Below are 72,089 nucleotides of genomic sequence, written 5' to 3' on the forward strand. Positions count from 1 at the left end.
ATGCTACAATTTCCTAACTGATAAAATGAGGAAGGGAAGTAATAATAATATACCTACCTCATGATATCATAAAGAGTAAGTCAGTTAATATAGTAAAAGCACTTCAAAGAGTGTCCGGCATATAGTAAGCACTCAATATATTAGGCCTTTTAGTTATTATCATTATTATTAATTACCATTATCACCATGGCTGGAGGGTAATCTCGCCATCTGTCTTCATTTTCTCACCAGTCTGGCTAATAAGGATCCAACACGTCTGGGGCAGGACCAAAAGCCAAAAGAAGCCTGGCTTTCTTTATGTTTGGGGAGAAAGGGGAAAAGAGAAGGAATTTGAGAGAAATAGCCATTTCATGCTTTAGATTCTGCCGTTGTTCTAGCCACCTCCAGGAAACCCACCAGCTCCCAGACATCAGGGGAGATAGCTGGGTCCATCCCTTCACCCCGTCCGGATTTCCTTTCCACCATTTACACATCCCAGAATTTGTTGGTTGATTCTAAAACTGCAAGAATCAGGTTCACACCAGTAGGTTGAACACACAGTTGATTTTATGAGCATGTGCTGTGTAGTAAACAGAGTCTACACCATAAGACCCAACTGGCATATCATGAAACTCACTTGGGACTGAGTGGACATAAAGAAATTAAGTATCCTCAGCATTTCCAGAAGTAGAAACACTTTAAGGTGGTAGTATTTACGGTTCTCATTTCTCTACAGGTGTATGGGTGTGAACCCATCCTTGGTTTAAGCTCTTGATCATGACCTAGATAATAGGGTAGTACAGTACGTGTGGTCTCAGCTGACTGCTAAGCCCTTCACTTCTCTGTTCATGTGGAACATTTTTCTAGACAGAGAAGCAGAGCACCCTAGAAGGCACACCCATGGAGTAAGTGCTATCTACATTTCCTCACCCTCAGTCTCCACAGTGCCACTCCCCTCTAGCCAGACTGTGGTGACAAACAAATTTTGCAGAAGTTGGGTTTAAGTGAAACCAAAATGAGACACTGGAAAGTTTCCTCTCAGGCAAATTAGAACCATATGGGAGGCAGCATCCTTTGTCTCTGGCAGACTAAGCCATGAAAAGTAGTTATAGAAAAAGAAAAAAGTATCTATTTAAAAACTGTAAAATACTAAGTCATACATTTAACAAGTAGTCACTAGTGAAAATATTACAAAACTTTTCTGAGACCTCAAAAGATGAATAAGTGAGGGAGAATACGTTGTTCCCAGAAAGGAATATAACACATAGATTTAATGCAGTTTCAGTCAAAATCAACATGTGATATTGTGTTTCCAAAAATCAATATGAACATTACCTATTTATACAAGGCTGCTACTGTATTGAGCAATTTTAAAAAAATAATTAGCGGGGCTTCCCTGGTGGCGCAATGGTTGAGAGTCCGCCTGCCGATGCAGGGGACACGGGTTCGTGCCCCGGTCCGGGAAGATCCCACATGCCGCGGAGCGGCTGGGCCTGTGAGCCATGGCCGCTGAGCCTGCGCGTCTGGAGCCTGTGCTCCGCAACGGGAGAGGCCGCAACAGTGAGAGGCCCGCAAAAAAAAACAACCAAAAAAAAAATAAATAAATAATAATAATAATAATTAGCTTTCCTCTCTACTATGCTGCTTAATTTTCAAAAGTGTTGTTTCTTTTTTGTATTATTTTGTTCTTATATGGAGATGATTTATTCCATTAGCTCTGATCACCGTATTAATAATTATAGTTCCGGTCTAAAGAAATAAATCCTAGAGACAGGTTCAAGGTACCAGAGGGAAAAAAGAAAACATCCAGAGTGGTTTTGCAGTCCTGCCTTGCTCTGCTCAACTCCCACCCACCACCACCTCTTTTCCACAAAGAGATCCTAAGCTAAAGTAGAATTCACTGATAAAGAACATTTGGAGAAGTTGTGTTTAAGTGGAACAGCAAATCTGGCATTGAACATGTCCTCTCCAGCCAATGAGGATCAGGTGTAGGGCAACATCACTTGGCTCTGGAAAACTAAGCTATTCAGAGAACTCAAGAATAGAGCTAACTGTGTACAGAAAAGGTGTCTGTCTTCACAGTACCAACAAAATGTAATATGTAGGAAGCAAAGAATGTAACAGAACTTTACTAATGTATTTAATGTAACATGAAGGGCTGAAGAGATAAAATATAAATCAAATGCCACATGAAACTGTAAAATTAACAATGCACTTCTAAAAGGCAGTAGGCATGATAACTAGGCAAGACCAATGAACACTTTCTCTTATTAATTTCACCACTTGGTTTATAATTACTCTCTTCTCAACTATGCTGTTTAATTTTCAAAAATGTTTCCTTTTTAAGAATGCATTTCCTTTTCTTAAGGAGGTTCACACCAGTAGGTTGAACTCACAGCTGATTTTATGTGCTGAGCATGTGCTGTTGAGCATGTGCTGTTTAGTATGTGCTGTTTAGTAAACAGAGTCTACACCATAGGCTTATAATAATAATATAATAATTTAATAATAATTTATATAATAATAATTATATTGTACAATATTATATATATAATTCTATTATATAATATTATATAATATAATAATTTCTCAAATATTTCTATAGTTTGAGGGGTGAAATAGTTCCTAAAGTCAGTAGCTGGAAGGGACACACAAGTACAAATTAACTCTCCGGCCCCACGCAATAAGACAAAGGCAAGCAGGATTTCCTGGTGTCTGCATTTATCATGGAAGTGACCTTGACACTTGAGTGGTGAATTTCACCTTAGTTCTGATTGTAAATTTACAATCCCTTGTCACCTCACAGCCAGCCAGTAATGTCAGCAGTATATGCGAGGTATTTGAGAAATACAGAGCTGGAAAAAAACCTTCCCAAAACTCTATGATTGCCTCACATGTTTGCAGCCTGGAGGTGAGACCTTGTTGACAAACATATCTACTGTCTCCATACCAGACGCTCAGGCTGTCACCTACAACACTTATATCATCAGTCTTTTAAACTCCATTGCCAAGGTATTTTAAAGAAGTAAGCTCTTCCAGGTTTATGACGGCTTGTATTCAGTTATCTGAAGGACCAAGAATCTCTCCTTTTCAGCCCCAAAGATCTAGATGGCTCTAAGGAAAACAGATGCTCATTTTACTCACTACATTAATCCATGGGATGGGGAGTGAGAAAGCAAATTTACATATTATAGAAGAGTAATTGCAACATCATCTTTTTAATGTGATTAAGGCGCTAAGAACACTGGCTCATTGCCAATTGGGCTGTTCACTACCATGTCCTAAAAGCTCATGACTTACAGGTCACATGATCTTCTAGCCTCGGAAAGGAGAAAGCCCAGGAGTAGGGGAAGGAAAGCTGTGTACTTGAGCGACATGGTTAGTTGAATCTGGGTTCTAGACTTGTATATGTCTCTTGTCCAGACTTCATCCACTTAATAAAAATAAGATCTATAGGTCCTAAAGCACAACCTCTATGTTTAAAGTATCTAGGTGATTCTACAAAAGTGATTCTAGTTCACGGAGAACCTCTCAAAAATGTCAGAGGCAATAATTTCATGGGCTACTAATATTTCACTTTGAACTTCAACAGCTTGGCTAACATCCTTCTCACCTACCCGCCCAACTCACCTACCACCCCCCCACTCTGACTGCCATCTGTCTCCTGATAAAGAATCAGAATTCACCTGAACTCCAGCCGTACCCTATGTGTTGTGAAATGCAAGGCATCTCTTAATATAGTCCAACCTGACACACCTGTACGTATTGGAGACAGATGCTTCAACTATTAGGATGACCCAGATCTGTGTACATTATTGACCAGAGACTGTATCTTGTACTTATTTCTGCCATTAATCAACACCAGAGAATCTACATTACTCATTATGAGGGGGGAGCTTGAAGTAGTAAACAGCTTTGAGGCAGAGAAGCTTTGGATAAAAGAAGCTTAATATGCCTAGAATATCAAGTACCACTATGCAAACTAGAACTATCATCTCCTGCAAGCCACCACCAGTATATCCCTCCATGGATCTCCTCTTAAGGAAACTGAAAGGTAAGAGCACCCTGGAGTTCCCACTGTCCAAAGGAGATTCAGTATGTGATGCCCAGATGCACTCTAGATCAATTAATTCTTGATCTATGAGAGAGAGAACCAAACATCAGTACCTTTAAAGGCCCCCAGGTGGTGCCAGGATACACCCAACTTGGGGGACTAGTACTATAGAGCAGTGATTCTCAAAGGCAATCCACCCTTACCCTCTGCCAGGAGGATATTTGGCAATGCTGGAGATGTTTTTTGGTTTTCACTGGCATCTAATGGATAGAGGCAAGGGAGGCTGCTAAACATCCTACAATGCACAAGACAGCCCCTCAACAACAAAAAATTATCCTGCCCCCAATATGAATAGTTTTAGTGAAACAAAGGTTTAAAATTAAATTTTAATTAAATAAAATAGTGCAGAGGTTGAGAGATCCTCTTCTTAAGTGTTGCCCCTGAAAAAGTGATCTGTAGACTTTGGGAATTTGTTAGAAATGCCAAATCTCAGGACCCACCCAGACCTAGTGAATAAGAATCCTCATTTTAACAATATCCCCAGATGATTTGGATGTACAATAAAGTTCTAGAAACCCTGCTTCAGAGCAGTGGTATCAAACAGAGCTGCACATAAAAATCATGTGATGCTCAGCCCTCTTTCCTAGGTAATTAAATGAGAATATCTGAGAGTAGAGCTCAACCATATTTTTAAATCTCCCAGGTGATCTTTATGCCCAGCCAGGGCTGGGAACCACTCACTACACTAAAGCCATAAAAATGGGTATGGCGTGTACTTCACAATCAGTCACAATCAGAGGGGAGGAAAGACCCTGAGCTACAGGCTTTGGGATCCTAGTGAACATAGCAGGAAACACAAAGTGTAAAGTATCAAGTGTTAGTGCAGACGCAGAGTCAAAGGCAGACCTACGGGAAAGGAAGGAAGGAGCAGAACCCTGACCTCAGGCTAAGGTAGCTGACACAGACTGCCTGATCACAAGGTCTGCCTCCAAAAAGCTAAAAATAACACTTCAACAAATCCTGTCCCTAATTTGTCTGTTCCAGAAACTCAGAGCAACTAATTGGCTGTATGTAAGATAGAAACACATCGTTTGTTACTCTGGGAAAGGGAGGAGGGACAATACCAATTACTTATCCCTGCTGACTAAAGGTGTTGAACATTTGTCGTGCATGTGTTGACAATTCATATAATGTCTTTTATTATTTTTATTGGCTTTTTGTCTATTTATTTTGCCTTTATTTTTATTGGCTTCTTTGTCTATTTTTATTACTTTGTCTATTTATTACTGAATAATTGGAATCCTTGATACAGTTTGGATACAGTTTTTTATCAGATATATGATGCATGTGTTTTCCCCTAGTGTTAGCTTGCATTTAGATTTTTTAAATAGTGTTTCTTAAGAAGTTTTCAATTTTCATAAAGTGCAATTAACCAGTCTTTTTAAAAATCAGTCTCTTATGGCTAGTGGTTTTACACTCTAAGTCACTGACTACCTCAAAGTCCAATGACATTCTCCTGCACACTCCATAGTTTTAGCTAATAAGTTCAAGTCAATTTTGAATTAATTTTTTGTGTACATTAGAAGTCAGAGTTCATTTTTTTTCTGTACAGATAATAATTTATACAGCACTAAATATTGAAAAGATTATCCTTTCCCTATTGAATTGTCATGGTACCTATGCGAAACATCGACAGTGTATAAGTAGCTCTATTTCTAGACTATTCTGTTCCATTTATTGATTTGTCTATCTTATGCTAATACCAAGCTCTCTTTTTTATTGTAATAATATACTTTAACCCAATACATCCAAAATATTATCATTTCAACATACAAGCAGTACAAAAATAATGAGATATGTTTTTGTTCATACTAAGGCTTTGAACTTTGATATGTATTTGACACTGTGCATCTCGATTTGGATTAATCACTTTGCAAGCATTCAGTAGCCACTCTGGTGAACGTACTGGACAGTGCAGGCATTGATTATAAGTGAAGAGAGTTGCAGAGTAAGTTATATGAGAATCTGGGATTTCAAAGCTGAGCATTTCTGCTTTCAGGACAATGAGTTTTAAGCTTAAACTCAAAGGATCTTGTTGACCTTCATCTGTCATTTTTCCATAAATTAAGGGTTATGCTGTACCTGCCTGATAATGCAAGTGTGAGACTTTAACAAGATAATATCCCTAAAGCACCTGCCATGCCATAGGTTATCAAAAAACAATGGTTCTCTCACTGGCTGCTCCCCTGCTCTCAAACACCCATGAGCAGTTAGCAACCTTAGCCAGGACTGAGGCTCATAATGTTTGAAAGCAATACCAAAAGCATCTTTATAGAGAGTTGTATTTGTGTGCCTTTTACAAAATCTTGACCAATTTTCCAATCCAAATCCAGAAAGGAATTGTTCAGAGAAAGGTATAATGCTATGTGTTCCTTTTAAAGTGTAAAACACTTAGATGCCAAGGATTGAAAACCTTTGATTCAGAGCCCAAAAAGGCTCTAAGGGTTTTTTCCCCCAGCTCTACTGAGATATAATTGACTTATATTTGTAAGTGTAAGGTCCAAATTCTCTTGATTACTATAGCTTTTTTTCCCTAGTAAGTCTTAAAACCAGATAATTTAAGTTCTTCAATTTTTTTCTTCTTTTCTGAAAATTGTTTTGGCTGCTTTAGGTCCTTTGCATATGCATATCTATGTAAATTTCAGAATTAGTGCAGCAATTTCTACAGAGGAGAAAGAAGGGAGAGGGGAGGAGAGGGAGTGAGAATCCTGCTGAGATATTAATTGTAACTGCATTGACTCTAAATCAATTTTAGAGAATTGACATCTTGAGTCCTCAAGGTCCATCTATGTTGTTGCAAATGGTGGAATGTCCTTTCTCATTATATATATATATGTGTGTGTATATATATCTCACATCTTCTTTATCCATGCATCTGTTGACGGGCACTTAGATTGTTTCCATATCTTAGCTATTGCAAATAATGTTGCAATAAACATGGGAGTAACTATATCTCTTCGATGTCTTGCTTTAATTTCCTTCGGGTAAATACCCAGAGGTGGAATTGCTGGATATTGGTAGATCTATTTTTACTTTTTTGAGGAACCTCCATATTATTTTCCATAGTGGTCGAACGAATTTACATTTCCACCAACAGTGTACAAGGACTCCTTTCTCTCCACATCCTTGCCAACGCTTGTTATCTTGTCTTCTTGATGATAACCATTCTAACAGGTGTAAGGTGATATCGCATTGTGGTTTTGATTGTGTACTTCCCTGATGATTAGTGATGTTGAGTATCTTTCTATGTACCTGTTGATTATTCGGATGTCCTCTTTGGAAAAATGTCTATTTAGTTCCTCTGCCCATTTTTTAATCTGATGGTTTATTTGGTAGGTTTTTTGTTGCTGTTGTTGTTGTTATTGAGTTGAGTTCTTTACATATTTTGAATATCAACCCTTTATCTAATATATGGTTTGCAAAAATTTTTTCCCACTCTGAAGTTTGCCTTTTTATTTTGCTACTTGTTCTTTTGCTGTGCAGAATCTTTTAAGTTTGATGTAGTCCCATTTGTTGGTTTTTGCTTTTGTTGTTTGTGTTTTTAGGTGTCATATCCAAAAAATCGTTGCTGGGACCAATGTCAAGGAGCTTCTTCCCCATGTTTTCTTCTAGGAGCTTTACACTTTCAGATCTTATGTTTTAGACTTTGATCCGTTTCTAGTTAATTTTTGTGAATGGTGTGAGATGGGGACCAATTTCATTCTTCTGCAAACATTTGTTCAGTTTTCCTAGCATTACTTGTTGAAGAGTATATCCTTTCCCCTTTGGATGATCTGGGATCCCTAGGCAAATATTCATTGACCGTTTATGAAGAGGTTTAATTCTGGGCTCTCTACTCTGTTCCATTGCTCTATGTGTCTATTTTTATACCAGTACCATACTGTTTTTATTTCTATAGATTTGTAGTATAGTTTGGAACCAGGAGATGTGACACCTGCAGCTTTGTTCTTCTTCCTCAGAATTGCTTTGGGTATTCAGGGTCTTCTATGGTTCCTTACAAATTTTAGGAATTTTTTGCTTGTTTATGTGAAGAATGTTATTGGTATTTTGATGGGGATTCCACTACATCTATAGATGACTTTGGCTAATATGGAGATTTTAACAATATTAATTCTTCCAATCCATGAACACGAGATGCCTTTCCATTTGTTTGTGTCTTCTTCAATATCTTTCAGCAAAGTCTTACAGTTCTTGTTTTACAGATGTTTTTACTTTCTTGGCTAAACTTATTCTTATGTATTTTATTGGTTTTATGCTATTGTGAATGGGATAGTTTTTTATTTCTTTCTCAGATATTTCATTATTACTGTATGGAAATGCAACTGATTTCTGTATGTTGATTTTATAGCCTATAACCTTACTGAAATTGATTAGTTCCAACAGTTTCTTGGTTGAGTCTTCAGAATTTTCCATATACCAAATCATATCATCTGTAAATAGTGACATTTTACATCTTCCTTTCTGATTTGGATGCCTTTTATCTCTTTCCTGGGACTAATTTCTCCAGCTAGGACTTCCAGTACTATATTGAATAAGAGTGGTGACAGTGAGCATCTTTGTCTTATTTCTGATCTTAGAGGTGAAGCTTCCAATTTTTCTTCATTGAGTATATATTAGTTGTGGGTTTGTAGTACATGGCCTTTGTTATGTTGAGGTATTTTTTTCGTCTCGAAAAAGCTTTGGAAGTTTGCATTTTTCAAAAAAAATGTTCATTTCATCTACTTTATTGAATTTATTGCCATGAAGTTGTTTGTTGCATGTCATTTTTATTTTAATATTTGTATGGTCTACAGGAATGCTCCTTCTTTTTTTCTGATATTTGTAATTTGCATCTTTTTAATTTTTTTCTTAGTTCATATGACTAGAGGTTTATCAATTTTATTGATTTTTTTAACATTCTGATTTTTATTTAATTGATTTTCTGTATTGTTTTTTGTCTGTTCACAATTTCATTAATTTCTTCTTATTATTATTATTCCTGCCTTCTACTTGCTTTGAGTTTAATTTGATCTTTTTTCTAACTTCTTATGGTAGAATTTAGATCATTGATTTAATACCATTCTTTTTTTCTAATAAAGGTATTTAATTCTGTAAATCTTCTTCTCAATATTATTTTAGCCACATTGCACACATTTTGATATGTGGCTTTTAATTTTCTTTCAAGTTAAAATCTTTTCTAATCTCCTTTGTAATTTTCACTTTGATAGGTTATTTAAAAGGCTTTTCTTTAAATTCCAACTATTTAGGGATTTTCCAAATATTTTTCTTCTATTGATTGCTGGTTTAATTCCCTTATAGTCCAAGAAAGTATAAACACTATATAATTTCAATACTTTTAAATTTTTAAGATTTGTTTTATGGTCCAGAATATGGACTATCTTGGGAAGTATTCCACATCCACTTGAAAAAAAATGGATAGTCATTGCTGTTGTTGGGTGGGGTGTTCTATAAATGAATCTTAGTCAAGTTAGTTGATAGTATTGTTGAGATATCTTATAGACTTACTGACATTCTATTTTTCTAACAAATATTGAGAAACAATTATAAAATCTCCAACTATAAATTTGGATTTTTCTATTTGTCCGTTCATTTCTGTCAGATTTTGTCTCATGTGTTTTGAAGCTCTGTTGTTAGGTGCACACACACTTAGAATTCTTAAGTCTTTTTGGGGAAATAAATGCTTTATCAATAAGTGATGTCCCTTTTTATCATGCCTAATGTTCCTGTCTCAGACATTGACTTTGTCTAGTATTGACATAATTATTCCAGCTTTCTTTCGATTTTGTTTCCAAGGTATATATTTACCCTCCTTTTAAGTTTAATGTAGCTATGTCTTTATATTTAAAATGGGTTACTTGTAGACAGATTATAGTTTGATAATGCCATCTTTATTCAACCTAATCATATCTGTCATTTAATATATGTTTATATTAATTACATTTAACAAAATTATTAATATGGTTGGATTATTTTTGCTGAATATTTTCTATTAATTCTATTAGATATTTGTTCATGTTTTATTCTTTGCCTGCCTTCTTTTGGATTAGCAGTTGCCCTAGGATTTACTATATATAAATATAAAATCTACCTTCAAATTCTAATGCAAGGTATTTAGATCAGTATACTCCAAATTCCTCTCTCCCATTTTTTGTTCAATTATTGTCACATACTTCACTTTTTCATATTCCATAAACACACAACACTTTGCTACTATTTTTGCTTCAGAGAATCTGTCACCTTATAGAGCAGTGATTCCCCAAGTGACATTTGGCAACATCTGGAGATAGTTTTTGTTGTCCCAACTGGGGAGGATGCTACTGGAACCTGTTGGGTAGAGGGCAGGGATGATGCTAAACATTGTACAATGCACGTGAAAGCCCCCTTCAAAAAAGAATTATCCAAATCATTGCACCAAAAGGTACAAACTCCCAGTTACAGAATAAATAAGTCATGGGATGTAATGTACAGCATGGTGACTATAGTTAATAATTTACTGATTAGTTATCAATAGTAAACTAATTAGTATCAATAGTTAACTATTATATAATATTAAGATATCAATAGTATCAGTAGTTAACTATTAATAGTTAACTAGTAATTGATTGATTGATTGATTAATACTGTATTGTATATTTGAAAGTTGCTAACGGAGTGGATCTTTTTCTCACCACAAGAAAAAAATTTGTAACTGTGTGGTTATGTATGTTAACTAGACTAATTTCAGTGATCATTCCACAATATATACAAATATCAAATCATCCTGTTGTACACCTGAAACTAATATAATGTTACACGGCAATTATATCTCAGTAAAATAAAATTAAAAAAGAAGAATTATGCAGCTCAAAATGTCAATAGTACTAAGGTTGAGCAACTTCTTTTTTTTAAAAAAAAGAGGAGTTTGGTTCAAGATGGCGGAGTAGAAGGATGTGCGCTCACTCCCTCTTGCAAGAGCATCGAAATCACAACTAATTGCTGAAGAATCATTGACAGGAAGACACTGGAACTCACCAAAAACGATACTCCACATCCAAAGACAAAAGAGAAGCCACAATGAGACGGTAGGAGAGGCCCAATCACAATAAAATCAAATCCCATATCTACTGGGTGGGATTCCTAGAGAATCAGACTTTGAAGGCTAGTGGGACTTGATTGTAGGACTTCGGCAGGATTGGGGGAAACAGAGACTCCACTCTTGGAGGGCACACACAAAGTAGTGTGCACATCAGGACCAAGGAGAAGGAGCAGTGACCCCATAGGAAACAACCAGATCTACCTGCTAGTGTTGGAGGGTCTCCTGCAGATGTAGGGGGTGGCTGTGGCTCACCGTGAGGACAAAGACACTGGAAGCAGAAGTTCTGGGAAGTACTCCTTGGCATGAGCCCTCCCAGAGTCCACCATTTGCCCCACCAAAGAGCCCAGGTAAACTCCAGTGTTGGGTCACCTCAAGCCAAACAACCAACAGGGAGGAAACCCAGCCCCACCCATCAGCAGACAAGCAGATTAAAGTGGAACCTAGAAAAATGGTACAGATGAACCGGTTTGCAGGGCAGAAGTTGAGACACAGATGTAGAGAACAAACGTATGGACACCAAGGGGGGAAAGCCACGGGGGGTGTGTGTGTGTGATGAATTGGGCGATTGAGATTGAGATGTATACACTCGTGTATAAAATTGATGACTAATAAGAACCTGCTGTATAAAAAAATAAATATAATAAAATTTTTTAAAAAACCAATTATTAGTTCAAATCTCCTTTGAGAAAGCTGTGCTGTGCTTTCAATGGGGATAAAATAAAATTTAGTAGGTGTGCGGGAGGAATTGAGTCCATATGTGGAGGCACTCCAACTCTTACATTCAAAGCTCATTTATATATACCCAAAAGCCAGAGGACATTTATGGTAAATTGCAAAAATAGTTACAGATTCTTTTCAGCTCATCCTATCAAGAAATGCAATCTGTTAACCCACCTCTTAATCTGAGCTAGTGCTCTGACTTGCATTGGCTAGTAGAATGTAAATTTAGGTAGAAGAAGCCCTGCCATTTCTCTCTTGTGCTAGAGAGCCTTCCAGCACCTGGTGGGGAAGCCTCAGCCAGCCTACTGGATGGTGAGCCCAAATGGAGAGAAAATCAGTAATCCCAGCTGAACCAACTGATGCCACAGATGGGTGAACACCTGAAAACATCTGAGCTGGCACAGACACAACTGCCCAAAGGGACCTAGCACAATTTACTGTCTTATAGAATCATAAGAAAATACTAAAACATTGTTTAAAGTTATTAATTATGTTTTGGAGTGGTTAGCTACATTAAGAAATATCTGACTGATACAACACTCCTCAAAGTGTTCTATTTCCTAGTGACCAATTAGTGCTTCTGTGACTCACAGGCTCCCACATACCTAGACTGCCGCAGGGAGAAGGTTGGCTGAATAAGAAAAAAGCTATAGGCTGTCCCTGGCCTAGGCACAGTTAGTATTTGTCATTATATAGTTGCTCTCATTTGGAAATAATTGCTATGTGCCAGACACTGGACTGTATTTAAACCTTATAATTTGTACTTATTTACCATTTTATTTTATGATATTAACTATCATGTAGCAGTTTTTATCCCATTTTATAGTAAAGTACCCTAAAGCTCATGTATTTTGAGTGACTTGCCCAAGATGATGCAGCTGGTAAAATCATTACTGAACATTTATTCATTTGATTACAAAGTCCATCTTCTTTTTACTTTACTACTCTGGACTCTGTTGTTGCTGTGAAGCATCTTTCATTACTGCAAGATGGTAGAGGCTTGGCGTTTTCAGTAAAACCTCACCAATGCATAATAACTAGGGTTGTGTCAGGAGAAAACAGTTGAAAGTCAGAACCAAAGAATTTGAAAATACACAGCTTCTTAGAGAATTATATAAATGTTAATTAGAAGTAACATGAGTTCTAGCTAAATAATTTCTTAGAGGATGCTCAAAGATGTAAGCTATAATGACACATTCCATTTACATTGACAGTTTTAGGTACTAAATCAATGGCAGGAAATTAATGAATTTTAAGAAAATTATTGGTGGGGGGACCTTCAAGATGGCAGAGGAGTAAGACATGGAGATCACCGTCCTCCCCACAAAGACATCAAAAATACATCTACATGTGGAACAACTCCTACAGAACACCTACTGAACACTGGCAGAAGACCTCAGACTTCCCAAAAGCCAAGAAACTCCCCACGTACCTTGGTAGGGCAAAAGAAAAAAGAAAAAACACAGACAAAAGAATAGGGATGGGACCTGCAACTCTGGGAGGGAGCTGTGAAGGAGGAAAATTTTCCACACACCAGGAAGCCTCTTCACTGGTGGAGACAGGGGATGGGTGGGGGTGAAACTTCGGAGCCACGGAGGAGAGCGCAGCAACAGGGGTGCAGAGGACAAAGCGGAGAGATTCCTGCACAGAGGATTGGTGCCAACCAGCACTCACCAGCCTGAGACACTTGTCTGCTCACCCACTGGGGCGGGTGGGGGCTGAGAGCTGAGGTTCGGGTTTCGGAGGTCAGACCCTAGGGAAAAGACTGGGGTTGGTGTGTGAAGACAGCCTGAGGAGGCTAGTGCACCACAGCTAGCCCGGAGGGAGTATGGGGAAAAGTCTGCACCTGCTGAAGAGGCAAGAGACCATAGTTCTTGGGTGCACAAGGAGAGGGGATTCCTTCCCTGTGTACCCACAGAAGGCAGAACACAGACTAAGCAAGCTCTAGAGATGGGCGCAAGTTGTGACTGTCAGTCCAGACCCCAGAGACAGGCATGAAACACTAACGCTGCTGCTGCTGCCACCAAGAATCCTGTGTGCAAGCACAGGCCACTATCCACACCTGCCCCCTGGGGATCCTATGCAGCCCGCCACTGCCAGGGTCCCAAGATCCAGGGACAACTTCCCCAGGAGAACACATGGTGTGCCTCAGGCTGTTGCAATGTCACGTTGGTCTCTGCCACTGCAGGCTCGCCCTACATTCCAATTATGACTATACTACCCCTCCCTCCCCCTGGCCTGAGAGAGCAAGAGCCCCCAGTCCGCCGCTGCATTAACCCCCTCCTGTCTGGATGGGAAACAGATGCCTGAGGTTGACCTACACGCAGAAGTGGGGCCAAAGCCAAAGCTGAACCCCAGGACCTGTACAAACAAAAAAGAGAAAGGGAAATTTCTCCCTGCAACCTCAGGAGCAGCAGATTAAATCCCCACAATCAACTTGATGTACCCTGCATCTGTGGAATACCTGAATGGACAATGAATCATCCCAAAATTGAGGCAGTAGACTTTGGAAGCAATGGTAGACTTGGGGTTTGCTGTCTGCGACTGATTGTTTCTGAATTTTATGTTTATCATGGTTTAGTTTTTAGCTCCTATTATCATTTCTGGATTTGTTTATTGGCTTTGTTGCTCTCTTTTTTAATTTTAATAATTTTCCCTTTCTTTCTTTTTTTCTCCTTTTTCTTCTGAGCTGTGTGGCAGACAGGGTATTGGTGCTCCGGCCTGGTGTCAGGTCTGAGTCTCTGAGGTGGGAGAGCCGAGTTCAGGTCATTGGACCACCAGAGGCCCCCCAGCCCCACATAATATCAATTGGCAAGAGCTCTCCCAGAGATCTCCATCTCAATGCTAGGACCCAGCTCCACCCAATGGCCAGCAAGCTTCAGTGCTGGACGTCCCATGCCAAACAACTAGCAAGACAGGAACACAACCCAATCCATTAGCAGAGAGGCTGCCTAACCTCATACTAAGTTCACAGACACCCCAAAACACACCACCAGACATGGCCCTGCCCACCAGAAAGACAAGATCCACAAACCAGAACACAGGCACCAGTCTCCTCCACCAGGAAGCCTACACAAGCCACTAAACCAACCTCACCCACTGGAGGCAGACACAAAAAACAACGGGAACTATGAACCTGCAGACTGAGAAAAGCAGACCCCAAACACAGTAAGTATAACAAAATGAGAAGACAGAGAAATATGCAGCAGATGAAATAAGGTAAAACCCCACCAGACCAAACAAATGAGGAAATAGGCAGTCTACCTGAAAAAGAATTCCGAGTAATGATAGTAAAGATGATCCAAAATCTTGGAAATAGAATGGAGAAAACACAAGAAATGTTAAACAAGGACCTAGAAGAACTAAAAAGCAAACAAACAATGATGAACAACACAATAAATGAAATTAAAAATTCTCTAGAAGGAATCAATAGCAGAATAACTGAGGCAGAAGAACGGATAAGGGACCTGGAAGATAAAATAGTGGAAATAACTACCGTAGAGCAGAATAAAGAAAAAATAGTGAAAAGAATTGAGGACAGGGCTTCCCTGGTGGCGCAGTGGTTGAGAGTCCGCCTGCCGATGCAGGGGACACGGGTTCGTGCCCCAGTCCGGGAAGATCCCACGTGCCGCGGAGCGGCTGGGCCCGTGAGCCGTGGCCGCTGGGCCTGCGCGTCTGGAGCCTGTGCTCTGCAACTGCAACGGGAAAGGCCACAACAGTGAGAGGCCAGCGTACCACAAAAAAAAAAAAAAAAAAGAATTGAGGACAGTCTCAGAAACATCTGTGACAACATTAAATGCACCAACATTTGAATCATAGGGGTCCCAGAAGAAGAAGAGAAAAAGAAAGGATCTGAGAAAATATTGGAAGAGATTATAGTTGAAACTTCCCTAACAGGGGAAAGGAAACGGTTGATCAAGTCCAGGAAGTGCAGAGAGTCCCATACAGGATAAATCCAAAGAGAAACATGCCAAGACACATATTAATCAAACTATCAAATATTAAATACAAAGAAAAAATATAAAAAGCAGCAAGGGAAGAGCAACAAATAACATACAAGGGAATCCCCATAAGGTTAACAGCTGTTTTTTTCAGCAGAAACTCTGCAAGCCAGAAGGGAGTGGCAGGACATACTTAAAGTGATGAAAGGGAAAAACCTACAACCACGATTACTCTACCCAGCAAGGATCTCATTCAGATTCAATGGAGAAATTAAACTTTTACAGACAGGGAAAAGTTAAGAGAATTCAGCATCACCAAACGAGCTTTCCAACAAATGCTAAAGGAACTTCTCTAGGCAGGAAACACAAGAGAAGAAAAAGACCTACAAAAACCAACCCAAAACAATTAAGAAAATGGTATTAGGAACATACATATCAATAACTACCTTAAATGTAAATGGATTAAATGCTCCAACCAAAAGACAAAGACTGTCATACAGAGTGAAGTAAGTCAAAAAGAGAAAAATAAATACTGTATACTAACACACACATATATATATGGAATCAAAAAAAAAATGGTTCTAAAGAACCTAGGGGCAGGACAGGAATAAAGACGTAGACGTAGAGAATGGACTTGAGGACATGCGGAGGGGGAAGGGTAAGCTGGGATGAAGTGAGAGAGTGGCATGGATTTATATATACTAACAAATGTAAAATAGATAGCTAGTGGGAAGCAGTTGCATAGCACAGGGAGATCAGCTCAGTGCTTTGTGACCACCTAGAGGGGTGGGATACGGAGGGTGGGAGGGAGATGCAAGAGAGAGGAGATATGGGGATATATGTATATATATAGCTGATTCACTTTGTTATGAAGCAGAAACAAACACACCATTGTAAAGCAATTATACTCCAATAAAGATGTTAAAAAATATATATTTGTAAAAAAAATGACATAGACTGGCTGAATGGATACAAAATCAAGACCCGTATATATGCTGTCTACAAGAGACCCACTTCAGACCTAGGGACACATACAGACTGGAAGTGAGGAGATGGAAAAAGATATTCCCTGCAAATGGAAATCAAAAGAAAGCTGGAGTAGCAATTCTCATATCAGACAAAATAGACTTTAGAATAAACACTATTACAAGAGACAAAGAAGGACACTACATAATGATCAATGGATCAATCCAAAAGAAGATATAACAGTTGTAAATATTTATGCACCTAACATAGGAGAACCTCAGTACATAAGACAAATGTTAAAACCATAAAAGGGGAAATTGACAGTAACACAATAAGAGTAGTGGACTTTATCACCCCACTTTCGCCAATGGACAGATCATCCAAAATGAAAATAAATAAGGAAACACAAGCTTTAAATAACACATTAAACAAGATGGACTTAATTGATATTTATAGGACATTCCATCCAAAAACAACAATATACACTTTCTTCACGAGTGCTCATGGAACATTCTCCAGGATAGATCATATCTTGGGTCACAAATCAAGCCTTGGTAAATTTAAGAAAACTGAAATCGTATCAAGTATCTTTACCGACCACAGTTCTATGAGACTAGATATCAATTACAGGAAAAAAACTGTAAAAAATACGAACATGTGGTGGCTAGTCAATACACTACCAAATAACCAAGAGATCACTGAAGGAATCAAAGAGGAAATCAAAAACTACCTAGAAACAAATGACAATGAAAACATGATGACCCAAAACCTATGGGATACAGCAAAAGCAGTTCTAAGAGGGAAGTTTATAGCAATACAATCCAACCTCAAGAAATAAGAAAAATCTCAAATAAGCAACCTAACCTTACAACTAAATCAATTAGAGAAAGAAGAACAAAATAACCCCAAAGTTAGCAGAAGAAAAGAAATCATAAAAATCAGATCAGAAATAAATGAAAAGGAAATGAAGGAAACACTAGCAAAGATCAATAAATCTAAAAGCTGGTTCTCTGAGAAGATAAACAAAATTGATAAACCATTAGCCAGACTCATCAAGGAAAAAAGGGAGAAGACTCAAATCAACAGAATTAGAAATGAAAAAGGAGAAGTAAAAACTGACACTGCAGAAATACAAAGGATCATGAGAGGTTACTACAAGCAGCTAAATGCCAATGCACAACCTGGAAGAAATGGACAAATTCTTAGAAAAGCACAACCTTCCAAGACTGAACCAGGAAGAAATAGGAAATATAAACAGACCCAATCACAAGCACTGAAATTGAAACTGTGATTAAAAATCCTCCAACAAACAAAAGCCCAGGACCAGATGTCTTCACAGGTGAATCTACCAAACATTTAGAGAAAAACTAACACCTATACTTCTCAAACTCTTCCAAAACATAGCAGAGGGAGGAACACTCCCAAACTCATTCTACGAGGCTACCATCACCCTGATACCAAAACCAGACAAAGATGTCACAAAAAAAGAAAACTACAGGCCAATATCTCTGATGAACAAATAGATGCAAAAATCCTCAACAAAATACTAGCAAACAGAATCCAACAGCACATTAAAAGGATCATAGATCATGATCAAGTGGGGTTTATCCCAGGAATGCAAGAATTCTTCAATATATGCAAATCAATTACTGTGATACACCATATTAACAAACTGAAGGATAAAAACTATATGATAATCTCAATAGATGCAGAAAAAGCTTTTGATAAAATCAACACACAATTATGATAAAAACTCTCCCAAAAGTAGGCATAGACGGAACCTACCTCAACATAATAAAGGTCATATATGACAAACCCACAGCCAACATCATTGTCAATGGTGAAAAACTGAAACCATTTCAATATAGTTTTGGAAGTTTTAGCCACAGCAATCAGAGAATAAAAAGAAATAAAAGTAATCCAAATCGGAAAAGAAGTAGTAAAACTGTCACTGTTTGCAGATGACATGATACTATACATAGAGATTCCTAAAGATGCTACCAGAAAACTACTAGAGCTAATCAATGAACTTGGTAAAGTAGCAGGATACAAAATTAATGCACAGAAATTGTTTGCATTCCTATACACTAATGACGAAAAATCTGAAAGAGAAATTAAGGAAATAATCCCATTCACCATTGCAACAAAAAGAATAAAATACCGAGGAATAAACCTACCTAAGAAGACAAAAGACCTGTATGCAGAAAATTATAAGACACTGAAGAAAGAAATTAAAGATGATACAAACAGATGGAGAGAGATACCATATTCTTGGTTTGGAAGAATCAACATTGTGAAAATGACTCTACTACCCAAAGCAATGTACAGATTCAATGCAATCCCTATCAAACAACCAATGGCATTTTTCACAGAACTAGAACAAAAAATTTCACAATTTGTATGGAAACACAAAAGACCTCGAATAGCCAAAGCAATCTTGAGAAAGAAAAACGGAGCTTGAGGAATCAGGCTCCCTGACTTCAGACTGTACTACAAAGCTAGAGTAATCAAGACAGTATGGTACTGGCAAAAAAACAGAAATATAGATCAATGGAACAGGACAGAAAGCCCAGAGATTACCCCACTCACATGTGGTCACCTAATTTTTGATAAAGGAGGCAAGAATATGCAACAGAGAAAAGACAACCTCTTCAATAAGTGGTTCTGGGAAAACTGGATAGCTACATGTAAAAGAATGAAATTAGAACACTCCCTAACAACATACACAAAAATAAACTCAAAATGGATTAAAGGCCTAAATGTAAGGCCAGACACTATAAAACTCTTAGAGGAAAACATAGGCAGAACACTCAGTGACATAAATCACAGCAAGATCCCTTTTGACCCACCTCCTAGAGAAATGGAAATAAAAACAAAAATAAACAAATGGGACCTAATGAAACTTCAAAGCTTTTGCACAGCAAAGGAAACCATAAACAAGACCAAAAGACAACCCTCAGAATGGGAGAAAATATTTGCAAATGAAGCAACTGACCAAGGATTAATCTCCAAAATTTACAAGCAGTTCATGTAGCTCAATATTAAAAAAACAAACAACGCAATCCAAAAATGGGCAGAAGACCTAAAGAGACATTTCTCCAAAGAAGACATACAGATTGCCAACAAACACATGAAAGGATGCTCAACATCACTAATCATTAGAGAAATGCAAATCAAAACTGCAGTGAGGTATCACCTCACATTGGTCAGAATGGATATCATCAAAAAAATCTACAAACAATAAATGCTGGAGAAGGTGTGGAGAAAAGGGAACCCTCTTGCACTGTTGGTGGGAATGTAAATTGATACAGCCACTATGGAGAACAGTATGCAGTTTCCTTAAAAATCAAAAAATAGAACTACCATACGACCCAGCAATCCCACTACTGGGCATATACCCTGAGAAAACTGTAATTCAAAAAGAGTCATGTACCAAAATGTTCATTGCAGCTCTATTTACAATAGCCCGGAGATGGAAGCAACCTAAGTGTCCATCAACAGATGAATGGATAAAGAAGATGTGGCACATATATACAATGGAATATTGCTCAACCATAAAAGAAACGAAACTGAGTTATTTGCAGTGAGGTGGATGGACCTAGAGTCTGTCATTCAGAGTGAAGTAAGTCACAAAGAGAAAACAAATACCGTATGCTAACACATATATATGGAATCTTTAAAAAAAGAGGTTCTGATGAACCCAGGGGCAGGACAGGAATGAAGACACAGATGTAGAGAATGGACTTGAGGACACGGGGAGGGGGAAGGGTAAGCTGGGATGAAGTGCGGGAGTGGCATGGACATATATACACTACCAAATGTAAAATAGATAGCTAGTGGGAAGCAGCCGCATAACACAGGGAGATCAGCTCGGTGTTTTGTGACCACCTAGAGGGGTGGGATAGACAGGGTGGGAGGGAGACGCAAGATGGAGGGGATATGGGGATATATGTATACATATAGCTGATTCACTTTGTTATACAGCAGAATCTAACATAACATTGTAAAGCAATTACATTCCAATAAAGATGTTAAAAAAATAGAAAATTTTTGGTCTAAATTAATATTTTAAACTGCAAATTTCATTTCCACCATTAATTTATGAAAAGGGTCTTTTATTTTCCTTTTAGACAAAGGTAACAAATTGGGTTTTGTCAAAGTTGTACACCATTCCTCTGAGTTTAATTCACTAATAATTTTACTTTATGTTAAAATTATGACCTGAAGACAGAAGCAACTAGAACAAGGTTCATTGTGTGATTGCAGGAAAAGGAGGGACACAAAGTCAAGTTAAGGACAGAAAAGCTCATCTTCTATCTCTTAGCTAGTAACATTGCCTGCTTGGAATTCCCCTGCATCCCACTGGATGTGAAATCTGAGACTGGTCTTCAACTTCCCATCTAAGATACAGTTCTGATCCTGAGTGTTTAACATCCTAACTTCCTAATTTGAGTTGAATTCTTTTAACTGTAATATTAGTAGGTGAAATTCTGAAGCACCGTCAGGAAAAGTTTCGACCATTTGCCAAACTGTAAGTGATATATTTAAGATATAAAGCAGGTAAGTCTGGATCCAGAAAAAAAGCATAGAAACATGTTATTTCTGCATAGAAAGGAGGATGCTGCATGGTAAAAGGAGCACATCTCAAGTAGAACCTCAAAATTTCTCTTGGTCCATAATGGGAGAGACTAGAAAGAATGATAAGGCCACCTGTAGGGTCAAATATTTATCCTAATTATATCAGGACGCTGTATTCTGAATCCACGCAGGAGACCCCCTCCCTCCCTCACAGGGACTTGTGGCTTGCCCTTGTCACATTTCAGCTCTGCACTCACCAGCTGTGTGACTTTGGGCAAATCCTTTCACCTTTCTGAAATTTGATGTTCTTCTTGTAAAATGGGGATGATATTAATTTATTACAAGTATAAAGAGCTGTGGGAATTTTTCATTCCAGGTGCAGTATGTCTACGTTCCTCACAATAATCTAATGAAGTGCTGTTAACGTCTTCAGCCAAGGATCATCGGAAGCACATCCATGGATGAACAAGTTGGTTGTATTGTTCATAAACTCACCATGGGGAATCATGGGCATCTCAATATGAAGATGTTGGAACCAAAGAAGCAGAACCTGTTGGTGAGATCTCTTAAGAGATTCACTGCAAAGAATTAGTTTACACAGTTGTGGGGTAGGCTAGGCAAGTCCAAGACCCATAGGGAGAGCTATTGTCAGGAAAGGCAGGCTGGAAATTTCAGCACAGGCTGAAGCTGGAGCCCACAGTGAAATCTCTTCCCCTAGGGGAAACCTCAGGTCTGCTCTTGAGACTTTGCACCTGATTCGTCCAGCCTCACCTAGATTATCTAGAATAATCTCTCTTACATAATGTCAACTGATTTTGGACCTTAATCACATCTATAAGATAAGTTCAGAGCAACACGTAGGTTAATGTTTGAGTGAATAACTGAGGACCATAGCCTAGGCAACACATGAAACAGACCCTTAAACTATTATAGGATTTGGGCTTGTGTTAGGTGATCTTGAGGAGGATTTAAGAAACAGAGACTTTGTTCTTAATTGGATTCTGTCAAGAAGTGGGTGGTGAAGTGGGGTAATTCTGTAATCAGGCATCTTAATAAATCTTCCCTAGGAGGAAGGAAGATTATACTGGAGCTAAAGCTGTAATTAGGAAAGAAGCAGAGGTCATTCATATTATCTAGGGGAGAAGTACGCTTGGTCATTTTTGTGATTTGGACACAGTTCATGTTTTGTCTGTGTTGAGACATGATTTCTGAGTGGCCTTGTTTTCTGCTTTGATAGTCAAAGCAGAAAGGCTGATGGTCACAGAATGGCTGTCTGATGCTGTTGCTATACGACGTTGCTTATGTTCAGCAAGAAAACACCAAAACCTAGCTATGAGTCACAGGCCAGCTCCTGGCAACACCAAGGCCTAATTAATAGTCGCAGGCAGCTCCCAGATGCCAGGGCTTTTTCTGTCTCACTCTTCTTTATAGTCTTTGTCACTGTGAGGAAAGACAGTGCTGAGAAACTGGGGGCCATCTAACAGGGACAGGGGGATTGATTCTAAATGGAACCCCATTAACCTGTGGTTTCCATAACACACAGAAAATCAATTCTTCTGAAAAAATAAGTTCCCCTCTAAAAATTGTCTTTCACTTTAGCTCAGTCCTTAGTCCCTCACAAATACCTGGGATTTTAATGTGGCAGGATAAAGAATATTAAAATATCCAGTAGATTAAAGGAAGAACATTTTCTAAGTCAGAACAATTCCCTGAATTCTACCCTCAATATTTGACTTGACATTCTTAAGTTTAAAAAAATTATACAGCATGCCAGCCAGAGCTTTCTTTAATGTAATCAATGCTCTCCAAATTCCTTTAAAAGTAGATAGGTTCACCAAAATATAGAGCATAAAGAATACTCAAGACAGGGAAAAAATTCAAATGAAAGATCATGCAGTTACTTTAGGCAGCATTACACGACATTACAAGTACTTTTATTGCCCTGGGTAATAAAAGCTTTTGAGAGTACGAAAAGAATAATTTACTCAACTGGATTCCTCTAAGTAGAAAAGGCAAAGGTATTCCTTGGCTATCACCAGCAGAAATCACTTGGATCAACTCAATATTTAGAGAATTCCATATGCACTATGGAAACAAAGAGAAAGACAGTTAACCCACATAAGGAGGCAAGAGAAATGGGAGGAGGTGGGGCCTGCCAGGGAGGGGGACGAACTCAGGGGAGAGACCCTGGAAGTTATAGCCCAGAATATCCTGTTGGACACCATATTAGTGATGACTTCATCTGTCCACGAGGCTGCTCAGAAATTCCCAGCCCTCTTGTCACCAGCAGGCATACACATATGTGAGAAGACTCTGATTTAATACCCTCCCTCCTTTCATAGAAAATTCCCTCAGGTCCACTCTGAGTGGAGGCCGCCTCAGAACCAAGGGATTTCCCAGCCCCTTCGAGGCCTCTTGGTACAAAGTCTTCATCTGGCAACTGAGGTGTCATCATAGGGGATTTTTCTGATTGGCCAAGTGTGGTTGGGGTGTCTACAGAGTGTGGTTTGGGTGTCTACAGAGTTCCTTCTCAGCTCAGCCCTCATCATTGCTCTGCAACTCAGAACAGCAACTGCTGAGACCACCTTAAAGTAGGATGGTCCTGAACAGAGCTCTGATTCTGGGGACCCTCACCCTGACCATCATGATGAGCCCCTGTGGAGGTGAAGACATTGTGGGTGAGTGCATTGTTGAGGGATGTGGGGACTAGAGTTGGGGAACAGGGAATTGAAGGGGAAAAAAGATAGAGTTTGGCCTAGAAACAATAGCAACTCCTCAAAGCGTTCTCAATATTAAGCAAATCTAAAACTTAGAGTCATTCCTCCTGCAGGAAACCAGAGTCCAGACCCACTCTCTTTGCTACTTGTGCTGTTGCAGAGCTCACCAAGGACACTATTCTGTTTCTGATATTGGATCCAGTGAATATGTCCTGGAGGGCTCTAGGGCATTCATTCATTATTGCCTCAAAGATTAGAAACGTTTCCATAAGTGGATATTTTGTTACTAAAATTTTATGAACTATTGCTCCTAAATTTCTCTGAGTAAATTTTGACGCTTTTTGTATATTTCTCCTAAGTGTATCTTGGGGTAAACAGTTCCATGAATTCTGTATACTGTGTAGATACAAAGAAGGGTGACCTTTTCAGTCTCAGATCTACATACATTTTCATGCTGTCATCTCGCACAGGTGGGGAGAGGGTAAGCAAGCCCAGCAGAATGCCTTTACACAAGGCGTTTTACCACAGGGTCCTCACTTAACCTCAGTTACCTCATACATGTCACCTCACAAATAACCAAGTAAAAGACGTGCGTAGAAATGCTTTCTAAGTGATTAAGACACACAAATGTCAAAGATTATTCTTATTTTTTTAGTTTTACCGTTACAAGTGTAGCTTTGCTTTATTTTCTTTAACAAAGTAAGAAATTTCCTTATTTTTATTTTAAAATTGAGAACTTTATGATAAGAAACTTGATGAATCAAATTATATGGTTTTCAAATTGTTAGCCCAAATTACCAGTTCTTTGCCCCATCTAAGGAAGTCCTTCAAGAAGAATGGGCAAGCACAGATTATTTATTTGGTCCCTTAGGCCCCTCTGCCTTTGCTGTCCCCCTCCTTCCACCCTCTTTTCTTACATTCCTTCGTCTTCCTTTCCTTCCAGGATCCATCCCTGGCCCACATCTTTTATAGACATTGAGTGAGTTTGTAAAAACCGAAGTAGAAAGGCCAGGTAGTTCAAAAGGGAAGTGAAATGGAGGGTTACTCTAACCTTCAGCAACGTTGCTAACCATGAATGCTCCCATTCTAATTGTGTGTGGTAGTGGAAGTTTCACGTACTTCTCCAGAGCACTTCTAAATTTTGTTTCTTCAGCGTCACACTAGAGTGTCCTGGTCAGGCTCGACTTCCTCATTGGGCACAGGGGACACAGGCCAAGGGCCTGCAGTGCTTATAGGGCTCCATGAAAATATTTTATTATTTTAATTAGAAAAAAAATGAACTTTTAGGGTAGAAGAAAATGTTTTAATTTTTAGTTTAGCCTAGATTATATTTGTCTTTATACCAGTATGGCCATAAAATATGACTTTTAATATTTTTATGGAGGAAAGCTTGCTTATGCAACAGCGCTTAGGGCTCACAATCATACTGCAGCCCTGGTCACTGCTGATTCTGATTGTCATATAATTCTGCTACCTCTGTGCTTGTCAGTCTTCCCCAAAGTCTCTGTGATCCTCAAGAATAGTAATTGACATTTTGTACTCATTCTTGAACACGCAGCAAGCTAAGTTTGGGGGATGCAAAAATGAAAAGACATGCTATCTGCCCCATGGAGTGTACTAAGATTAGTAATGCTAAGAAAATGGTGCAGAAAAACAGAAGGAGTATTGCTGAGCAGGGCAATGGATGCAGCTGAGGCTGAAGCTGTAAAAGTGAATTGGTTCCAGTTGGCACAGCAGTGCGATGCTCTTCAGTGCTGGCAACTCAGGACAAGTAGCCGATGAAGAGAATAATTGCATACATCCATGGTTGAAAAGGAGTCAAGAATATTCACTACAGGGATAAGGAGGCTACATTGGAAGGCCTTTTAAGTGATCAACCAAGGGGTCATGCTGGGTAATGATGAGGAATACATTGACTTGAAAGCAGGACACTGGGATGGAGAGGTTGGAGGTTATAATGTGAGCAAAAATATGTGTAATGAGAGAACTTAGCTAAAAAGTTGGTAACTAAGCAGAAACTTCAAGAATGAACTGGGGCTTCCCTGGTGGCACAGTGGTTAAGAATCCACCTGCCAATTCAGGGGACATGGGTTCGATCCCTGGTCCAGGAAGATTCCACATGCCGTGGAGCAACTAAGCCCGTGCACCACAACTACTGAGCCTGCACTCTAGAGCCCACAAGCCACAACTACTGAAGCCCACGCATCTAGAGCATGTGCTCCACAACAAGAGAAGCCACCACAATGAGAAACCTGATCACCTCAACGAAGAGTAGCCCCCACTGGATGCACCTAGAGAAAGCCCGCACGCAGCAACAAAGACCCAACACAGCCAAAAATAAATAAATTAATTAAATAAATAAATTTTTAAAAAAGAATGAACTGGAGGTGTCCAGGAAATCCTAACAGATAATTTCATTTCAGGGGGAAAAAAAAAAAACAGACCCTGCAAAGACCAAGGAACATGAAAGGATAATGTCATTTGGTTTGATTAATAGCTAAGGTCAGATGAGGATGTTGGATACATCCATACCAGAATTCAGCACAGAACACTGTACTTGCTCCTTTACTCACCTGACTCTCCCGTTAATCAATATTCTCCTTGTTGGCAGAGACCATGCCTGATTGATATTTTACTCTTTGCCTCCCACAATGTCTGAAACCCTGTTGATGCTCAGTAATTGAGGAAGGAAGGAAAGAGAAAATGATAAAAGGCTTGTATGTGTCTGGACAAAATTGTCCAGTCAGGCTTACTTGAGTAGAGTCCAACTGAACCGGTTGCCATTCTGCTTTGGCATCCTCAGAAAAGTATATTGTCCATTTGAAGAAAACGGCAGCACAGTACCTTGAGTCCTCAACAAATACGTGTTGAGTCAGAAAAAGAAGTTTAGTAACCTCCTTAAAGCAAAAAATAGGGGTGGGAAGTAACAGAAATCCAAAATAAAACTTCCATTTCTTACTTCAGAAGCAATCAAGCGCTCTCCTTTAAGGATCACTACTGTTAACAAAACAGACAACTTAAAACCATTGTTTATTCTTTATATGTTTTGTAATACTGTCACTGTCCTTGTCATACTCGTTCTTACACCCTGTAACAGTTAGAGGAAACTCTTTTAAAATAATAAGATTCCGTGTGCTTTTCCTTGGTTTAAAAAAAATAAGATGGGGCTTCCCTGGTGACGCAGTGGTTGAGAGTCTGCCTGCTGATGCAGGGGACACAGGTTCGTGCCCCGGTCTGGGAAGATCCCACGTGCCGCGGAGCGGCTGAGCCCGTGAGCCATGGCCGCTGAGCCTGCGCGTCCGGAGCCTGTGCTCCGCAACGGGAGAGGCCACAACAGTGAGAGGCCTGCGTACCACAATCAATCAATCAATCAATAAGAAATGAATCTTGTATAGAAAACGTTCTGCTCTGAGCCAGTCCTGAAGGGAGAGGAACCATAATGAATGTGTTATTAACTGATGAAAGAAGTAAGTGAGAAAGAAAACTTATGAAGCAAAGGGAAGTAAACTAACACCATGATCATTCATTCATTCCCTTCTTTCTTCTTTCTCTCCATTATGATATTTATCACAAGCCTACAATGTGCCAGGTACTGAGCTGGACATGCAGGAAATAGCAGTAAACAGGGCCTGTGAAAAGGCCACCCTTCTGAGCATATGTTATAGTGGAAAGACAGACTGGATTCTAACAGGACAGCTACCAACACTGAGGGCGAAGGAAACAGGTGCTGGGAATTTTGCTTTGAGACTGTGCCAGAGGTGAAGACTACAATGTTTGAGAGTTGTTTCTTCTGTAACTTTGTTTAACATGGTTCTTTCCTCTCCCTCTGTTTTGCACCTTCCTGCCCCTCACCTTCACTTATCAGCTGACCACGTTGCATCCTATGGCACAACTATCTACCAGTCTTTTGGGCCCTCTGGCCAGTACACCCAAGAATTTGATGGAGATGAGCAGTTTTATGTGGACCTGGAGAAGAAGGAGACTGTCTGGCGGCTGCCTGTGTTTAGCGAATTCGCAAGTTTTGACCCACAGGGTGCCCTGAGAAACATAGCTGTGGCGAAACATAACTTGGATATCCTGATTAAACGCTCCAACTTTACCCCTGTTACCAATGGTAGGTGTCCACCATTCTGCCTCTCTTTACTGAAACTATTGTTTCATACCAGGCCTCACTCTCTTGTTCCCTAAGGAGAGATACCCTTCACCACTCTATAAAACTCTCTCCTTTCCAAGGAGTCCCCAGATTTTCTCATAGTAATTACTGGACCCTCATCCTCCCTCTTCTCAAAGATCACATATTTCCATGTAATATAAGGATCCCTACTCCCATAACATATCCCTTGAATCCCACAGACCTCCCTCCTTAACAAGCATGCCCACAGAGAACATGGGGATAAAGCAGAGGCAGTGAATAGCATCTCCCAAGCAAAAGGGAAACAAGAGCTCTTCCACTGTCAGACTGGGAAATGTTGGTGGGAGGGCTCCTCCAGGATGCAATGCAGAACCTCAGGGCAGAGCTATCCTCATTTCACATCAGTGCTGTTTTCTCACCACAGAGGTTCCTGAGGTGACTGTGTTTTCTAAGTTCCCTGTGTTGCTGCGTCAACCCAACACCCTCATCTGTCTTGTGGACAACATCTATCCTCCTGTGATCAACATCACATGGTTGAGGAACGGACACACAGTCAGAGAGGGTGTTTCTGAGATCAGCTTCCTCACGAAGAATGATCTTTCCTTCCTCAAGATCAGTTATCTCACCTTCCTGCCTTCTGATGATGATGTTTATGACTGCAAAGTGGAACACTGGGGCCTGGAGGAGCCACTGCTGAAACACTGGGGTATGTATGAGTTCCACCCCTTTGATACTTTCTCTTCTCTATCAAGTACAGAATGTCCTGCCTTTTAGCCCCTAAATCACACGGTCCAGAGCTTGTTTCCACACTTCAAGTGTTTCTAAAGATATACTTCCCTCCCTTCCCTAAGCCTGCTGCCCTGAGTCTTTGTAGAATGAACACCACACCTCCTGCCCCATCCCAAACACATGCACATGAACCAACACTCTGTATTCTGAGTTTTACAACTTCACTTTTGCAGAACCTGAGATTCCAACCCCTATGTCAGAGCTGACAGAGACTGTGGTCTGCGCCCTGGGGTTGACTGTGGGCCTCGTAGGCATCGTGGTGGGCACTGTCTTCATCATCCAAGGCCTGCGCTCAGGTGGTCCCTCCAGACACCAAGGGCCCTTGTGAGTTGCACCCTAGAAGGGAAGGTAAGGATTCAGATTTGTCAGCACTGGAGACAGTATAGGAGGAAAGAAAGTGGGAAGAGGTTTGTGGACTCAAATGTGGTTGAAAAGTTGAGGAGAACTGGGAAAGGTCATGATGATTACACAGAAGGCCCCTAGGACTCATCAGTCTCATGTCTGTCCTGTTGCAGGTGCACTGCCCGTCTACCAGAGCAGAAGAGTGGACATGCTAGGTGACCTAGAACTATCTTCATATAGCTTCTCTCCTCTTACACTCCTCCTCTCACGTCTTCTCTGGGACTTATCCCTTAAAGCTCACATATACCTAGGAATTCTCCCCCTGACCACCTGATGATTTTTTTCTGTTCTCAATAGTTACATACCATGGGATCACTGGTGTATTCCACCCAGTTACCTAATCCCTAGTGACCCTGATCCAGTATCATCATGGAAGCAATGAATCCTCCTTTTATTGAAACTTTTCCTGTCTTTCATCTCAAGGCTGACTAGGACCTTGTTCCCTTATGCTTTAGGCCCCTTAATTTCGTTTCTCAGATCACGTTTCATGCCCAGTAACACAAGAGCAACCTGTGTAGACTAATAATATGTTGTTATCTTAGTTGAGATTATTATTTCTCTCTTCCTTCTGTTCCCATTCTTGGCACTGTCACCCACCCCCCTAATTCAGGCATCATTGAAGATAATATATACTCTTCTCCCATGGTGTAGATTTGTTATAGCAGAAATACAAAAACCAAGAAATAAGTCTGTACTCATCTTAATATAGCTTTTAAAAGTTATGACAGAGGCTTCCCTGGTGGCGCAGTGGTTGAGAGTCTGCCTGCTGATGCAGGGGACGTGGGTTCGAGCCCCGGTCTGGGAAGATCCCACATGCCGCGGAGCGGCTGGGCCCGTGAGCCATGGCCGCTGAGCCTGCATGTCTGGAGCCTGTGCTCCGCAATGGGAGAGGCCACAACAATGAGAGGCCTGCGTACCGGAAAAACAAACAAACAAACAAAAAAAATTATTGAGACAATCAGAAATAATTTTAGGTGTGGTAATGGCATTGCTGTTATATTTCTAAAAAGTTGTTATATCTTAGATTTTCATAGTAAAATATTTATCAATGAAATTATATATTGTCTAAGATTATCTTTAAAATAACCCAGTATGCATATAATATTAAATGGGTGGATTTACAAAATTGTCCATGAACTGATCATTTTTAAAACTGGACTGTTGATACATGGTACTATTCTCCCTATTACTGTATATAGTTGAAATGTTCCATAATACAAAGGTTTTTTTTAGATATTCCAGGAAAGCCAAAAGAAAAAATAAGCAGAGAAGCATTCTGTTTGAAGTTATTTTGGTTTTTAAGGTTTTCCTTATTTGTATTGCAGTTAAGAAACACTGAGCATCCAAATCCTGTTCTACACCTTAGAACCTCTCAGAAATGTAACCCTAAAGAGTGTGTATACAACAAAGAATAGCAAAAGAAAGCAAAGTAATGCTCACTTTATTATTGGTTGGGCTAAACCCCAAACTTTATTAAATATAATTACTAGTTCAATCTATAATGTAAAAATGGTCACTTAGAAGCGATGCTGTGATACATACCATACTACATTCTGAGTGTATTAAAGTAATGTGAAAACAGATACATTTATTGTCTTTGAAGAATTTACATTCCAATAGGAGGAAGCATACATACATGAAACAGTTTCACAAACATCCAAGTACAAACTCTGAAGAATTTATAAAGGAAAAGAACAAGGTAATGTGAGAGAGTATTGCACAGGAACCAAGTATAATTTGGTGTTTAGAGAAGGCTTGCATAAATGTCTGAGATGAAACAAGATGGTTTACAGTAAGTGAAGGACAAGGTTAAAGAGGGCAGAGCAAATGTTTGAGAAATCTAACAGTATGAAAGAGAGTATGAGGAACTTCCCTGGTGATTCAGTGGTTAAGAATCTGCCTTCCAATGCAGGGAACGTGGGTTCGATCCCTGGTCGGAGAACTAAGATCCCACATGCTGCAGGGCACGCTGCAACTACTGAGCCCATTTGCCACAACTAGAGAAATCTGCACGCTGCAATGAAGAGCCCCGTGCGCCACAATGAAAGATCCCGCATGCCACAACTAAGACCTGATGCAGCCAAATTAATTACTTTTTAAAAAGAGAGTATGACAATAAAATAAAACAAAAATTATTACAGTTTAGTAGAGAAAGTTTATGTAAGAGTAAGCAAGCTATTTCAATTCTTTCTAATTAGAATCCTTAGTGAAAAGATACTTCCTCTATAAAAGTAATAATGACGGGCTAAAAAATTGGAAAATGTAATAGGAAGATTTAAAAAATAATAGAATAATATAAAAATTATAATAATAGAATTATTATTATGTAATATAAAAATTAAATCAAGAAAACCTCCTTGAAATTTTCTCCCTGAAAAAGAAGACAAAGAAATGTAATATATGGTAGAAAAGATAAGACACAGAGAATAGACCTGGCAACATCAAGTAACAGAGCTAGAGAGGGATACAGAGAAATGAAGGGGGAAATTTATGAAAACAAGTAAAGGAAAATTTTCCAGATATAAAAGACCTAATTCTTTACATGGAATGGGGACTTTCAGATATTTAGCAAAATTAATGAAAAAAAACTCATTCTTAGATACATTAAAAATTTTTTAAATCATTTTTAAAATTTCAGAATCTCAAGTGTTAAAAGAAGATCATAAAATATCCCAATGAGGGAAACAAAACAAACAGACAACAGACACTGTTAAACCGTCAGATACTTACATCATAAAGATAATGAAAAAGGCCTGGAAGTTCTAAAGGAAAAGTATTTTCTATTAATAAATGTATACCTTTTCAAAATCACAATTAGGCATGAAGAAAGGATAAAATACTGTTAGACATAAAAGAATAAAAAATGTACCTAGCACACATAGCTTTATTGGAAGTTGATTAAGAATATGACTTAGTTAAGTGAGGTTGTTAATCAGGAAACAGGAACGTACTTGGGGAGTGGCATCAGCAACATGGTCGAACAAGATGTCTCTCGTTCATATCCCCCTTTTAACAACAATTTGGTATCCATTCCTGGATAAAGATACCTTTGTGGGAGCTATGGGATCCAACACCATATGCTAAGGAATCCAGGAGGAGTCTTGCCAACTATGCATCAGATAACAAGCATACAGACCTCAGTCATGGCTAGGGACCCTGCAATGGCCCATGAACTGGCTCAGCCCCTCTTAGCTATTATCTGGGAACCCGCAGAGAACAGTCTTAGACAATTACTCATAGGTGAGAGAGCCTTTGTGGAAGTCCAGGTTTCCAGTGGAGAACTTCCAGCACACCACTGGAGCAAAGAAATACAAGTTGGACACACTGGAGAGGGTAGGAGGAACAGCATCACTCCTCCCCAAGGCAGCACAGCTTGGTGCCAAGAGAGACCTTCTCAACTCACGAATTATCCTGTAAGGATAATTGTAAGGAAAGTGAGAGCATGTGAGTGAACACCTGTCTTCCTCAGCTGTGCGGGAAACTGCCATTTCTCTCTCACCCCATCCAGAGTAGTGAGTCATAACTTACGTTACTGGGGGTGAGTAGAGGCCAGCAAAGTGGCAGATAGAACTCTTGGAAGATATGAAAGAGGCGCAGATCCCTCAAGATGTCCACCAACAAGCCACTGGGGATACCTCACCATTGAATCCCATCAGCTTGCCCACAGGCACTCCCAACACCCCATGCACCTCACCCACACACACCCCACACTGTGGCCAGCTCCCTGTGTGCACTCCTGACAGCAGCAAGAGTGAGCTTTGGCAGCTAATGAGTAGCACAGAAAGCCAGCCCAAATCTGTAGGCCAGGGAGAGAACATGAACCTGAGCTTCAGCTCCATTCTTGGGAAAACAAAAGGGAAGCTGTCAGCAGCCAGCCTGGTACATTGCAGAATCAAGAGAAGGCATACAAGTTTAAGCATTGTGCCACGAGAGAGCAAGAAGTGTGGTACAGGCATATCCATAAAAGGTCTGAGAGAGTCTCAGAATCCCTAGCAAGACGGACAGAACGTGTTTCTCTCCCAAAGTCAGTTAGTAAAGACTGGAGGAGGTGATTGCTACTTCAAATGCAAAGACAGAAATGAAGGACTTCAAGAAACATGAAAAATCAAGGAAACATGACACACCAAAGAATCAAAATAATCTTCCAGTAACTGACACCAGGACGTGGAGGTCTATAATTTACCCAAAAATGCTCTTTTAAGGAAGCTCAGTGAGCTACAAGAAAACACAGAAAGACAGCTCAATGAAATCAGGGAAACAATACATGAACAAAATTAGAAGTTTAATAGAGAAATAGAAATCTTAAAAAAAAAAACAAATAGAAATTCTGGATATGAAAAGTACAACAAAAAATGCTCTTTCTGCCTGATGGAAAGAAGAGGAAGATTCTTTCATCTTCTTTCCATCAAGTAGAGGAAAGAATCTGTGAATTAGAAGACAGGAACTTTGAAATTATCCACTCAGAACAAAACAAAGAAAAAAGAATGAAAAAGAGTGAATAAAGCCTAGAAGATCTGTAGAATACAATCAAATGTAACCCTCTGTCAATTATTGGAGTCCCAGAAGGAAAAGAGATGGAGAAGGGAACATAAAGCTTATTTAAAGAAACAATGGCAGAATCTAAAAAAGAGTGGATATATGTATATGTATAACTGATTCACTTTGCTGTACAGCAGAAAGTAACACAACATTATAAATCAACTATACTCCAATAAAAAATTTTAATGCAAAAAAATAAGTAAATAAATAATAAAATAGCCCTGCCAGTATCACTCTCTTTAAAAAAAGAAAGAAAAGAAATAATCACTGAGAGTTTCCCATATCTGAGGTGAGATTTGGATATCTAAGTTCATGAAGCTCATAGTTAAGAAACAAATTCAACTTAAAGGGCTTCCCTGGTGGTGCAGTAGTTGAGAATCTGCCTGCTAATACAGGGGACACGGGTTCGAGCCCTGGTCTGGGAGGATCCCACATGCCGCGGAGTAACTAGGCCCGTGAGCCACAACTACTGAGCCTGCACGTCTGGAGCCTGTGCTCCGCAACAAGACAGGCCGTGACAGTGAGAGGCCCGCGCACCGCGATGAAGAGTGGCCCCCTCTTGCCACAACTAGAGAAAGCCCTCGCACAGAAATGAAGACCCAAAACAGCAAAAATAAATTAATAAACTTCAACGCCCAACATCTTCTTAAAAAAAAAAAATTCAACTTAAAGAGATTTTCTCAAAGATGTATTATGATAAAGTTGTAAAAAATCAAAGACAGAGATAATCTTAAAAGCAGCAAGAGAAAAGAAGTTTATAACTTATGAGGGAAACTATAATGCTATCAGATTTCTCAAAAGAAATCTTACGTTTAAGGACAGAAGGTGATGATATATTCAAAATTGCTGAAAGAGTTTGGTACAAGAGGTTGATGAAGGAAGATTATGAACTCACCTCCTCCAATGGACACACCCAGTCTACAGCTATAAATGGAACAATTTCCTCTGGAAAAAAAAATAACTAAACTAAAAACTGGCTTAACAACACCTGCACATCAGGCTAATGAGAGGGAAACCACATCAAGGCAAGAGAGGCTGAGTCATTATCTTTCCATAAACCCTTCTCCAGGTACAGCAACCCACAATTGGGAAGGAACTCAAAATCCAGAGCTTCTCCCTGAGGAGCAAGGGGTGTGAACACCACAATATAGACACCCCAACTTTTAAGACCTGCACCTGAGAGATGAGTCCCCAAAACTTCTAGCTTTGAAAGCCAATGGCTCTCATGTCCATGAGACAATATTGTAGTGAACCAAGAAATGGCTCTTAAAGGGCTCACACACAGACTCACTCGACCCAGGTCCCAGCACAGAAGCCATTTGAAAAGTGCCCAGACTTTATGGGAATGAGGCTCATTTGATGACCTTAAAGTGTCAGCCTAACGAGCAGGGGTCTGCTGGGATACTCCCCAGGGATGCAGGCTGGCAGCCACCGTCTTCGCACTCTCCCTCTGCTATGCTAAGGTGGGCAGACACCTTTTTATTTTTTTATTCTACGCCTTTTTTTTTCAGGGATTCCATCTTTACACTCCCACTTTGTATCGCGCTAGCCAGCAGGTGCTATCGTCACACTATTCCTGTGCCACACTCCAGAGCACCAGTATTTCCTGCAGGGGAGCTTTTACTTGGGTCTGGTGTCCTGGTTTTTGGGTCTGGTGTCCCAGTTTTTGTGGCTGCAAACCAGTGGGATGTCTTTGGATCACCTGGTTCTGGAGGGCAGGGAGATTCACACTCCTAGGTCCAATAGGACTGTAACAATTAGATACGGTTCTTGGCAGACTACCACCCCAAGGGTACTGCACAAATAGCAGACTGAAACACATTCCCAGTCTTTCTGAGAAAGAGGCTTATTTTTTGTCCAGGAGTTTTGGCCTGAGGGGCAGGTTTCTGGTTTGGCACAATTCTAAGGGGCCATAGAGGTACTTGCATGCAACAGAAGCCAGTGGACAAAATCTTTGCACTCTCCCCCTGCCTTGCTCCAGCCCACTGGTGCCCTCCACAGAAGCGTATACCTTTGGTGCCCTGATTTTTCCAGCTGGTGCTAGGCGATGCCTCTACATTGTCTGGCTTAGGGTGACACTAGGCTCAGGGGTGACAAAGAACTATAACAAATGTAGAAAAGTTCTTAAACAGCTACCAACCCAGGGCACAGTAAGAAGCAACAGACCCGGGAGATCAGTATTTCTGTGAAAGAGGACTATTAGCTTACCATCATAGCTAAAGCCTGAGGGGGAAGCTTCTAATTAAACACAAATCTAAAGGCTGACTGTAATCCCTTCCAGAGAACTTGGAGGGTGGGCACTATCATTTCACTCTCCTCTGCCACGCTCCACAGTGCCAGTAGCTCTCAGAAGGGAGCTCTTACACTCTTCTGGTGCCCTGGTTTTTGTAGCTGCAAGATTCAACATCTGCAAATCAATCTATGTGATATACCACATTAACAAATAGAAGAATAAAAAACATATGATCATCTCAATACATGCAGAAAAAGCTTTTGGCAAAATTCAACACCTATTTATGATAAAAACTCTCAACAAAGTGGGTATAGAGGGTTCATACCTCAACATAATAAAGGCCATGTATGACAAACCCATAGCCAACACCCTACTCAACATTGAAAGGCCAAAAGCATTTCCTCTAAGATCAGAATGAAAACAAGGATGACCACTCTAGCCACTTTTATTCAACATAGTATTAGAAGTCCTAAAATCAGACTAAAATAAATAAATTAATTAAAGGAATCCAAGTTGGAAGGCAAGAAGCACTGTTTGCAGACAACATGACAGTATATATAGAAAATCCTGAAGGCACCACCAAAAACCTATTAGAGCAATAAATTAATTCAATGAAGTTGTAGGATACAAAATTAGTACATAGAAATCTGTTGTGTTTCTATACACTAACAACAAACTATCAGAAAGAGAAATTAAGAAAACAATATTATTTACAACTGCATCAAAAAGAATAAAATACCTAGAAATAAATCTCACCAAGGAGGTAAAAGACTTGTACTCTAAAAACTATAAGACACAGATGAAAGAAATTGAAGATGACACAAACCAATGGAAAAATATAACATGGTCATGGAATGGAAGAAGTTAATATTGTTAAAATGACCAAAGCAGATTCAATGCAATCCCTATCAAAATATCAATAGCATTTTTTCACAGAATTAGAACAAATAATTCTAAAATGCATATGGAACCACAAATGATCCAGAATAGCCAAAGAAATTTTGAGAAAGAACAAAGCTGGAGATATCAAGCTCCCTGATTTCAAATATATTGTAAAACTATAGTAATCAAAACAATATAGTATTGGCATAAAAACAGACACATAGATCAATGGAACAGAATAGAGATCCCAAATATAAACCCATACACATATTTTCGATAAAGGAGCCAAGAATACACAGTGGGAAAAGAAAAGTCTCTTCAATTAATGGCGTTGGGAAAAGTAGACAGCTACATGAGAAAGAAAGAATATGAACCACTATCTTACACCATACACAAAAATTAACTCAAAATAGATTAAAGATTTGAATATAAGACCTGAAACCTTGAAACTCCTAGAAGAAACATAGATGGTAAGCTCCTTGACATTGGCCTTTGTGATGACTTTTTGACACCAAAAGTAAAGGCAACAAAAGCAAAAATAAACAAGTCAGACTACATCAAACTAAAAAGCTTCTGCACAGCAAAGGAAACTATCAACCAAACGAAAAAAAAATTTACTGAATGGGAAAAAAATTTGCAAATTATATATCTGCTAAGGAGTTAATATCCAAAATGTATAAAAATATCATACAATTCAAAAGCAAAACAAAGTCTGATTAAAATATGGGCAGAGGGGCTTCCCTGTTGGCGCAGTGGTTGAGAGTCCGCCTGCTGAAGCAGGGGATGCGGGTTTGTGCCCCGGTCCGGGAAGATCCCACATGCCGCGGAGCGGCTGGGCCCGTGAGCCATGGCCGCTGAGCCTGCGCGTCCGGAGCTTGTGCTCCGCAACGGGAGAGGCCACAACAGTGAGAGGGCCACGTACTGCAAAAAAAAAAAAAAAAAAAAAAAAGGCAGAGAATCTGAATAGACATTTTTCCAAAGAAGACATACAGATGGCCAACAGGTAAGCGAAAAGATGCTCAACATCACTAATCAATAGGGAAATGCAAATCAAAGCCACAGTAAGGTATCACCACAAAAATAAATGAATGAATAAATAAATTTTTAAGATGAAATAAATATATTTTTAAAAAAGATATCACCTCACACATGTTATAATGGCTATCATCAGAAAGACAAGAAATAACAAGTGCTGGCAAGGATGTAGAGAAAAATGAATCCTTGTACACTTGGTGGTAATGTAAATTGGTTCAGCACTATTGAAAGCAGCATGGAGGTTCCTCAAAACATTAAAAATAAAACTGCCATATGATCCAGCAATTTCTCTTCTGGGTATTTATCCACAGGAAACAAAAACACTAACTTGAAAAACATCTATGCACCCCATGTTCATTGAAGCATTAATTACAATGGCCATGATATGAAAGCAACGTAAGTGGCCATTGGTGAATGCATGGATAAAGAAACTGTGGTGTGTATATATACATAATGGAATATTATTCAGCCATAAAAAGAATGAAATCTTGCCATTTGCAACAGCATGGATGGACCTTGAGGGCATTATGCTAAGTGAAATAAGTTAGACAGAGAAAGACAAATGCCATAAAATCTCACTTAACTCATGTGGAATCTTTAATAGAAAAGAACTCATAGATAAAGAGAATGAATTGGTGGTTGCCAGAGGTGGGCAAAAGTCATGAAGGCGGTGAAAAGGCACAAACTTCCCATTATAACATATGTAAGTCCTGGGGATGTGATGTACAGCATGGTGAATCTAGTTAATTATACTGTGCTGTATATTTGAAAGTTGCTAAAAGAGTAGTTTTTTTTTTAATTTGACTATGCTTTAATTGTTTAGACCCAGGATAACCCACAAACCTCTCTGTGACACAAAAGATTTTCATGGTTATTCCCCATTTCATTCAAAATATTGTAAAGATTCTACCATTTGCAATTCTGTTATTTAAAATAATAAAAATAAAATAAAATAATATAGTCCGTAAGTTTCTTTAAGAGGGCACAGTAAACTACAAGACATGGAAACATGCTAATGTGAGTGAACAAATGAAGATACAGCTGCAGCTTTCAGTGATGGAATACTCCTGCTCTACCTACAGTATTCTATGTGACATCTCAGTTGTGACACGAGACTGTCTGATTCACTAGACCTCAAATATTAGTAAGCTTACTTCCTTTTTTTAACTTTTAGATAAAACGCAAATATGAAGGAGATGTCCTTTTCATTCTTCCCACCACTGTGGAATCCACTGATCTGCTCCAGTGGTTTCCCAGCAGAGATTCTCTGGATTCTACCCAGAGCTGCTGAACCAGACTCCTGGGTACAGCCTGCTTCTCAACCAGCTCCCAGCCTGTGTGTTGGTCTGACAGCTGGATAACTATCTAACCTCCCCACAAGGGAGGCCTCCTTCCTGTAACCCTGACAGGTGGTCATTGGAAGAGTAGATCTAAAAAGTTCTCATCACAAGAAAAATATTGTAACAATCTATAGTGATGATGTTAACGAGACTTATCGTAGTGATCATTTTGCAAAAATATATACAAATACTGAATCATCATGCTGTACAGCCAAAACTAATATAATGTTGTATATCAATTATACCTCAATAAAAAATATATGATTAGCATAGGGACTTCCCTATGGTCCAGTGGTCCAGTGGTTAAGACTCCGTGCTCCCAATGCAGGGGGCTCGGGTTCAATCCCTGGTCAGGGAACTAGATCCCGCATGCCGCAACTAAAGATCCCGCATGCAGCAACGAAGATCCCATGTGCCACAACTGAAACCCGGCGCGAGTCTTAATAAATATTAAAAAAATATATGATTAGCATAAACTTAATAAAAAAGAAGGCTCAGGGTATAGATAACTCATATTCATGTTTAATTACGATATACCCTATAGCCAGGTAACGGTTACAATGTGCTTCTCTTGAGCAGTCTGCAGAGGGAGAAAGCAAACAGAAAAATCCCTTGGGGTCTGAGTAGATGTTCAGTAGACGCTGTTGGCAGTACACCGGCAGAGGCTCCAGGGTCAGTGCAGGAAGCAGCATCACAGTCAAATTCTTGGGGCAGGGCAAGGGGTAACCTGGTGACTGTGTTAGAGTTAATGGAGGAACCTGATCTCAGAGGAACAGGCTGACAGGCAACTGGGAATTCTGGGCAAGAGCAGGCAGCTATTGCAGAAGAGCAAAAACCAATCCCCGTCAAAGCGTCCTCAGGAGTCAGTGCCCTGGAGAAGAGAGAGAGTGATCAGCACATGGCACCCTGAGGGACGTACCCCCTCACCTCTTCTCGGCCTGCAGCATCCGACAGAGAAAGCTGAGGTCCGGGGCATGTCACCATCACCTCCTCTAACATCTGTGTAGAGGTGAATCAGCTGAAGAGGGCACAACACTTCAGCCTGACACAGATGTGTGGAAGGCTGGGGAGCAGCTGTTAGCCTTCTGGGGGACATGAAGACGTCAAACTTTTAATAAATTAGATAATAACTCACCTTCTTTCCACCACGCATAGCCTCTTTCAGTCACTATAAATGCCCACAGGCAGTAGTCACCAACATGTGGCACAAAGTGGGTATCATCCTGGTGTCTAGCACTAACACCACAGTTCTGGCTCCAAGTTTCACAGAAAGAGGCCACCAAAGTTATGGCCTGATTCTGGAGAACAACCTCAGGAGCTTCCTACAGAAACTGGGTGAACTTCTCCCCTAACTCTTGATCCCATAGCAGAAAATAGGCCACGGATGAGACCATTGTGCTCAGGTATACTCACCTCACACCCTTCCCTCTTTTACCTGTCCCCATAACCCCCAGTGAAACAGAGCAAAAACAGTACCTGCTGGTGGAGGCCCAGGAGGTCCCACAAAAGGTCTCATGACACAAACAGCAAGTGTCTTGCCCACCCCAAAGGGAAATGAGATAAGCAACTTAATTTGAAATATATTTCTTCCCTACCCATCCTCTCTACCCACAAGGCCTTAACTGCCCTAAAATAAAATCTCCCCAAATGAATGGAACTGCCACTAGAAGGAAGCCCTAGAATAAATCCCACCTGTCACCTCTGTGAAAGGGCTACTTTTCAACCAGTAAAATCAGACTCCAATGTCTCCCTAGGTCGTTCCATTTCCGCCCACCACCAGCCTAGTCTCCTTCCTTTCAGGGTCAGGAGGAAAGAGCTACATCTAGAGGCACAGGCCTCCCTGAACAGAGGGTCTCAGTCACAGCCCGTCTTCCCCTTTTCCCCAGAGTTCCTTACCCTTCTGGCTCCTGTGACGGATGATGAGACCCAGCCCGAGGAAGATCAGCCCCAGCACAAAGCCCCCAACACCACTCAGCATCTTGCTCTGGGCGGATCCAGACTGTGCCCCTAGGGATCAGAGCCTGAGTGTCAGGGTTTGTCCCCACACCAAAGCGGGGTGTCCCTTTGAGAAGCCTAAAGTCTAGTCTGAGATACAGGAGGTGGAGGTGCCAGGGGAACCTAGTTCTCCATTCTGACTACCCCTAGGGGAGGGACCCGCCAACAGATCCTTGGACAGAGTGGACGGGTGGGAGAAGGGGAAAGTGGATCCCTGCTCCTCAGGGACATATCCATAACCTTACGCCCTAAGACTCTGGTCACCAGTCAATCCTTCAGAGCTACCAGGGCTGGGCTCTGGGGCACTGGTGTGTAGAGTGAGCTCCCTGTATCTGGAAAGACAATGAGATCAGGATTCTTCTGATGCCCTTAATATGAGGCAAGAGGCACTCTTGTGTCCTGTAATCTCCAGCTCAGTAGGGATTCTGGGGACAAGGGATGAGATGGGATGGACCAAGGAAGCTCTATCTGCCCCTGTCCCGTGGGCCCCACGGTGAAAGGAAACCAAGTGCCCCTTACACCACTCCACCATGATGGGACTCTGGAGGCTGGGGTGCTCCACATGGCAGGTGTAGACATCTCCTTGCTGGGGAGTCATTTCCAGCATCACAAGCATCTGGAAGGTCCAGTCCCCATTTCTAATAAGAGGGGTGGACACAACGCCAGCTGTCTCCTCCTGGTCATTCCGGAACCACCGAACTTTGATCTGGCCTGGATAGAAATCTGTCACCGAGCAGACCAGCAGGTTGTGGTGGTTTAGAGCCTCTGTCCTGGATGGGGAGATGGTCACTGTAGGTTCCACTGAGGAAATAACAGACAGGAAAAGACACAGTGAGATGTGAGACCACACAGCAAGTCTCCGCACTGGGAAGAGTCCTTCCCTGGTACCAGGGTGGAAAGATCCTTGGATTCCAAATCTTGGATTTGGATCTAACCTGGACCACTTTATTAGCTTGAATAAAAACATTAGTCAGTTTACTTTTCAGAGTCTCAAGAGACAGTTTTAATCATTCTATGGGAGTTACTCAGTTGACACTAATTGATAAAAATGAAGCACTTTAAAATTATAAATTGCTATATTATACAAGCCACTATTTATAACATTTTTTAAATAAAATAATAAACGTGGACTTGTTCCCCCTCGCTCTCCCATCTAGAAGTGACCATGAGGATAAGCTCTAGTGACTTGTGCTAGGTCAGTGACACTGTTTTCTGTTAGGTTCTGTGCTCCCCACAGTAGAGAAAGTCCAGCAACTTTGACTCCCACCTGCTGGCCATGAGATGATCAACAGTAGTCATGGCCCCATGGACTGAGAATTAAGAAAGTACAGACATTTCTATGTCCAGTAAAATGGGACAACAGTGACCATCACATCCTTCCTACAAAGCAGTGCTTTTCAAACAGGCTACATCTATAACCCTCAGCCCTGTAATACAGAATTCGAGAGCGAGAGCACTTCTTACCAGTCAACAAAGCATCCCTCTCAGTTTTTAGCCTCATCTTAGCTCAAATGCCATTCTGTGGCGAACTCCCCACAAAAACTTATATAATTAAATACCTACACTTCCATCTCGAGTTCATTTATGCCACATATACTTTATTTGATTCATTCATTCATTCATTCAACAAATATAAATTTGACAAGCACTGGGGACCCAAAGATAAACAACAAACTGTGGCCCCTGCCTTTACAGAACTTGCAATCTAGTAACAAAGACAAAACAAAAATAAAAACAAAAAAGAACCACAAGTGTTATGTCAAAAGTTTGTAATTTTTGAAGGAAAAGAAAGGAAACCGTGAAAACAAGTAACACTGATAAAACATCATGTTTGCCCATGCCTCGATTCCTTTATCTTCTCAGATTGCTACTCATGGTCAAATATGACACACCTCCCAACCTGTTTTACACGTATTATCCTTTATCTCTGCAGCCATTTTATTGCATCTCCCTCATTCCCTTAGTGCAAAACTATAGTAAATATTTCATGTAGTGTTTTAGCTATTTGATAATACATTATGTACTCTCATTTACTTTTTTCCCCTAATTTTCTTTTAACATTCAAGTGAGCTGCCATCCCTTTGCTATTAAGAATAACTGCCTTGCTCTGAAATCAGACATAATTATCATGTATGTTCTCTATAGAAAATATTCTGAGACTCTTGCAGAAGTTGGCCCGGGTTAGTGAGCATGTCACATGAACATACAATACAACTGGGACTTGCTGAGATCGGCAGGCAGTCTCGTCACCCCAATAACATGGTACTCGTGAGCCATCATCTGGAAAGAATCATGTTTTCAGTTTGGACTTTAACTCTCGATCAGGTTCTTCTTCCTGGGCTCTGACTAAAGTCATGGTCAGCTAGGTGAACTTATAAAATCTGTTCGTCTTAAACAGATTGGGAGTAAAAAATGGAGGTCACAAGTTCAAGAGAGAAATTTTAGAATAACTTTTATGAAAAAGAACTGAAATAGCAAAAATATAAGTATGTACTTGGTGGCATCAGGATGAAGGAGAAGGCAAGATAGGGTAAAGTAAGCTAAAAGTTATGTGAACATACACAGAGAACACCAGGGTCAGACTAGGGATTAATCAGTGAGTTTTCAATCCCTTGAATGTATCATTTTGTCCCACTAACACTGAAAATCAGCAGGAACAGACTCATTGCTGCTTCTGGTCATAACTGGCTTAAACGAGGCTTTGCTTCCATTAGACTCTACATACATGTAGTAAAGAACATGATGCCTATTGTGTATTTGGGGGAGGCTTCAAGACAGTGAATAACTGTGTGTAATTACTTAAACTGTTTATTATGTACCAATATTAGCATATATAAAGTGGTGATGCTGATTGCTAACACCAAGGAAATTAAGTGGCATAGTATAGGTAGTGTTTGGTAAGACAATTGCCTAGCAATAGGTGCTCATGAAACTGGTATAATTAACTTTCAGAAGGTCTACCCCTGCAGTGGATGTTGGGGGAGCTGGCAGGGAGAGAGAGGATAGGCAGGCCAACGGAACCTGAAACAATTTTTATTCAGTAATTAAATGGCATCAACTTATTTACCCCAAAACTTCAGCTCTGATATCAGCCATTTGTTGAGCTTTTCTAAGAAATTAAAACGTTGCCTTACAACAACACTCAAGTACTGTTTCTATTTTTACTAAACACTTTTTTTCCTCAGGCTTTGCATCCACGAATTCTAAATTGTTAAGATCCAAGTCAATAAGAGTTTACTTTAAAGCATTACGCAAAATCGTAAAGAATAATTAATAGGTCAGTTTTTAAGATCCTATTTACCTTTATGCTTTCTCTTGAGCCTAAGCAGCTGGGCAACAGAGAACATTTATTCATTAATTTAAGCAAGGTTTATGGAGCTCATACTACCTGCCAATGTGTCAGGTACTAGACACACAGGGATAATTAAGACAGTCCCTTGCCAGAAAGAGGGCCGGGACAAGTGATACAGTGACATCTATTTAAGAAACCAGGATTAAGATGAATAATGATTTGAAACCAAAAAGTGAAAATGTATTCTTTCATGGCTGTAATATATCACCACGTGTGTAAGGTGCCCTGAGAGCAGCCGTGGAGCAGCCCTAACTCCACCAGGCTGAGCTCCTGAGCTTCGGGAAGCAAAGAAGCCAAAGGCACGAGGCGGGAACGTGCAGAATTAGTGGAAAGAACTGCGCAGGACGAGGCTCTCGAGAGCTGGGGCCATACTGAGCAGTCCTGGACTCGCCTCTGCGGGGAATGTTCCAGGGCTACCAACCTCCGTCTCCCTGCTGTGCCCTCGGTCCCCGGCCCTCTGCGCGGGACGCCAGGGCTCGTTGTCCCCTCCGCGGGCCTGAGGATCCCACCCCCGCGGCCCCGCCCCCTCACCCCTGCGCGGAGTCTCGGCAGGGGAGGGTGGGCCCCGCGGAGGGCGGCCTGCGCTCACCTCGCCGCTGCACCGCTAAGGTCTCATCAATCCTGTAGTTGTGTCTGCACACCGTGTCCACGTAGGCCCGTTCCTGCTCCAGGATGTCCTTCTGGCTGTTCCAGTTCTCGGCGATCCGCCGGCCCAGCTCGGTCACCGCCCGGAACTCGCCCACGTCGCTGTCGAAGCGCACGAACTCCTCCCGGTTATAGATGTATCTGTCCACGGACCGCACCCGCTCCGTGCCGTTGGTGAAGTAACACATGCCCATATGACGGAACAAGAAATCCTCTGCGGGAGACACCGCCGCTCAGCCAGGCGGCAGCCGCTCGGCAGGCGGGGCGATGTCGGCCCGTGGCCAGCTGGGTCGGAAAAACCTGAAACCCGCCGTTCAACCCCGGGTTCCCGGCCCAGCCCAGCCCTGCGCCTCCCGCTGCGAACCCGGAGCCTCCGGGCGGCTCTTCCAAGGCCTCCCGCCCCGTCTGAGGGCTTCCAGAATGACCTTCGTGCGAGGAGGCCTGTCTCTGAGGGGAGCCCTGGGGCCTGTGATCCCTGCCTGAGCCTGAGAACCGAGTAAACAGAGCTATCGGGTGGGTTTTACATCCATCTCTGTACTTAGAGGGATCAGGACGTTCTCACATGAAATGTCATTTTCCCTCGAAATCCTGGGAACCTCAGAGACAAACAAGTGTCTACATAAGCACAAGACTTCAAGGGAATCACAAAGGAGCTGTAGAATGGAGCCTGTCCTCGTCCTGACAGGCACATTCTCTGGGTCCCTGGCAAAGTGCCTTCCTTCCCATGCGTGGGTTTCCTCTGCGTTTCTGCCACCCCGACCCGACTCCTTTGTAGTTAGAAGGGACCGACACGGCCCTAGTCCGAAAAACGATGGTTTATTCACGGAAAGTGCACAGACTTTCAAAATAGATAAATTGGATTCCAATTAAACTGAGACAGTTACCAGCTTGGGTGGGTTACTTAACGGAGTATCTGTATCTTAAGTATAATTGTGTAAAAAGTCGTTATATCTACACATAGGGGTGTTAGGAAGATCGACAGAGAATTTATTTGAAGATACTAATCCTGTGTCTGAAATGAATGCTTTCTCAATATACATATTTCTCTTCTTACGTTCTCCTTTCTCCTAAATCCCATCCATCCTCAACTCAAGTCTCTGAATACCACTCAAGTCACTATTTGACCATAAATCAGTGAAACTTGAGGTTAAGATTCTGTCGGTGGCCACCCAGTCAGCTCCACTCAAATACCAGGAGTTTGCTTCCAGGAACCCTCCACTCAAGAGTCAGGAATGTAGAGTCCTTTTCCTCAAATTCTGAGACTACAGAGACCACTGCTGCCCTACATTTCCCCAGCCCAGGACCCCATAGTATTAAGTCCAGACAAGGTCTTGGGGGATCCTGAAATGACAAGTCCTGTTGTGTCTTTGGAGAAATTCTTTAAAACAAACTACCCATGCTCACTTTGTCCCAGCACTTGTAGTAGATACACACTTTGTCTCCTCCTCCCTGTTAAAATGTCCCCAGGCTTAAGCCTGTGGGAGGGGGACTGTCCTCACTTTGTCATTAGAAGGTGGAAATGAGAATGTAACATAGCTCGCATCCCCGAAGAGAGGAAATATTCTGAGATCACACCCCAGGCCAAGTGTCCCTCAGAGCCTGGTCCCCAGAGTGGTGGCTCTGGGAGCAGCTGCCCTGCACTTACGTGGAGAGTCTCTGCCCTCAGCCTCTGGGGTGCTCAGCACCGTCAGCATCACCATCACAGCTGTTGTCCAAAGGCCTCTGGGGATCTGCAGAGCCACCATCCCAGACATAATTGAGAACAAAGGAAGAAGTAATGGTAGTGAACACAGCTCACACCCAGTGGATCTGGTGTGCCTACTTTAGAGAATAAAAGCCTATGAAAGCTTCCATGTATGGCAGGATTGGAGAGTCCCAAGGAAAGGAACCAATCAGCACTGGAGCTGAAGTACCTCATGTATCTCTGGGCAGACATTTGTTTTGAAGGTTCTCAATCTAATGCTTGGCACTCTGTCTTCATCAAGTTACACTGGATGAACATTTCGGGTGAAGAGTCCTTGCAGTTTTGAATGATCTGAAGATTGAATGCCTTCGGAGTTTAAAGAACAAGAAGAGAGAAAAAATGATTCAAGAGTAGACATCTCTGTGATATATTTTTTTAATTAATTTATTTATTTTTGCTGTGTTGGGTCTTCGTTTCTGTGCCAGGGCTTTCTCTACTTGCGGCGAGCAGGGGACACTCTTCATCGCGGCGCGCGGGCCTCTCACTGTCCTGGCCTCTCTTGTTGCGGAGCACAAGCTCCAGACGCGCAGGCTCAGTAGTTGTGGCTCACACGCCTAGTTGCTCCACTGCATGTGGGATCTTCCCAGACCAGGGCTCGAACCCATGTCCCCTGCATTGGCAGGCAGATTCTCAACCACTGCGCCACCAGAGAAGCCCTGTGGTATTTATTTAAAACCTATTGTTCTTGGGATTTGGGGTAAGGGAAAATAAGTGGGGATCATATTTCAGGGAGAGAAAATCATTGTCGCAGACAAGTTCACTTTTATTATCTTAGACACGCTGAGGAGCCTTAAGTTGTGGTGGGAAGAGCAGAGTTCTTGAAGGAGATGGTTTTGAGCTGCACTGATGTAGCAAGTGCCTGCTTGCCACCCCAGGTATCTTGCTATGCCTGGCATTGTTGTTGTCCATCGCTGTCACCAATAAAGGCATGGAAGAACAAAAAAAAAAAAAAGGTTTTTTTTGTTGTTGTTTTAAATTTATTTATTTTAAACTTATTTATGTTTTGGCCGCATTGGGTCTTCGTTGCTGCACACAGGCTTTCTCTACTTGCAGCAAGTGGGGACTTCTCTTCGTTGCAGTGCGCAGGCTTCCCATTGCGGTGGCTTCTCTTGTTGCAGAGCACAGGCTCAAGGCGCGCGGGTGTCGGTAGTTGTGGCTCGCAGCCTCTAGAGTGCAGGCTCAGTAGTTGTGGTGCACGAGCTCAGTTGTTCTGCAGCATGTGGGATCTTCCCGGACCAGGGCTCGAACCCGTGTCCTCTGTATTGGCAGGTGACTTCTTAACCACTGCGCCACCAGGGACGTTGTCTACCACTGATGTGCTTTATGAGAGCCAACAAAATACTGAACGCTTCTGCCTCAAACTTCTCTTTGTAAAATGTGAGTCATGCTTCGTGCGTTTTGTATCTAGGCCTTCATATACACAGACTTAAGAATAATATGACTCGCTTAATATCGCAAAATGTTCCTCAGCGGCCAAGTGTAACTGTTGGCAGTATCAGGTTTATACGTGGAGCAAGAAAACAAAATTTGACAACCAGTCCTGCTGGAAAGTGATTTTTTCATTACACAACAATCTATTGCATTTATGCTCTTTGAATGCAAGTATTTGAAAAATTAAGTTGACTTTTCTCTTAAAATCTCTTCAGCCGCTCAGATCCTCCCTGAACCATCTGATGTCAGCAAAAACACAATCCACAAACATTAACAGCATTCAGACACAGTCACCTTTATTTCTGAGGATAGAGAGCAAAAGACGTGGAGAAGCATTTCCTGCAGCTTGAATAGTGTTAATGAGGGAGCAGATACTTATGGTTACAGATTGTACTACAGTACAATACTATTGTATTGTACAGATTGTGCCAGCCCTAAGCATCAAGTCCCCAATGGCAGAAGTATCAATGTGTTTTTTTTTAATAAATGTATTATTTATTAGGCTCCTCTTGCCCATGACTAGGGGCAGTATTAAATGGTTATAGAGCAATTAGAACAGTGTCTGGAAAACATTAATAAACAAGAATATAAGTGTTTCTCCCTCTATTCTCTCTCTTCCTGAATTTTAGGTTCTTCTTTCAAAATAGAGGAAAGGATCTACAAGCAGGACATAAAGAGTTTACCAGGTAAAAAGAAACAGGGAAGAGGCAACGACAAGAAGTTTCCATTAGTGGCACATGAAGACAATGAGTTAGTTCAATATTCTGAATTAGGTGCATAGTCCCAGAGCACCTGAGACTGGGAAATCTGTCACTGGGCTTCCACCAGCAGTGGCGCAATCAGGATCAGGGTAATTTCAGAGCAGGGAGGGCTTCCATGGTGGGATGAAAACATAAAAGAGGAACATCAAACTCAGACCGGTAATAGGGTTGGGAGGCAACAAAGAACAGTCAGAGAGGGATTCTGAAGGTGCCTCAGGTCCCTCAGACCTTACTTCAGGGTCCCTTGGAATAAACAGAAGCTTCTGGCCCATGTCCTCCCTCCTGTCCTAAGGGAGAAATTCCCTCCGTTCTGCTCTGGGGCTGTCAGTGGATGCTCCCTCAGACCTGGGGATTGCCTGGTCTTACAGCCCTCTTCACACAGACTTTTCAACTAGCAGCAGCAAGAGTGTCAGCTTAAAATCCTCTTTCTGATTGGCTAAAACCTCATCTGCAAGGCTCTGGTTTGAGCTTCTGCCTGCTGTTTCTCCCAAGCCAGGCAGCATTCTCTACATTTTCTAGAGTTCTCTGTACTGTCCATATCCCTGCTGTGCTACTCAGGGCAGTCACTGCTGGTCCGGCCTGAGAGAAGGCGACACGCACAGACCTTCTGATTCCAGGTGTCTACCTGAATCACGCTGTGGAGGCAGAGCACCTAGGATGAGGCCAGTGTATACCCCATGAGGGTAGACAGTGGCATCAAGGAACAGTCGTTGATGTGGGTCAGGCTTCCTGTAGGAAGACTCTCGTGGTTCATCCTCTGTTCCCTCAGGATGAGAGATAAAAGCTGTGGACTGTTTCCTTGGGGAAGTTCAGGGAGAAATCATCTTCCCTGGTCAACATCCCTCAGAATCTGTACTTGGTCAGTTAACTGTGAAGGTACTAATCATCTTGTCACCAGAAGGGCCATCCAGGACCCTATTCTACATTCAATTCAGGAAACAAAATACATTGTACATTCTGAAAGATTCCATGACCTTCTTAATGCCAGTAGTAATTTAATTAGTAATACTTCTCCCAGAATATTATTCCCTTCAATAAAAATTTGTCACACCACTATCCCTAAGTTTTTCCAAATCTTTGTGAAGCTACTCACACATGTCCCCTACATGAACACTTAAGTAACCAGTTATATGAATTTTCCATGACATATATAAAGTAGGTCCTTTCTCTTTGCACAGTTATCTCTTTAAAATCACAGTTTACAGAATCTGAAGAAAGAGTCAAATTAGTAACAGAGTGACCATGTATAAGCCATTTCAGTTCTGAAAGCCTTAGTTCTGCCTCATCTGCAGAAAGAGTACACATATCACAGGACCACTTCATGAACACAGATATCATTTGCAAAAGTCCACTGCAATCTATGGTGAGTTACATACACACTAGCTTTTAATATAATAGTAGTGAGTTCATCTTTCTTGATGTCATTAAAGTCTTGTTATTTGCCATTTCTACTCAGATGATAGAATCATCATGGTTTCAAATCCTCATTATGGAGAAAAAGAGAGGGGAAAGCACGTTAGGTATATTTGATCATGAATCCACTGCATTTTCCCTCTCCGAAGCTCATGACTACCCTTGCACAGAACTGCCATTTTAACTATAATTTCAGATCTCAGAAACTGGTCCTCTTCTCAGTGGGCTCACAAATGTGGAAACTTGAGTGCAAAACAGAGTTTAATACAAATTGATGAAAGAAGAAGAACGTGAGTGCAGCTTTGTGAACGTCATAGACTGCTATGGCAGAGTCCAGGGTCATATTTCACACATCTTGATTTGATTTAGAGGAAGAGGGACTGGCCACTCCTCATCGTAGCTTCTGCCAAATATCTAAAAGACACGTCCTATGCCACATGCCTGAGTGCCCTGCTTTCCTCACCCTCATTATCAGGGGTCCCCCTGTGTCTGAGCTCTGACACATCTATATGGTTTGGTTTCCAGGAGTTTTGTCCCCCTTCCCAAAAACCCAGCACACCCTAGGTGGTGGTTACTGTCAGTTACCAATATTTTTATACAGCTCCAGAGTTAAGGTCCTGGGGTTCCAAAGATGAAAATACATGGATCCTGCCTTCTACGAGTCCACACATTGGAGGAGAGACATATATGGGGAAAAATAAAAGAGACAAAAGTTTGCAATAGCTACTAAGGGGAATGTCAAATACTATTGACTAAAGACAAGACTGGGCAGTGTTCAAGGTTCAGGGTACATTTAAAACTCTAAATTGATAATGATGCCCATTTGTTCAGTTATTTTCTTTTCCCTTGGAAAGGGTTGGCAACACAGGACTAGGAGGTGATGATTATTTGTGGATTAATTCATAAATAATAATGTTTCAAGATGGTGAGGGTGGGGAGTTAATGGCGTAGAAGTCATGACAGGATTGAAAGAAAGGTTTTTCAGGTGCACTTCTCAGAGGAAGTGATGGCTCAACAGATAAAGGGCTATGATGATTCCAGGCAAAGAGACATACCTGAGTGCAGACCCAGAGGTTTGGCAAGACTGGGGGTGGGGAGAAAGGGATCATTCACAACTTGTGGTTTGGTATGATTAGAGGGTGGGATTCAAGTATCCTAGTCTTTGTGAGATTTGATGATAGTACCGTTGGAAGTTGCCTGCATTTTCTTCAGCTTAATGAGAAAGAATAGAGGGAATTTAAGCAGCAGAGTGCCACAACATGCTTTTCTGTTCATAAAACCACCTTGGAAGCAGTGTGAAGGAGACTTTTCAAAGGGACTGTAGATTACTGTGATCCAAAAAGGATCAAGGTTAATTTGATGAACCCAATCCAACAAAAGCCAGTTTAGAAAGGAACCAATGTACCAATGACCACTTTGCTAAATTTACCAACATTAATGTACCCTAAACTCATTTCTTTTTTTTTTCCTACTCCTAAGGTTTGTGTAAATTCATATTTGATGGTTTGGAAGTGTATTAGAGGGCTGAGAATCATAGACTTCCAAGTGTCTGGGGCCCTCCTGCTCTCCCATGGGCCCTGTTCCCCTGCTTCCTGGGACTCTACTCTGTATTTCTGCCAACAAACAGCTCCTGTTCCCATGAAGCTTTATAACAAATGCATTTGTAAAAACAAAATTAAAGCAGGTCAACTATGCTTCACAGGCAATTTCATAGGTTGTTTTCAATGTTTTTAATATAAGTTGGAATAAACATTTTAAATAGTTTAAAATGTTTTGATTTAATTTTGTAAATTAATAATTTGGTATAATTAATAAGGACTAATTATAAATTAATCCTTCAGAGATATTAGCAAAAGAGCCCTTAAAATGCTAAAATCTTAACTAAATACAACTTTTAAAAGTATTTGATACCAATATAAATATAAACTGAAAATTTTCTATGTGAAATGATTCCATTACTGTAATGTTCATGTCCTACACAAGGCTGACACTTCAAGAGTGGAAGACGTGAGCAGAAGCAAGAAGAACTACAATCCTGCAGCCTGTGGAACAAAAACCACATTCACAGAAAGAGAGACAAGATGAAAAGGCAGAAGGCTATGTACCAGATGAAGGAATAAGATAAAACCCGAGAAAAACAACTAAATGAAGTAGACATAGGCAACCTTCCAGAAAAAGAATTCAGAATAATGATTGTGAAGATGATCCAGAACCTCGGAAAAAGAATGGAGGCAAAGATCAAGAAGATGCAAGAAATGTTTAACAAAGACCTAGAAGAATTAACGAACAAACAAACAGAGGTGAACAATACAATAACTGAAATGAAAAATACACTAGAAGGAATCAACAGCAGAATAACTGAGGCAGAAGAACGGAGAGGTGACCTGGAAGACAGAATGGTGGAATTCACCGCCATGGAACAGAATAAAGAAAAAAGAATGAAAAGAAATGAAGACAGCCTAAGAGACCTCTGGGCCAACATTAAACACAACAACATTCACATTATAGGGGTCCCAGAAGGAGAACAGAGAGAGAAAGGACCTGAGAAAATATTGGAAGAGATTGTAGTCGAAAACTGCCCTAACGTGGGAAAGGAAATAGCCACCCAAGTCTAGGAAGCACCGAGAGTCCCAGGCAGGATAAACCCAAGGAGAAACACGCCCAGACACATAGTAATCAAATTGACAAAAATTAAAGACAAAGAAAAATTATTAAAAGCAGCAAGGGAAAAATGACAAATACCATACAAGGGAACTCCCATAAGGTTAATAGCTTATTTCTCAGCAGAAACTCTACAAGCCAGAAGGGAGTGACATGACATATTTAAAGTGATGAAAGGGAAGAATCTACAACCGAGATTACTCTACCCAGCAAGGATCTCATTCAGATTCGATGGAGAAATCAAAAGCTTTACACACAAGCAAAAGCTAAGAGAATTCAGCACCACCAAACCAGCTCTACAACAAATGCTAAAGGAACTTCTCTAAGTGGGAAACACAACAGAAGAAAAGGACCTACAAATACAAACCCGTAACAATTAATAAAATGGTAATAGGACAGTACATATCAATAATTACCTTAAATGTGAGTGGATTAAATGCTCCAACCAGAAGACACAGGCTTGCTGAATGGATACAAAAACAAGACCCATATATATGCTGTCTACAAGAGACCCACTTCAGACCTAGGGACACATACAGACTGAAAGTGAGGGGATGGAAAAAGATATTCCATGAAATGGAAATCAGAAGAAAGCTGGAGTAGCAATACTCATATCAGATAAAACAGACTTTAAAATACAGAATGTTAAAAAAGACAAGGAAGGACACTACATAATGATCAAGGGATCAATCCAAGAAGAAGATATAACAATTATAAATATATATGCACCCAACATAGGAGCACCTCAATACATAAGGCAACTGCTAACAGCTACAAAAGAGGAAATCGACAGTAACACAATAATAGTGGGGGACTTTAACACCTCACTTACACCAACGGACAGGTCATCCAAAATGAAAATAAATAAGGAAACAGAAGTTTTAAGTGACACAATAGGACAGATTTAGTTGATATTTATAGGACATTCCATCCAAAAACAGCAGATTACACTTTCTTCTCAAGTGCACACGGAACATTCCCCAGGATAGATCACATCTTGGGTCACAAATCAAGCCTGAGTAAATTTAAGAAAATTGAAATCATATCAAGCATCTTTTCTGACCACAACGCTATGAGATTAGAAATCAATTACAGGGAAAAACACGTAAAAAACACAAACACATGGAGGCTAAACAACACGTTACTAAACAACCAAGAGATCACTGAAGAAATCAAAAAGGAAATCAAAAAATACCTAGAGACAAATGACAATGAAAACATGACGATCCAAAACCTATGGGATGCAGCAAAAGCAGTTCTAAGAGGGAAGTTTATAGCTATACAAGCCTACCTCAAGAAACAAGAAAAATCTCAAATAAACAATCTAACCTGACACCTAAAAGAACTAGAGAAAGAAGAACAAACAAAACCCAAAGTTAGTAGGAGGAAAGAAATCATAAAGATCAGAGCAGAAATAAATGAAATAGAAACAAAGAAAACAATAGCAAAGATCAATAAAACTAAAAGCTGGTTCTTTGAGAAGATAAACAAATTGATAAACCATTAGCCAGACTCATCAAGAAAGAGAGGGACAGGACTCAAATCAATAAAATTAGAAATGAAAAAGGAGAAGTTACAACAGACACCGCAGAAAAACAAAGCATCCTAAGAGACTACTACAAGCAACTCTATGCCAATAAAATGGACAACCTGGAAGAAATGGACAAATTCTTAGAAAGGTATAACCTTCCAAGATTGAACCAGGAAGAAACAGAAAATATGAACAGACCAATCACAAGTAATGAAATTGAAACTGTGATTAAAAATCTTCCAACAAACAAAAGTACAGGACCAGATGGCTTCACAGGTGAATTCTATCAAACATTTAGAGAAGAGCTAACACCCAAACTCTTCCAAAAAATTGCAGAGGAAGGAACACTCCCAAACTCTTTCTATGAGGCCGCCATCACCCTGATACCAAAACCAGACAAAGATACTACAAAAAAACAAAACTACAGACCAATATCACTCATGAATATATATATGCAAAACTCCTCAACAAAATACTAGCAAACAGAATCCAACAAAATATTAAAAGATCATATACCATGATCAAGTGGGATTTATCCCAGGGATGCAAGGGTCTTCAATATACGCAAATCAATCAGTGTGATACACCATATTAACAAATTGAAGAAGAAAAACCATATGATCATCTCAACAGATGCAGAAAAAGCTGACAAAATTCAACACCTGTTTATGATTAAAAACTCTCCAGAAAGTGGGCATAGAGGGAACCTACCTCAACATAATAAAGGGCATATACAACAAACCCACAGCAAACATCATTTTCAAAGGTGAAAAACTGAAAGCATTTCCTCTCAAATCAAGAATGAGATAAGGATGTCCACTCTCACCACTATTATTCAACATAGTTTTGGAAGTCCTAGCCACAGCAATCAGAGAAGAAAAAGAAATAAAAGGAATACAAATTGGAAAAGAAGAAGTAAAACTGTCACTGTTTGCAGATGACATGATACTATACATAGGGAATCCTAAAGATGCCACCAGAAAACTTCTAAAGCTAATCAATGAATTTGGTCAAGTTGCAGGATACAAAATTAATGCACAGAAATCTCTTGCATTCCTACACACTAATGATGAAAAATCTGAAAGAGAAATTAAGGAAACACTCCCATTTACCATTGCAACAAAAAGAATAAAGTACCCAGCAATAAACCTACCTAGGGAGACAAAAGACCTGTATACAGAAGACTATAAGACACTGATGAAAGAAATTAAAGATGATACAAACAGATGGAGAGAGATACCATGTTCTTGTATTTGAAGAATCAATATTGTGAAAATGACTATACTACCCAAAGCAATCTACAAATTCAGTGCAATCCCTATCAAATTACCAATGGCATTTTTTACAGAACTAGAACAAAAAAGTCTTAAAATTTGTATGGAGACACAAAAGACCCCGAATAGCCAAAGCAGTGTTGAGGGAAAAAAACGGAGCTGGAGGAATCAGATTCCCTGACTTCAGACTATACTACAAAGCTACAGTAATCAAGACAATATGATACTGGCACAAAAACAGAAATATACATCTATGGAACAGGATAGAAAGCCCAGCGATAAACCCATACACCTATGGTCAACTAATCTATGACAAAGGAGGCAAGGATGTACAATGGAGTAAAGACAGTCTTTCAGTTAGTGGTCCTGGGAAAACTGGACAGCTACATGTGAAAGAATGAAATTAGAACACTCCCTAACACCATACACAAAAATAAACTCAAAATGGATTAGAGACCTAAATTTAAGACCAGACACTATAAAACTCTTAGAGATAAACATAGAAAGAACACTCTTTGACAGAAATCACAGCAATATTTTTTTGATCCACCTCTAGAGAAATGGAAATAAAAACAAAAATAAACAAATGGGACCTAATGAAACTTCAAAGCTCTTGCAAAGCAAAGGAAACTACAAACAAGATGAAAAGACAACCCTCAGAATGGGAGAAAATATTTGCAAGCGAATCAACGGACAAAGGATTAATCTCCAAAATGTATAAATAGCTCATGCAGCTCAATATTAAAAAAACAGACAACCCAATCCAAAAATGGGCTGAAGACCTAAGTAGACATTTCTCCAAAGAAGACATACCGATGGCCAAGGAGCACATGAAAAGCTGCTCAACATCACTAATTATTAGAGAAATGCAGATCAAAACTACAATGAGGTATCACCTCACACCAGTTAGAATGGGCATCATCAGAAAATCTACAAACAACAAATGCTGGAGAGGGTGTGGAGGAAAGGGAACCCTCTTGCACTGTTGGTGGGAATGTAAATTGATACAGCCACTATGGAGAACAGTATGGAGGTTCCTTTAAAAACTAAAAATAGAATTACCATATGACCCAGCAATCCCACTATTGGGCATATACCCAGAGAAAACCATAATTCAAAAAGACACATGAACCCCAATGTTCACTGCAGCACTATTTACGATAGCTGGGTCATGGAAGCCCATCGACAGATAAATGGATAAAGATGCAGCACATATACACAGTGGAATATTACCCAGCCATAAAAAGGAATGAAATTGGGTCATTTGTAGAGACGTGGATGGATCTAGAGACTGTCATACAGAGTGAAGAAAGAGAAAAGCAAACATCATATATTAACGCATATATGTGGAATCTAGAAAAATGGTACAGATGAACCGGTTTGCAGGGCAGAAATTAAGACACAGATGTAGAAAACAATGTATGGACACCAAAGGGGGAAAGTGGTGGGGGTGGGGACAGGGGTGGTGTGATGAACTGGGAGATTGGGATTGACATGTATATACTAATATGTACAAAATGGATAACTAATAAGAACCTGCTGTACAAAAAATAAATAAAATAAAATTCAAAAAAAAAAAAAGCCTGGAAGAGGTGGCCATTTCAAATAATACATAGAAATCAACACATAGAGAGTCAAGAAAAATGAAGAAAGAATGAAGAAATGTGTACCAAAGAATAAGTTAAATTCTCAGAAATAAAAAAAAACAATGAAAAGGAGATAAGTAATTTACTTGATGAAGAGTTCAAAGTACCAACCATAAAGATGCTCACTAAACTTAGAGGACTAAATGAACACAGTGAGAACTTCAACAAAGAGACAGAAAATAAAAGAAAATCTCAGAAAATTAAAACAGAACACACAGGGCTTCCCTGGTGGCACGGTGGTTAAGAATCCGCCTGCCAATGCAAGGGACACAGGTTCCAGCTCTGGCCTGGGAAGATCCCACTTGCCGTGGAGCAACTAAGCCCGTGCGCCACAACTACTGAGCCTGCACTCTAGAGCCCGCAAACCACAACCACTGAGCTCACGTGCCACAATTACTGAAGCCCACGCGCCTAGAGCCCATGCTCTGCAAGAAGAGAAACCACAATGAGAAGCCCGCACACCACAACGAAGGGTAGCCCCCTCTCACTGCGACTAGAGAAAGCCCGCGCACAGCAACGAAGACCCAACACAGCCAAAAACAAAACAAAACAAATAAATTAATTTTAAAAAACAGAACACACAGCTGAAATACAATAACTAAACTGAAAAATACATGAGAGAGGTTCAACAGCAGAATAGATGAAGCAGAAGAAACTCAGAGAAAGTGAACTTAGAGAAAGGCCAGAGCAGCTTGCCTAATCAGGACAGGAAAAAGAAAAAAATAATGGAATAAAAGTAAAGCTTCAGGGACTTATGGGACAACCTCAAATGGACTAACATTTGCTTCTAAAAGTCCCAGAGGAGAAGAAATAGATTGAGGCAGAAATTTTATTTAAATAAATAATGGCTAAAAACGTTCTTAACCTGGGGAAAGAAACAGACAACCAGGTCCAGGAAGCTGAGAGTTTAAATAACATCAATCCAAAGAAATCCACACCAAGACACATAAATTTTGGTCAACGAAATGAACACATAATTCCCACAGTAGGAGGCAAGCTCTATTCCATCACACCTCTCTGCTGCCCATCCCTGTAGATGCTCTCCCTCAGTTAGATCAAGCACTCTCCTAAAATCACGTCTTTCTTTGTAGGCAAAGAGAACAAAGGCACAGTTTCCAGTCTCCACCTTCAGAAGTGAGGCAGCTCTTTGCCTGTCCCACCCCACCCTAGGCCTCTTACCTGGCCTTTAGGAATGAGTACCTGACGCGGAAGCCTCCCAATACCCTGATGGCAATAACCATGAAGCGCAATCAGCTGACACCATTGTTGAGACCAGAGCAAAACCCCACCTGTATTGCTCCCTGGTGCTGATTCAAGGGTAGTGTGAGATGAGGCTGCAGCAGGCCCATGGGAAGAGCCCCTCCATCCTTGAGAGAAGACTCTGTGCCTTGAGTTCCAGCTTGGCTCCAGGCAAGTCCACCCCTCCTGCCCCAAACTGCTCATTCCTTCACTACCCTGTGCTTTTCCTTCAACCTCCCAGCTCCAAGCACACAGCCTTGCCCAGGTGTGAAATTCCTCCCATCGCAGGGAGCAGTAGCTTCCTGGGCCTTTGCTTCTGAGCTCAGGAAAGAGGACAGAATGGCCGCAGAAGAAATCCCCGGAGGCCTGGACGAGCTGTTCTCTGCTGGGGACAGCACAGATCTGAACTGACCCTTCCCTTCAGCACCTGCCGTCACACCAGACCCACTCTTGTGACTACACTCTGGGGGGCTGGCCTGGCCCCCACCTTCCTCACAGGCTGGCCTCTCCTCACCCTTGACTCCACCAATACCAACTCCCAGCAGCTCTCCCAAAGACATAGGCCAGGCCCTCCTCTGCACCACCGCATGTGCTGTTTCCCTACCTGGAATTTTTCTTCCTCCTTATCTGTTGGCTGACTCTTCTCATTTTTCAAAACTGAGGTCAGTGTCTCTTAAACCCCCAAATCCTTACTTTGGCCTGTAAGGAGCACAGGGGCCTCCCCAGCTACCTCTCTGATCTCATCTCCTAGCTCCCCAAGCTTACCATGCTTGATCACACGGGGCCCCTTCCTGTCCCTGGAGCTGCCTGGCACACCAGGGCCTTTGTACTTGCCGTCCCTCACTGCCTGGCACAATCCTCTCCCCACTACTCACACGACTCTCTCTTCATTCCAGTCCTCTTCCTACAAATGGAGCCCTCTCCTGAGGCCTTCGCTGACCCCTGTCTAAATAGGGGTCACACACCATCTCGCTCCACACTCCTCCTCTGTTTGTCCTCTTTGCACATATCATGACCTGATATTATGTTACGATTTATGTGTTATGTTCATTGCCCTCCTCCCCCAGTAGTGATGAGTCCTGTGGCTGCAGGGGCTCTCGTGTTCAGCAGTGCATCGTAAGCCTCTAGAACAGCACCCGACGTGCAGCGTGCCCCTGGAAACAGCGGCTGCGTAAAGGTTGTTTCCAGTTTTTTTTTCTAACTTGATATTCTGCTGCCTCTGGGCAGCTCTGTGAATACAGACAGGACTCTAGGTTAGGCTGGTGTGGATTTGACTCAGATGTCATATGTGTTTGTGTATGTGCGTGCACATGCATGTGGGTGTATGCACACATGTGTGTGCCTTACTGGTTCAGAACAATGATGTGAAAGACTGATTCCATCCTCTCTTTGAAGAGCGTGAAATGATTGTAAGAGAAATTCCTTCACAGTTCTATTTGGGGCCCACTACTCTGACAGTGGGTTGCATTTGTCCATTCTAAATGTGCCAGATGCCAGTGTGAGCTGTCCCTCTACCCAGACTCCACACTGGAAATGAAGGCTGGCCTCAAGGGTGTGGGACCAGTGGCTGCACAGGGCCCTGTACTCAGAAAGGCCCCACGCTTGTTTCAGTGCTCTGCTGCCGTTGGCGTGATTGAAAGTCTTCATCATTTTGAACACTTGGCTGTATACCTGGAAATAACACAACATTGTAAACCAACTCTACTTTAATTAAAAACTTAATTAATTATTTTTTTAAAATAAACCTCAATTGTGATGGAGGCATAGGAATCCAAGAGAAGGGAGAGATCCAAGCGATATTATGGAGAAAGAATTGATAGAATTATATCCAAGATCAGGTAGGAGAGATGATAACTAGAAAAGGGTTGGAGTGAAGGGGATGCTGACGCTCAGGCCTGGAGAGCCGGATACATGATGGGCCATCGAGAGACAAGGAGACATCAGATGAGCTGGTTTGTGGCAATGGGTGGGAGGAGTGTGAGATGTGGGAAATGACCTTTGAATGGGGATGGCTGTTTAGAATTGCCCTGGGGCTGGTTCCACCTCACTGCACAAACCCTGGGAACAGGATTCAGGTAGAATACACTGTGAATGGCAATTCCTGCAGTCGGGCTGTGCCAGGGAGAATCTGAGTCGACAGTGGAATATTCAAATGTGAATATCTAGAAGGAAGTTTGATTCATGAGACCAGTCAGCGGCGGAAAGAGGAACCAGCAAAGATCGAAGCTGGCTTTGAACAGGGGAGAGCCGTGGTGTCAAGATCAGTGGAAATGACAACTCCAGAAGAAGGGGTGGTGACCATGTCAGATGCTGTGGAAGGTCAAGAAAGATGCGGGAAGAGAGGTTTGCGTTCGTTAGATGGGAGGTGCTGGGGGGATGGTCCATGTTTACGCCTGTTGTCTAGTATAATTATTAGCAGCATCTCCTTTCACTCTGAAAAGATCCCTCTTACAGGTGACCTTTCAAAGAAACAGTTTCAGGTGAAAGATTGGAAGTGAAAGCCAGACCCCATGGATGAAAGAAAAAGACAAAAAATTGGGGATGGAGCCCTTCCTCCTCCACACTCAGCTGTTCCCCAATCAGAACAGTTTGATGGTGACTATAACAGAGAGGAGACTGACACCAGGTTTATACAGAGATGTTCACCCTTCGGTTTACTCGTTTTTGTTTCCATAAAGGTAACAAGACAAAGAAGCCGCCTGACCTTGGACGGACTGAGAACAAGCGCAAGCGCAGTCTTCCGCTACCTGCCAGGTGTTTTTTGGAACCTCTGTGGAAAACCACCATCTCCCGGTTTTGGGACAGCTAGCTGCCCCCCTCCTGCTGCAACACTGTCTTTGGAAAGCAGGCCTAGCTGGGAGGTGAAAGCTCTCCCTTGTTTGTGTTATTTGACACGGGGGCATGGAGTTCAGAGCAATCAGAAGGGGACTGCAATGGCTTTTAATTCTACATTTGGGGTGTGTGTGTTCATCTCCTTATTTTTGGAGTGTGAAATGATGAGAACCTTTTTAAAACTATGATTTATTTACTGAAATGAACTTTTTACTTTTCTTTCTCTGAGATGAATGAAAGTGTGAAACAGAGAAAGTATAACTTGAAAGGGGTTTTTGGGGGGTTGAGGAAACTAGAAACTAGAAATTATGTGATGGAAGAGACAACAGCTCAGTGAGAGGTTGCTGCTTCGTTTGTTTGACTGTACACATGGTTGGGAAAGTTATATAAAGCATACAAATGGTTACTCAAATAACAGGGAAAGAGGACATTCGTGGCTTGACACATCATTTAAGTTAACCCAGTGCTTTTCTCTAGAAAAATCACCTCCCTGATCTTTTTCTTCTGAGAGCCAATGAGCTGGCTGAGAGAAGGTGTGAGGGAACAGCAAGGTGTAACAGGCTTTGGGACTACCTGCCGACATCACGGGGGCTTCATTAGGGCCAGAGCAACCTGTGTGTCTCCCAGGTGAGCTAGGATGCTACTGTGGAAGAGGTGAATGCTGGTAATGCACACAGTGGGTTGAGATACGAAAGTCACAGCAGTTTTCTCAGGAGCGCGTCAAAAAACTGCGTTGACTTTGAGCCTGTGCCTCCAAAATACTTCAAATGAATACGGTATGTGCCCCCATTGTTGCCTTTTGCAACATGTTTCCCAGTTAGAGTTGCCAGATTTAGCAAATAAAAATATAGGTTATCCAGTTAAATTGGAGCTTTACATAAATAACACAGAATTTTAGGATAAATATATCCCACGCAATACTTGAGATATACTACAAATTTCTGTTTATCTGAAATTCAAATTTAACAGGGAATCCTGTATTTTATCTGACAACCGTGAGGACCCCACTCCCTCTTTCAGCTTCCTCTAAAGCAGGGAGAAATAAGTTCACGTCAGTTCAATAAATATTTTAGCCCTACTAGGAAAGGTCAGTGGGGTAGTGGAGGGATATGCAAAGATGAGGAGATATAACCTCTGACCTCAGGGAACTTACAACCTAGAGTCTTCATAGAGATATGGAAATAACTGAAGCACAAAATTCTGCCTTGATTCCTTTCTGGGAGAAGGCAGGGTAGAAATGCAGAATATATGTTTCATGAGAGATACAAAAATACAATTTGAGAGTTCAAGGGAAATAGAATCACATTGTCTGGTGGACTGAGCCCGGTGGGGCTGTGGAGTGAGAAATGGTAGTAAGAAGGGTTGGTTAAGGGACACCAGGCTTCTTGGGAATGATGCCTTTTAAAGAATGTGGGCTTTCAAAGAAGAAGGGAGGAAAGAGCTCTGTGTAGGCGAAACCAAGAAAGCACAGGGTGGAGGAGAGAGAGAGGGCGGGGCGGTGGGGGAAGATATCCGTTCCTGGGCCAGAAAATTGCCATGTCATATATACACTAACAAACGAAAGGTAGATAGCTAGTGGGAAGCAGCCGCATAGCACAGGGATATCAGCTCAGTGCTTTGTGACCACCTAGAGGGGTGGGATAGGGAGGGTGGGAGGGAGGGAGACGCAAGAGGGAAGAGATATGGGAACATATGTATTTGTATAACTGATTCACTTTGTTATAAAGCAGAAACTAACACACCATTGTAAAGCAATTATACTCCAATAAAGATGTTAAAAAAAAAAAGAAAATTGTCACGTAGGGTGAAAGCATATGGTGGAAGTGGTGAGAAGTAAATTTTAAAACTTAGGTTGAGGCCGCATTAGGGTAGGTCTTAAGAGGGCGGCTGACCCCCTTTTCTCTGTATGACCTGGTTAGCACCAGCCTCTGTGCCCCTGCTCAGCCACCTCCGTCGGGTGAATCGGCAGCTACAGCATACTGGGCTGCGGGTGGCATCCAAGAGGCCAGATGCAGGTGGCAGCCTGCGTCTCCTTGTCTGCTGGTCTCTTCAGAAGGATCACCTAACTGACACCAGAAAGTAAGAAAAAGGAATAGGTGGAGCCAGGGAGGAAATGAAAGGGACATTTATCGAACCCCTCATAAGAGCAAGACACCACACTTGTTTATACATTCTCTCATTGCACCCTCACAGTGATCTCAGAAGCAGGTATTGTCCCCGTGTTCCAGCTGATGACACTCAGGTTCACAGAGGCTGTAAAGAGTCAGGATTTGAATCCACATCTAACTTGAAGTGGGGATAGAGGCTGAGATCAAGAAGAAGTTTTCTGAAAGAGAATAAGTACGGGGGTGGAAGAAAAAGCAACGATTCAGTCATGCTAAAGCATCAGAGAATGGCTTTGTTCCAAGTTGCTTTAGAGCTGTGGGAAAGTCCTTTGTATAACAGGAAGGCTGACCTGATAGAAACTGTGCAACAGACAGTCCAAGGATTGTGGGGTTTTTTTTCAAAACAAATGGCTTTTTATTGAAGTATAGTTGATTTACAATGTTGTGTTAGCTTCAGGTGTACAGCAAAGTGATTCAGATATACATATATATATATATATATATATACATACACGTATATACTTTTTCAGATTCTTTTCCATTATATGTTATTACAAGATATTGAATATACTTCCCTGTGCTATACAGTAGGTCCCTGTTGTTTATCTATTTTCTATATAGTAGTGTGTATCTGTTAATCTCAAACTCCTAATTTATCCTTTCCTGCCCCTTTCCCCTTTGGTAACCAAAAATTTGTTTTCTCTGTCTGCAAGTCTATTTCTGTTTTGTTAACTAAGTTCATCTGTATCATTTTTTTAGATTCCACATATAAGTGATATCATTTGGTATTTGTCTTTCTCTGACTTTCTTCACTTAGTATGATAATCTCTAGGTCCATCCATGTTGCTGTAAATGGCATTATTTCATTCTTTTTTATGGCTGAGTAATATTTCATTGTGTGTGTATATATATATATATATATATATATATATATATATATATATATAACATCTTCTTTATCCATTCATCTATCAATGGACATTTAGGTTGCTTCCATGCCTTGGCTATTGTAAATAGTGCTGCAATGAACATTGGGGTGCATGCATCTTTTCTAATTAGAGTTTTGTCTTTTCCAGATATATGCCCAAGAATGGGATTGCTGGATCATATATATGTTAACTCCATTTTTAGTTTTTTAAGGAACCTCCATACTGTCCTCAAGGAGTGTGTTCTTAACTAAGGCAATGAATGTAAACAGACCTTTCATCTCCCCCCATCCACCCTACTTTGCTCCTTTTCTCTTACACGCTACCAAGGGACTAATAGGAATAGCTCTTCGAAGCTGCTGGGTGCATGTTCTATTTTCCATGAAAATTCATTCGTTATTGATCTCATGCTAACGTGCTCATTGGTTCTCCCTCTTTCTCTCTCTCTGCCCCCCTCTCTCTATGTACGTGCACACACACACACACACACACACACACACACACAGTGCTCATTACTGTTGACTGGGCTTTAGTGCTGTGCAGGTGCGTGTTTACATGCATTCCGTCACTGGTTTAGGTTGCACGTGTGGGCTGTGCTACCCTTGGGTACTGTGAGGATGAAATGCAATGTTGTTTGTAAACTAAAAAGACTATAAAAATGATGCATATTATTTCTCCAAACGTTTGGCCTGGGAGATTTCTTTGCCTCATTCAGAAAGTCATCCCCCCTCCCGCACTCCAGCTCCTTCTCAGGTAATTGAGAAATAATGAAAGCTTGATCTGGTTGTGTGTCAGCTTTGATTATAGTGATTCAGAAGAGTGACAAAGAGCAGCTCATCTTATATTGATTAAAGGGCCCATTTCGATCCTTAACACAACTGTTGAAATCATTTCCTACACTTGACAAATGATGCCAAATGAAATATCTCTTTGTGAAAGGCAGATTTGTCACTGATACGATGGCACAAACTGCTCATTTAGACTGAGTGTGGGATCTAATGCTTCCGAGGGATCATAGCCGACACGAGAGTGGGCTTTCTTTAAAATGTTATACATTTCAAATGAGAAGGTTGGCTGCATGTACCTAAGGAGCCCTTCAGTCCTTCTACAGTCATGTTTACCAAGCAAATCACCCTAGACTGAGAAGTCAGAGGCTATGGACTGGCCCTGCAGGAGAGGCCCACCCGCACGTGGAAAGGACACACGAGGACGAGAAAGGACTGTATGATTGGGGGCAGGCCCAGTAGTGGGGAAAAGATAGAAGTGGAAATCAAGCGTGCAGGCAGGGAACAGTTGGCGGGAAAGGAAAACTACTGGGACCGAACACAGGGGCCAACCTCAGAGCGATTCAGCAAGAGGTAAAAGAGAGGGGGAGTATAATAATACAACCACTCTCATTTAATGTGAGCCTTCCATATGCTAGGAAGGAACACTGCATCTCTTACTTAATGCCTGGGACAACAGTGAGTGGTAGAAGTCAGGATCCGCATTTTGTATGAATGGGGGTAGTCATTATGGAAATGATTTTAGATAACTGTAGTTCAGAGAAATAAGTATTGTGCCAATAAGGATTGTGGTGATGAGACAGGCTGGGACCTGGGACCTTGGGACCCTTTGCTGCAGTGCTTGCCCCTGGACAAATGTCTCCTCAAGCAACAGAATACAACGAAACTATAAGGGATGAAAAATAACTGCTTGCATGCACAGTTGAGGTAAATTATGAACAGTAAGATACAAAAAGGCCAAAACCCAACTGCCACTCCTGAGGTGCCGGGAGCAAAAGCAGGGTACCATGCATGATCCCTGCACACAGCGCCACCAAGTGGGCCGGCCACCTCAGCCAACCCTCCAGCCCAACCCACTGATCCGCCCCTCCCCTCACCCCGTTTAAGGAACCAGCTCGCCCCCTTGTGGGGAGCGAGCAAAGGCACCTGTTAACTTGTTCTCACTCCCTCGTGCTGCAGCGCGAGTCCCGGTAAAGCCTTGCCTGAATTCCTCGTCTGGCCTCTGCTCAATTTCTATTGATATATATAACTGATTCATTTTGTTGTAAAGCAGAAACTAACACAAGACTGTAAAGCAATTATACTCCAATAAAGATGTTAAAAAAAAAAAAAAAGAGTCCAAGAATCCGGGTCAGGAGGAGTGATAGAGGCATGGAGGAAATGTTGACCTTAGGTCTCAAGATGGAGCCCACCCAAAGGCCTTAGTGCCCTGCAGGACTTAATAAGAGAAAGACAGACTCCCAGTTTTATACAGAGTGGGCTATGAGAACGACGGTCAGTAGAAGTAATCCAGCTTTGGGAAGAAAAGGATTGAAGGGCAGGGAACCTGGCATGTCACCACAAAGAGGCGACATCTTCCAGGCTTTGAAAAAATCATTTATCACTATGGAAACTCTCCAAGTTAAGAGACTACTATAACTGGCCACGTGTAGGAATCATCTCTCCAGCATTTCTTGGTCGTCTCTAGGGTCAATACCGAACTTATCGGGCAGGGTGTACAAAACATACATACACCAACATACGACGATGCATCAAAAGGCCATGTGACCAGTGCCTTTGTTCCCATTCAGTGATGAGCCAGGCTGGAATTTGGGATAAGAAGGAAACTGAAGAGGTTAAGCAGCAGAAGAATTGGGAATGAAGTCAGGTGAAGTTCCTCCAATCTGCATCTTTTGGGGGGGTTCAAAGAAGAAAGTTATTTTCCACGTGCATGAATGTTCAGTGCAGCACTATACACAACAGCCGAAAGGTAGAAGCAACCCAATGTCCATCCATGGATGAATGGACACACAAAATGTGGCCTATCCATGCAATGGAATATTATTCAGCCACAAAAGGAAATGAAGTACTGATAGATGCGGCCACATGGGTGAACCTTGAGAACATTATGCCACAGGAAAGAAAGACACAAAGTGTCACATATTGCCTGATTCCATTTATATGAAATATCCAGAGTAGGTAAACAGAGAACAGAATGGTGGTTTCCAGGGGCGGGGAGGAAGAAGCAACAGGAGGTCGAGCCATGGCTTGGACAGGTACAGGGGCTTCTTTTGGAGCGAGGAAGATGTTTTAGAACTAAATAGATTTATTGATTGTACAACGTTGTGAATGAACTAAGGGCCCTAAGTTATTCACCTTAAAATGGTGAATTTTATTTTACATGAATTCCATCTTGATTTTAAAAAATTAAGTTATTTGCCATGAAAATTGCAGGAGAGGCCAAGTGCCTCTACTTCCTCCCAGTAATTTCTTTACTTCTGAACCCACGTTGGTGGGGCCAGTGCCTTTTTAAACTGCGTTCACTTGGCCATACGGACTGAAGGACCACTTACTCAGAAGAGGAAACCAAGGCACATGGCCCAATGACTTTTCCTTTCTGATTTGTAAATTTTTTCCTATGAGATAAAAAAAATGAAACCATGTTTACTCATACTTTAAAAGATTGATTTTTTTAAAAAAATGAAAAAAGTACATGAAATCAGAATCATCCTAGGAATTCTGGGACCTACATAATATGTCCTTAATAAGACGTTTATAATCCCCATTACCCCAAAGGTCTCTACTTGTACACTGATGATAACCCTGTTCAGGTGCAAGTAACCAAGGTCCAGCACCTGCAGTCCTTTCTCAGCTGGCCTAGTAGGCACCCCAACTACCGGTACGAGCCCGGAATCAGTGTTGTTTTCCTGTGACTGGGGATTTCACATGCACTCTCCAGGTACACACGTGCCTAGATTTCACTGAACTACCTAGGTTTTCTTTATTCCCTATGAATTTAGAATAGTTATAGATGCCCTAACTCTATATAAATTTGAAATTATATGAAAAATATCATGAATATGTATACATTTTTCTGATAAAAGTGTCCATTCATTGTATTAAATCAGTGGTTTTCAAGTTTAACTTGTGTCAGAATCAGCTGGGGGACTTACTAAAGCACCCATTGCTGGGCTCCACACCTGCGGTTTCTGATTCAGTAAGTCTGGGGCGGGGCACATTTTGTATTTCTAACGAGTTCCTGGGTGATGCTGCTGCTGCCAACTGGGGACTACGCTTTGTAAACCACAGCATTAGATTCTCAAAGGGGTCTGTGGTCTAGGATCCAAGGGCTTCAGCCTGGGCTCTGATTTGCACTATATTTCCCTCCTAGAGTTAGAGTCCTGTCCTCCATCACAGCACAATTAGAATCTACCTAGCCCTTGACAGCTCCCTTATCCTTGTAGGTTGGTTTTTGTTAGAAATAATTTAGTTGCATGAACTTGGAACCACTGTGGAAAATCTTGGACCCATCTCAGTCCCCTAAGCAGGCTAGAGTCTAGGGTGCTGTCCCACAGCAGATGCACCTCCCCTGGTTAGACAAAATGGAGGCAGCTGGACCCCTCTGTCCACATGTACCACCAGCTGCACCTGACTGAGCAGTTTGCCCTGGCTTTTCACACAGAGACATTGTGGTTCCAGCCAACCTTAGGATGACCTGCCCCACGGCCAAGAGAGTGTCTTTGACCTCAACACCCTCTCCATTAGAGTTACCAAATCCAAGTTCATACCTCTCACTTCACGACAGGCTAACAAGTAGAGAGACAAGGTGTTGGGACAAGGAATAGCAATTTTATTGAGAAGGGCAGCATACCGAGAAGATGGCAGAGAATTCAGGCTTTTTTTCCTTTCTTTTTTTTTTTTTTGCGGTACGCGGGCCTCTCACTGTTGTGGCCTCTCCCGCTGCAGAGCACAGGCTCCGGACGCGCGGGCTCAGCGGCCATGGCTCACGGGCCCAGCCGCTCTGCGGCACATGGGATCTTCTCGGACCGGGGCACGAACCCGTGTCCCCTGCATTGACAGGCGGACTCTCAACCACTGCGCCACCAGGGAAGCCCCCAGGCTTCTTTTATGTTAAGGGAAAAGGGAAGTGGGAGGGTTCAAGCAGGTTGCAGACTTTTTGGAGCCACCTGGCCTTCAAGGGAAGCGTAACACTTCTTTGTTTTTCTGCTTGCTCATGTGGGCTAGATCACAAGGCCCTTTCAAAACTTCAACTTGCTAGCAGTTATTTTTACTTTACCATTCTTACCTCTGCTTATTTGAAAGGTTTCTAAGCTGAAAGTGAACTTACCTACAAGTAATAGCCATAACCAACCCAGGACCTTTGAATGGGAACTTTCTTCAGGGAACTTAATGAGCTATTTGGGCACAAGGAACATTCTCTTGGTGTGCAGGGCTAATGTAACAGAATACATAGACTATAGAATGAGGGAGGCAGTTGCAACATGGTGTTAGTTCTGTTCTTCCTCTGTTACATTACCAGATTCCAAATGGCAAATTATGACCCATTAGTCAAGCAATTCAGTGTATTGAAAATAATTGTAATTTTAATGCAATAGAACAGAGAAGAGAAAATATCCCAGTACATTATCATTATTCCTAAAGAGTATTGCTTCTAAAACTTTTCTTTTGTGTGTGTGTGTGTGTGTGTGTGTGTGTGTGTCAGTTTCAGGGAGCAAATATACTGACCATGGTGTAAAATGTACTTCCCACAGTGCATCACAGTCAAAAAATGTTTGAAAGCCTATGCTCTATTTCCTAGCTTGCCTTGAAGGGCAAACACAGCAGTAGGTTTTAATGTCATTCTCCTTAGATAAAATCATTTGCCTGGTATTTTGTCTTATGTCCTAAGATCTTCTTATTATTCTTGATAGGATAATATGCATTTTTGTATGTGCCACAGAGTGGATAATGTAAAAAAAAAAGTTTTAACTGTTTCTTGACTATCTATTGACCTATGTACTCATAATTCCACTTCTTTCCATATCCAAAGAATAATAAGATCCCATCCTAATTCGAGCTTCTGGAAATTATTAGCATGTTCTTTGAGACTCACCCTCCTAAGTGCCCATATGTGTAAAGAAAAATTCAGCTAATGAGCTACTTAAGTCCATGAAGCAAATGGATGCAGCTGCCTGCCTAACCTAGCAAGGCATCTTTGCTTGGACTACAAAGACTTATTCAAAGCTGCAAGAAAGCTAGTTAACAATTCACAATTTTTGGCTGAGCTTCCATATTATGTGCTTCAAAGAAACATAGGGGGGGCTTCCCTGGTGGCGCAGTGGTTGCGAGTCCGCCTGCCGATGCAGGGACATGGGTTCGTGCCCCGGTCCAGGAAGATCCCACATGCCACGGAGCGGCTGGGCCCGTGAGCCATGGCCGCTGAGCCTGCGCGTCCGGAGCCTGTGCTCCGCAATGGGAGAGGCCACAACAGTGAGAGGCCCGCGTACCACAAAAAAAAAGAAAGAAAAAAGAAACATAGGGGGAGGCAAAAATTTCAACGTATTTCCCTCTTGTAGGCACTCCTAATGGCTGTTACTAAAGCTGATTTTCATCTCTCCACCGAAGAGGTTTGAACAAGGCTCAGAGTTTCACTACTATGAAGACAGATGCTGGATTAAGAAACTGAGACCTATGATTTATCGAAAAGAGAACTGGTTTCTGAGTTCTGAGCACCCGGAAGACCTGAGAGCTGTTTTCATCCTTAACTGTATTTGGAAGTTGAGAGATTGGGGGTCAGAGATGACCTGTTTCATATTTCTGTGGTCCCAAGACACCACGCCATGCAAAGCTGATCATTGGGCATTCCCTTCTCAGGGCCTGCTGTAAAGCCCAGAAGTAAAATTGAACTTTTACTAGATGGTCAAACAGTCCACCAAACACAAGTAACCCAGAAATCCTTTAAAAATATGTACCCAAGAGGACAACTACATGCTTTCATTGCAAAGAGCACACTGGTACTAGACAAAATCACTGCATTGTAATTAAGCTGCAGCGGCCAAGTTAAGCTTAAGGGTGAGGCTCTAAGACTTTAAAGAAGAATCTATAACCAAAGTGGTGTTTGCTTGGTGAGCCTCGGGCTCCAAAAGGGCAATATCCCAGGGATACCTTCCAAGAGAGACCAAGAAAGAATTTTCCTGATTTGTGAATGTATTTGTATAAAAAGTTTTTGAAAGGTTTAAGTTAAATCACGTTTATTTGAAATTGACATCATCACAGAGAAATTATGCTGTTTGATCACTGACTGCGCCAATAGAATCTATCATTTTAT

At 41.2% G+C, this 72,089-nt stretch overlaps 2 protein-coding genes across 4 annotated transcripts; one reads left to right on the top strand and one right to left on the bottom strand.

Annotated features, from left to right (window-relative positions):
* The first annotated feature begins 23,911 nt into the window (after nt 1-23,911).
* Nucleotides 23,912-31,544, top strand: LOC309829144 (SLA class II histocompatibility antigen, DQ haplotype D alpha chain-like). Of its 2 annotated transcripts, none has more exons than XM_082664845.1 (5): nt 23,912-24,051; nt 27,956-28,204; nt 28,647-28,928; nt 29,185-29,359; nt 31,326-31,544. In XM_082664845.1, exons 1-4 carry the CDS (start codon nt 23,970-23,972, stop codon nt 29,337-29,339), a joined length of 768 nt encoding a protein of 255 aa, XP_082520971.1. In that variant the 5' UTR covers nt 23,912-23,969; the 3' UTR covers nt 29,340-29,359; nt 31,326-31,544. The 2 variants fall into 2 exon arrangements, with proteins under 2 accessions (XP_082520971.1, XP_082520970.1); XM_082664844.1 differs by lacking the exon at nt 31,326-31,544 and adding an exon at nt 29,527-30,996.
* Nucleotides 31,545-39,944: 8,400 nt separating this feature from the next.
* Nucleotides 39,945-47,240, bottom strand: LOC309829143 (boLa class II histocompatibility antigen, DQB*0101 beta chain-like). 2 transcript variants are annotated; one of them, XM_082664842.1, is made up of 5 exons: nt 47,080-47,240; nt 45,379-45,648; nt 41,957-42,238; nt 41,339-41,449; nt 39,945-40,313 (listed from the first exon to the last, which is right to left on the bottom strand). In XM_082664842.1, the coding sequence occupies exons 1-5, from the start codon at nt 47,186-47,188 to the stop codon at nt 40,306-40,308; spliced, it is 780 nt and encodes a 259-aa protein (XP_082520968.1). In that variant the 5' UTR covers nt 47,189-47,240; the 3' UTR covers nt 39,945-40,305. The 2 variants fall into 2 exon arrangements, with proteins under 2 accessions (XP_082520968.1, XP_082520969.1); XM_082664843.1 differs by lacking the exon at nt 39,945-40,313 and adding an exon at nt 40,362-40,942.
* Nucleotides 47,241-72,089: the final 24,849 nt, after the last annotated feature.

This window comes from Grampus griseus (assembly GCF_964374135.1).
Source record: "Grampus griseus genome assembly, chromosome: 10".
Lineage (NCBI taxonomy): Eukaryota > Metazoa > Chordata > Mammalia > Artiodactyla > Delphinidae > Grampus > Grampus griseus.

Excerpts from the sequence above, each read along its gene's own strand:
- LOC309829143 (XM_082664843.1), bottom strand. The coding sequence starts at position 47,188 with ATGTCTGGGATGGTGGCTCTGCAGATCCCCAGAGGCCTTTGGACAACA. Across the intron at positions 45,649-47,079 it reads TGAGGGCAGAGACTCTCCAC|AGGATTTCTTGTTCCGTCAT; the intron begins GTAAGTGCAGGG and ends TGTCTCCCGCAG. Across the intron at positions 40,943-41,338 it reads CCGTCACAGGAGCCAGAAGG|GACCTCCTGGGCCTCCACCA; the intron begins GTAAGGAACTCT and ends GACCTTTTGTGG.
- LOC309829144 (XM_082664845.1), top strand. The coding sequence starts at position 23,970 with ATGGTCCTGAACAGAGCTCTGATTCTGGGGACCCTCACCCTGACCATC. Across the intron at positions 24,052-27,955 it reads TGGAGGTGAAGACATTGTGG|CTGACCACGTTGCATCCTAT; the intron begins GTGAGTGCATTG and ends TTCACTTATCAG. Across the intron at positions 28,929-29,184 it reads GCCACTGCTGAAACACTGGG|AACCTGAGATTCCAACCCCT; the intron begins GTATGTATGAGT and ends TCACTTTTGCAG.